The 72,089-nt window shown below is 49.2% G+C and overlaps 1 long non-coding RNA gene across 1 annotated transcript; it reads right to left on the reverse strand.

Annotated features, from left to right (window-relative positions):
* Positions 1-26,955: 26,955 nt before the first annotated feature.
* Positions 26,956-50,366, reverse strand: LOC124485839. The gene is made up of 3 exons (XR_006958096.1): positions 50,247-50,366; positions 48,652-48,780; positions 26,956-27,375 (listed from the first exon to the last, which is right to left on the reverse strand). It is a non-coding gene; the product is annotated as an uncharacterized LOC124485839 (long non-coding RNA).
* Between the last annotated feature and the right edge of the window lie 21,723 nt (positions 50,367-72,089).

Raw genomic sequence — 72,089 nt, forward strand, 5'->3', positions numbered from 1 at the left:
TCGGTTGGTATCGTGAATAAGGTTATGAAACAAGGCAGACAAGCGCGTTGTGTGCCATCTACTGGCCACTAAGGGTGAGGACAGTTGGAGCTTCAGCAGACATGACTTTGTCCTTGAAGTGTCCCAGAGGCTCGTGCCACACATTTACTCTCTCATATGTGTATATAGAAACATGACACATTCTGGCGTCAAATCCTATAATAATATCGCAATTTAAAATATAAAAAGACACATATATCCACAAGAAACCTCTGGTTGAACAAAGATGTGTCAAAATCTATTTTAGAATGTAAATCTCTCTGTTAGTCAATGTAACTGTCACGGAATGCCTTACCATAAACACATAACGTGAAAAGAAACTGCCAGACAAGAACTTTCAAATTTACAACTGTTTTATGGGTTGAAGTAATGTCTGTCATTACCGTTAAATTGTACAATGAAATACAGCCTCAATAAAAGTGGCAATATTTTATTGTCATTAAAATGACTAGTATCTATTGTCAATCCATAGCTATTAAATGTGGACTTATGAAATAGATCATTGTTTTGGTTGTTTCACAATTGTTCAATGATGACAAGTTAGATGGACAATTCAAACAAACTTATAAACAAACAGTTGCATATTTTATTTATCTTATTTTTATGATCTTACAAAGTCTTTAAAGCCATTTAATAAATCATTGAAAATGTGTCCTATGTTTCACCCTTATTGTGACATTTAAGTCACTTGACTGTCTAGAGCACCACCTATGTTTGTTCCAGCACATTTATTTTTTAATTAAACTGGTAATGAGATTGAGGGCCGGTAACATTATTTCCGCTTCAGAGCGTTTGCTTAATTAAGGAGGAGAAGAGAGCTGTGAATCAAGAGGCCTGCTCCTTTAGGGGTGGTGTCGCCAACGCGTCGCTGTAGCCTACCACAACTACAGACACTATTTAGATATGGAGCAAAGAGTATTGCATTTGAATGACTCTTCTCAACTTCAAAATAGGCTGAATCCAGGGTGCGAATTACGGGGAGGTTTGGGGGGTCTGACCCCCCTAATTAAGACTTGGACCCCCCCTAAAAGAGGTAAAGGTTGGGTTGATACACGCCCTGGGCAAGAAGTTGACCCCCCCCCCCCCCGATTGTCAATGTATAATTTGCACTCTGGCTGAATCCTTTGTGGAAAGTTTGGATGGGTCTTAGTGCTGACTGCTGCATTGTCGGACATGACGATTGGTTTCATTTCCTCATGGCAACGAGGAGAAAGTAAAGTGTCACGAAATATTGAGTAGGAGTATCAGCCGCACAGGTTACGGAGCAACACTCGTTACGCCCATGCCAAGTACAGACGCTACAGGGAACAAATGAGTGGGGGTTCATACCAAAGTCCCCTAGTCCTTTGCAATAACACCTCAGTCTTATATCGACTGGGACGGAAAATCCCCCCCCCCCCCACCACCACCACCTTAAAACAAATTCACAATCGAATGTTGGCCGAATAATGTGAGTGGCTGTGTGAAGGAGCGGAGCTCCGAGAGGGAGGCTGGTCGCTCCATCAGGAACACCAAGATACAGTTTGATTGATGCTGTGTGCACTTCTCCTTGCCCCAACCTCTGGACAGAGTGTTTGTTTGGTTGTTGATCAAACCTCCCCCTGCTTGATCCAGAGAGCAACAGACCGTGACATGAAGATATATCACAAACTACCCGCCTATTATTAACTATCCTTGGCTACTGTAAGATCATTTAGAATGCATTATTCTTTGATAACATAATGATTACGCTTATCATGATGAATAGCACATACATGTACAGTACTATCCACATTATGTTGAAAATACCTGATTTTTGAAATCACACTTCCACTGATTTCAACAGTAGACTAATACTGCAACATGTGACAGATGTCTATTTCCCTTGTGCATTACAGGGATACCAGACTGTAACCAAGTTTTTTAATCAAACTGTTTTATCCCGACTGGGACAAAATTAATAAAATTCCGGAGGTAAGAGGATTTACATTGTCTACTGGCTCTCATAAAAAACACATTTGCCCTGATTTAGCAACTGTCCAATCACACTCTTGCTTATAATTTTGGCAGACAAACGAATGATGTCATCAGATTCTGAAATAGAAGGTAATGACATCCTCGATGGTTTAAAAGGCAGCACTTAGGACAATAATTAATAGAAGTTTTATATCCATAAAAACCCCAGAATGATGTTACCCCCATATATCCATGGGAGGCCCTGTCTGCAGCAGGCTCATGTACAGTAAATCCTCATCAGAGACGAGACATGCCATAGATGAGTCGGGCTGAAAGACGCTCCCAGCCTCTTTACCAATCTCTGAGGATATCCTAAAGCTTCGAGCCTTAAAGTGTTTCTTGAAAGGAGCACGCATGTGAACAGACAATGCTCACAGCTCGACGGAAACTACAGTAGAATAGATGAGCAGGTTAAAGGGCGCCTCACCTTCCTGTCGGAGTGGATGACTGAACCACTACGGGGCACCATGCACCAGTGAGCAAGCAGAAGTCCACTCTCCAGACTCATTCAACGACAACATAAAAAATCTGTCAAAGTGTTGTTTAATCGCTTTGTATCTTCACAGTTCAGTTTAGGTTGCAGTGTCTTGTTTTAATGGTCAGCTCCTGGTTTTAAATAGGATAATAAACAGATAGAATGAAGAAGATATACTTATCTGACATAGAAGTGTTGCATCATTTTAACATGGACAGACCAATAACCTGTACTATAATTGAGTATGAACATCGATGTATGTTTAATTGATAAATAAATATAAGTGTGTACCTGCATACCCGTGTTTAAGTGTTGACATGCAGTCCTCTACATCTCCTCTAGATGGAGCTGTTGCCCAAGACAAGTTAGAAAACGTCCACCTCCCCCCATCCCATCCCCCTGTGATCTGAAACCTCTGCAACGATTGAACTGAATGGAAAATAACTCCTTTTACTTCTGATGGGGGTCTGAGCACCTGCTTTTGTAAAATATTCTTGGCGAACCATCCATTGAAGTATATGTATGTATAGTAACCTTATATCTTTTTTATATCATGTTTACAATAGAATATGTCAATATTATTTGGCATAAAACCGTTAAAACATACCTCATGCTAGATAAATTAGTAGATTAGTTATCTACCAATAACACAGGTGTCTGATTTGCTGAAGAACACGAGTGTGGCCAGAAGTGTGTTTTGGAATAGAGAGGTTTGGAAAGACCCCCACCGCACCTATCACCTGGCCCAGCCGAGGCAGAGGGCGGAGGGCCGAGGGCGGAGGGTGACCTTGTCCTGAGGCACGGCTGGTCCTGGGAGGGGAGCCCAGCAGAGCCTGGCGCTGGGCAGACGGACGTACGCAAGTGGAAACTGGGAGGAAATGGAGATTCAGAGCAGGGAAACCAGGGAGTCAATACAGTCACCGTTTACCACTCTTTCGCATGCGAGTACAAAGCCATGCTCTCACATCAGTGTCGACCAGAATCTCTCTCCCAGGAATTTCGGAAAAGAACAATTCCTTGCATCTGTTTCCTGTTCCATTACATGGAGGAAACTGGGTGTAAATCACCCCAAATAAAAATAGAATCGGAGGTGTTCCTGCAATTTGTGTATGGCCTCACAGACTCTTTTTGCATTGTGTGTGTGGGTGTGTGTGTGTGTGTGTGTGGGTGTGTGTGTGTGTGGTGTGTGTGTGTGTGGTGTGTGTGTGTGTGTGTGTGTGTGTGGGTGTGTTTCTATGTGTGAATGACAGCAAGTGAAGGGGATACTTTGACAGCATACAGTGATTGCATCACATGGTATATGGGCCTTTCCCCCAGGGTTGAAAAGCCTCCTTAATAAACGAGTCTTGGTGGGAGACAAAGAAAATCCAACCTCTGAAGGACAGTCCTCACAATCATTTGTTACATGTTTTATTTATATAAAAAACGAATTGGCAAACTGCCCATGGATTACAATAGAGAAAATATTTGTATTAAGCATTGAAATATTCATGCAGATTTGTTTACTGAACCAGTACCATAAATCATTGTTAAAATGCCTTTGGAACATTCTGGAAACTCAAATTGCTGTACATTCTTCGCAGCAGAGTCTCATAAACAGCACAGCAGGGTCTTCCCTCCAAGGCCAAACACCAAAGAGATGGACTCATATCAATGATTCTAGCAGAGCCAAGGAGCTCTCTGTGTTTATAGCTCTGAATAAAGTATTCACCAGACGAGAGCAGCTTTCTGGACGATTGGTCGACCTCCTGCTGTGGTCAGAAGTGCTTTCTGCCCATGTCTATATTTTGTCAAATAGCATTCATTCAACAGAAAACATTTCCTATCCAGAGAGTAGGATATCTGCAAATGGAAACCTGTCATTGTTCTTCGCATTGACCATCACAAACGATTCTCTTTGTTTCAGACCCTAGGTTTCAAAAGTGGACAGGACTTCCCTGAGAAGTATGAATCCAAAGTTCACAGAAATGATATAAATAAAACTGCGTACTGTTGACACGTTTGTAGAACTGAAAATCACTTTTCTCTCTCCCTCCTAATCCCATCTGTCTGTTTAAAACCTTTACCGGGACAGGCGCACACACATGATTCCAGAGACAAAAGCAATTCACCTAAAACGCCCTCATAAACCAATGGTCTTATTCATAGGTCGACACTGGAATAGTGAAGCACGGCAAAGAGTTCAATGCACGTGGAATCAATGCACTCCGTTTGATTTGCAGTACCGAAAGATCCATGCAGGCTGATACATGGAACCTGCCTTCACATGTATCGACAAGGTCAGGCAGGCCTCTACGCTGGGCTTTAATGAGCACCAGGATAGACTCGGACCGGAGCATTTCTCTCCACCTCTCTAAATATGGACAGATAACGTCAGCCTTCTGCAAATAGCTCTCTGGGAGCAATAAAGTGGTTTGGGTCATTTGCTCCGGTTTGTCATGATAATTCTCCAACGGTGCAGGAGGGTGAGAATTATTCAAGGTGCCCAGATTCAAAACAGAGGAGAATCACTGGCCTCGCCTTTTTTTCTGTAAATCCTGAGGTCGCTTTAAACGCAGTGACCGTGACACGTCCTCATTCTCGGGATAAAGAATAGAATGTGAAGGAATGATTACATTAGGAAGCATTCCAACGGATTGGTCTATTGATGCCCGGAGATGAGAAGCAGATAGCGTGCTGCAATAAAACCCTTTATTTACAGCGCCTCGCTGGACCACAGAGGACTGCTGTGTTTCCCTCTGCGTCTAATTGACTGCCTGCTGTAGGAGATACATAGACTCTCACCCCCTTCACTGCCTCTGTCCTCAACGACGCAATAACAACGGCTCACTCTGTTAACCGAGAATCAGAGCCGACCGGGCTCTCCCCTAAAAGTAGGATTCTCGAGAGAGAAAAAAACAACAGGATTGCGCCATAAAATGAGGATTACACGCAATCGAGGAATGTAGTCTGTGTATATGGTTTGTGTGTGTCCAGAGGGATCCAGATTGGGTCCGTGTTTGGGTTGTGTGCGGTCCGTTCAGCGCTTGGCGTCTTCCGGGGAGAGCCCCGGGCGGGGGGGCAGGTGTGGGAGGCGAGGGATAGCCACGCTCCCCCTCCTCATTTCTGTGTACAGGCAACAAACGACCGCAAAAGTGTTGCTTTCACAGTTCCCCCCCCCCCCCTCCACCCCGACGTGGAGCTCCCGGCAGCAGGAGACAAAGGGACGGAGGGATGATGAAGGGACGGAGGGATGATGAAGGGACGGAGGGATGATGAAGGGATGAGCAGCAGAGGGCAGGTGTTCCCTGCGTCTCCAGGGAGACGGGGGGGGGCTACACCTGCCCACGGCCGCCCCACCGTGATGGATCGATGGAGCAGACACTGACTCAGCACTCACAACAGCTCTACCTGGGATTAGAGCACCGAGGACCTGATTGAAACCCACTGTCATCCCACAAACAATAACACACATCCATCTTGGAGTGCCGGCCAGCTACCTACTCGCGCGCTCCACTATCACCGAGAAGGATTGCTCCGTTGATGACGAGAGGCCTTATTTATTGGATGAGAAGCAACAGCCACATTTCTGCAGACATGATGTCTAATGGCACCGCTTGGACACAATAAACACCATCTACATGACTAGGAGGCAGGTGAATAATGACCTCAACACCTGGGCGAAAATCAGTGTAGAACCACGCGGAGACACACATGCACACACACACACACAGACACACGCACAGACACACACAAACACACGCACACTAACGGACACCCACACAAATGCACACACAAACACAGATCCTACCCTAACCCCCCCCCCACACACACACACACAGCCACATACATAGACATGCACTAATACACCGACACACAGCCACATACAGGTACATGCCCACGCACACCTTTGTACCATATTGGAGTTGAAGTGGTCGACTTTCATATATATCTACATTGGGGGTTTGTAAAACATATTCTCAGTAATGAGACTTTATTTAATATGTATACGCATCTGATTTACTGCACTGTACGATTTGATATTTCGGTAACACTTAGATGAGCTCACCAAATTAATAATTTATTAACCAATTTGTTACTTATTAGTTAACGGTTTGTTCACCATTAGTTATTTGTTGTTCATACAAAATGTATCATTAGTAAAGTATTAGTAAAGCTAAACCCTAACCAAAACTTAAACCCTAAACCTAAACCCTAGCCCTAAACCCGAACCCTAACCCTAACTGTGTGAACAAATGCTTTACTAATGATACATTTTGTATAACAATAAATAACTAATGGTGAACAAACCGTTAACTAATAGGTAACAAATTGGTTAATAAATTATGAATTTGGTGACCTCATCTAAAGTGTTACCGATATTTCTACCTCAACATCAGTGTGCTAGCTTGTCCATATGTTCTGTTCTGCATCAGGAATGCCCCTGAACAAAAGGCTAGTCATAGTACTGTACAGGTAGTGCCCTGATGCATCCGAGTTCTCGAGCGTTTGATGGCTTGACATGATGATCACCTTTGCTTGAAGGGAAAATTCTTTCCATTCTGTTCTGTTTCCAAAGAGGATATCTGGGTTTTCCATTACTGGGGCTTAAGTCTGCAGCTAAATACGAAAACATAAGAACAAAGATTCTACAAAATGTTAAATGAATCAGTCCATCGAATAGTTCTATTATTGATTTCCCATGGATGTTGTGTGGTCTGTACATATCATCTGTGCTGCTGTTAGAGGCCCATTGTTTTCATTAACATTATAATACCAGTACACTGTCACTATCAATTTGAATTATGGTATTAAGCTTTCTTTTGAATAATTTACTCAGTTATAACTTGGACACAAGGGAAAAACATTGCAAATACAACTACTTTTACGTAATCTTGGGTGTACATTTATCCGAAAGACGTATCTTAAAGGGACTTGTCTTGTCTTGAAGGGACTTGTCTTGAAGGGACTTGTCTTGTCTTGAAGGGACTTGTCTTGTCTTGTCTTGAAGGGACTTGTCTTGTCTTGAAGGGACTTGTCTTGTCTTGTCTTGAAGGGACTTGTCTTGTCTTGAAGGGACTTGTCTTGTCTTGTCTTGAAGGGACTTGTCTTGTCCTGAAGGGACTTGTCTTGAAGAGGGATCCTCCTGATGCTGCAGTACTTGGAAGCGTCCTCAGAGGGAGCCTGAAGCATGGAGTTGAAGAGGATCTCTCAAAGCATTCTCTCTCTCTCTCTCTCTCTCTCTCTCTCTCTCTCTCTCTCTCTCTCTCTCTCTCTCTCTCTCTCTCTCTCTCTCTCTCTCTCTCTCTCTCTCTCTCTCTCTTTCTCTCTTTCTTTTACCCTCTTTCATACTCGTTGTTACTCACTCTCTCTATCTCTTTCTCTCTCTCCCATCTCTCTCTCTCTCTTCCATCCCTATTCAATTTATTTTTCTCTCTCTTTCTCACTAATTCTTTCCCTCTTTTTCTGTCTTCCTTTCCTTGAAATACAGTAATGTTGTGATATATATGTATATATATATATATATACTTCAAGACAAACCCAGGGATTGGAGTGTTTTGTAGCATCAATAGTTACATCTATATTTATGATTTATTTACAGTATGATCTTCTGTAAATTCACTGGTCAACAGAGAATGTCAAATAGTCTCAAGCAATATTTGTCAGTGGATGCACCATTGATGGATGTCCACGAAGTGTTTCGAACACCCAAACTGACCCAGACATGTCGAATCCATTCATCAAATGACAAAATCCACTTTCAGTCCTTGATTACAGTAACTTGCGTGTAAACTGTACTCTAGCAAATAGTTGGGAAAGTGAGCATGGCTTCATGTAGTGCTGTCAGAGGCCGCGTGCGTTGTGCTGTGGCCGGCTCTCCTCCCTTATCTTGTCCTTCCCTGCTTATCTGCTCAGTGTTCAGCCTCAGCTCTGTAATGAGTTGTGCGCCCACACCTCGGCCCACGTGCAGGAGGCCTGACACTGTCCTGCACACACACACAGCGCTGAACACACACACCCGTCTGCTCTCCCTACACACACACACACACCTGCACAGACACACACGCACACTGACACGCATACACATGCACGGACAAGCACGCACACACACACCTGCACAGACACACACACACGCATGGACACACCTGCCCCCCCCCCCCCCCCCCCCGTGGCTTCCCTCCGTATGCAGGGTGGCATGGCCGGCTCAAGGACCCTGGCCTGGGCAGTGATGACAGATTTAGAGGATGCTAGAGGACTGAGTGAGACAAACTCTGGCCCCGAGCGGATACGTCCGACTCCCAACGTCCAGCAGTGGCGCAGAGTGATGACATCCTCCGGCTAATGAGCAGCGTTAGCATCCCGCCCCTGTTCCAGCCCGCCACAGCCAGCTGTAAATCTGCCCGCCGCGGACGCCGCCCCACTAATACAGGAAGGATTATCTAATGACTCCGACGGCCGCGGCTAATTTTCCGTCGAGTTGGTGGTACAGCCCACGCACCTCCCCGGCGGGCGCAGGAGGATAGCCTGCGAGGAGAACGACCTCCGGGGGCCGCCGTCTCGGACCGTCTCCCCCTGCCCGGGTGCTTATTAAGGCCGCGGTTTACGTCTCGATGTGGGAGACAGTGTCGGAGCAGCGTCTCTGCCCCGCTGGTAGCATAGAGAGAGCGAGGGAGGGAAAGAGAGAGAAAGAGAGAGAAAGAGAGAGGGAGGGACAGAGGGAGAGAGGGACAGAGGGAGAGAGGGAGAGAGGGAGGGAGGGAGGGAGGGAGGGAGGGAAAGAGGGATGGAGGGAGGGAGAGAGGGAGAGAGGGAGAGAGGGAGAGAGGGAGAGAGGGAGAGAGGGAAGGAGGGAGGGAGCTTTCTGTTGGAGAGGGAAACGCTGAACGGGGCGCTGGAGAGGTCCCAGACCCTGGCTGTCCATCGACCCGCCACATTCCTGGGACACACCCGGGCTCTGAAGCAGCTCTGTGTCAGGGTCCCCCCTCCCCCCCCCTCCCCCCTCCCCCCCAATACTAACCCGCCCCCCCCCCCCCCCCCCTGCTCTGATTTGTTGAGTGCTGGAGTCAAAGGGGTCTACTTTGTAGATGGGGTTCTCTACTTACCTGTTTCCCAAAAAGTAAGGGCAATAAATGTCACTTCATGACACTCTCTGGACTGTTTCAGACCGACCATTAATCTGTGCTTAGAACTACACTCACACACACACACAAACACACTCTCTCACACACACACACACACACACAAACACACTCTCTCACGCACACACACACACACACACACACACACACACACACACACACAAAAACACACTCTCTCACACACACACACACACAAACACACACACACACACAAACACACTCTCTCACACACACACACACACACCAAGAGGAAAAGGAACAGGGAAAACAAGCAAACAATCGAGAGCGACCGTGCCTCCCCGGGTCTCGTGTTGCCGGGCAAGATTATCGGAGGCAGCCGGGGGCTCCGAGGGAGGGGTATTAAGAATGGGCACTTCCTTTGAAGCCCACGGTGTCTGGAGTTTGTCTGCGGCTGTAATGCGATTGTGTTTTACAGCTTAGCTCAAACGAGCAGAGGGTAATTGCTGACTCGTCTTCTAACCGTCCTAAATCACGGCGCGGCCGCGAGGCGGCTGACGAGGCGGTGCCTCTCCCAGGTTTTTTGGGAGGCAAAGATGCTGCCTCTGTAGAATCCTTGCAAATGTGCAATAGCTCATTACACTGAGAGCATGGTGAGGCTGGCATTACCAGGGAATTGGGATGGGTCTTGGCACCGTCATCTCGGTCGTACACAACCTGCCAACTTGGATTAAAAACAGATTACTCAGAGACAGCAGCATTGTCGTTGGCGACGGGTTTAAATGCGAGCTGCAGAAGCACGTTCACCGCCTTTATGTGTCTAGAAAGCCTTTTTTGGACAATGCATAGAGATCCTAGAAGCGTTTTTAGTGGCACTGAGACAGTGGATTCAACGACTGTCATTATGCGCGTCAATAAAACGGCGGAACACACCGGGCTGTTTGATAGCTTGCCGCCATTTCTCAAAGCGTGACATCCACAATATGGCACAGAGAACTCTGAGGGGGGGGGGGGGGGGGGGTTGGTTGGGTCTGGGCTTAATTAGATCCTGCGCAGCTAAATCAAATAAGCGTAAATGAGAGAGTAGAGCCCAACCCCTCCCCCACAGATGAAGCCGCGCGGGCTGTCCACTTTGTGTGGCTCCCGATCGCTATCTCTCAACCGGGGCCGCGCGCGTGCTTGAAGGTTGGAGCAGGTTTGCCCTCCCTCGCTACCCTCCTCTCCCCCACCTCCTCTCTCCCCATCCACCCCCACCCTCCACCCCCCCCATGCCCTCCGCACCCCCCCCCCCCCCCTCTATCTACTTCAGCAGTCAGAGGAGGGAGGAAGGAGGGAGAAGGGAAGGAGAGAGTTCTCTCCTCCCATGCCTCCCCTCTGGCTCTCCCTGCTTAACCTTGACAAGTCAATATGATACCGGCACAATTTGCTTATCTCCTCCTGACATTACCCCTGTCGCCCCACCCCCGCTCCTACCCCCTCCCCGCCCCGCCCCCCCGCCCTGGCAGCGGGGGCCAGGAGATGGGCCATTAGCATAGCTTACAAACACAGCCCTCTCCCCAGGGCCTGCCCCATACCCCACCGGCACACACTCAACATACTGTTCCTACATTAAAATGTCAACGCGCGCTTTGACTCTCGACGCGCGTCTCCTCGGAAATGCAAGGCGTCATCGCGCCACACGGAGAGAAACAAAAATCACTCTTCTCTGCGAAGCGGCCAACCTGAGTGGCAAACCCAATCAGAAGCAGCCGACCTGCGCTCTCACCCAATCATACGGCTGGCGCGAGGAGGAGGGAGGGTGTTTCGCCAGCATACCTGCGTGTGTCAGGGCCTATGAACCCTCCGTCCTCCACGTGAGCACCATCCAGCCTCCAGCATCTGGCCGGGCCAGGATACCTGGAGCCCCAGTCCGGCCCCGGGGCCCGAGCTGCAGGGTGGCTCCGACCCAGGCCTATCAGTCACCAGACCCAGAGGCCCCGCTCCCCTCATCCCACCACATAAGGTGGCGTAATTGATACCCGTCAGCCCCCGCGAATCATCGCCTCTGTGGGATGCGGAGCGGGGGTGGCCTTGGTGGCTCGTGTTTGGTTAGGAAGGGTGGGCCGGGGGGGGGGGGGGGGGAGGGGGGGGGGGGGGGTCTGTGTCTGTGCCATCACTCCACTTGAAGGTGAGATGATTTAGAGGCCTGGGAGAAAGTTAATTTCTCTTGATCATTGTGCGCAACCTGGAGCCTTAATGGCGGGCGTAATTAATTCTGCTGATGTTAATCACCGGGGCTGGTCCCCACAATTATCAGCCCTGTGCAGATGGGACGCGGCGCAGACATGAAAAATTAGGAAAATGAATCTGTAATGGGGTGGCAGACCTAATCTTGGGAGAAAACAACGTTAGGGAAGAGCAAGGAGCCTCCGGATTCCAGGTGAAAGCCGGCGCCGCCGACAAGCGCGCGTGACAGAGCTGAGGAATGTTCCAGCGTCCGAGGTGTTGGGTCATTACTGGGGCCGCCGTATTCTCCCGTTGTTGATTCATCGCGGTAGCAGAGGTGAGGTTAAATATCTCCTTCCTGTGTGGGGGGGAAGGAGGGTGTGTGTGTGTGTGTTGTCATGTGACACGTCCAGAGTCACGGTAAGGTTAATCAGGTTCTAGTCTTAGGTTGTGTGGGCTCTGCAATCAACTACCACACACGTTCGGGTTGGGTTGAGAAGAGGAGCGACTGATAGACGAGAGAATTCAACACACTGGTTTGAATCGTGCGCCCATAAACACACACAGTGTTTATGCACACACACACACTCACACACACACACGCACGCCACAGATGTGTGTACACACGCCTTGTAGACAGGCAGACGTGAACACAAACACTTACTGTAAACTAGTCATGAACACACACCTCCCTGACACACACACACTCCCTGACACACACACACCACACACACACTTGATTGGTTCAATCATGGTCCTCCTGATGGGAGAATTACTAAAGCATTAGTGGTCAAAGGACAGATACTCCCAAAGGACGTTTCCTCTGCCAACGTCAAACAAAATTAAGCAAAATCCAGCAGATTAATTGAAATAGCAGAAGAGCCATTTTTCAAGCTCTTGCTTAACTCCAGCAGTTGGGCATGCTGTCATTCCTGTTTGGTCAGATTAATTAGTCTTCCACCTAGTTTGTCTCTAATAGGGCATGCCATGGGTTCTTAGGAAATTTAGGAGGTTAGAATGAATCATTATTCATAATCATTGTGGTAAGAAGTGAGAAAACCCAACAATAGACTGTGTTATTTGCCAACCATGATTCAGTCTGAGTGGGTTATTAATGACTTCTATAACCTTTTGCTGTGCATTCCTGTTACTCACACATAAAGGAACACACAGCTTCAAACTGTAAGGGACATCCAGGTAAACCAGAGCACATACTCAACACACACGGTTTAATATAGAAAAGACCCCAAAAGAATGTGTGTGTGTTTACGGTGACGACTGCAGACCGTTTTGGTACAGACGCTGACAGCACGGACACCTTTCGACTCTCTGGGTGTTTGTAGCAATAACCATAGCAGTCAATACACACATATCGACCCACCTTACACTTAACGCACGCTTTTCCAATATAAATCAAAGGTCAAAGGCTCATTTTGCTATAATTACTCACAAGGGGCTGTAGCAGCTCTTGAGGTGAGCGTCAACAAACAGTAATAGATGAGCCAGCTGGCTGTGTTCATTGTTCTCGGGTAAGCTGTGTCACCGCAGCCATGACCAGGTGTTTACACAGGGCGCCTCCTCACTGTGACACGCTGTGAGGAAGGACATCCAGTCACAGGGGCCACGCCAGGGGCTGGGGGAGAGGCTGGGGCTGGGGGAGAGGCTGGGGTAGAGGCAGGGACTGGGGCTGGGGTAGAGGCTGGGGCTGGAGCTGGGGTAGAGGCTGGGGCTGGAGCTGGGGTAGAGGCTGGGGCTGGGGAGAGACTAGGGTAGAGGCTGGGACTGGGGCTGGGGTAGAGACTAGGGTAGAGGCTGGGACTGGGGTAGAGGCTGGGACTGGAGCTGGGGGAGAGGCTGGAGCTGGGTAGAGACTAGAGTAGAGGCTGGGACTGGGGCTGGGGTAGAGGCTGGGGTTGGGGTAGAGGCTGGGACTGGGGCTGGGGTAGAGGCTGGGGCTGGGGTAGAGACTAGGGTAGAGGCTGGGACTGGGGCTGGGGTAGAGGCTAGGGCTGGGGCTGGGGAAGAGGCTGGGGCTGGGGAATAGGCTGAGGCTGGGGCTGGGGTAGAGGCTGGGGCTGGGGCTGGGGCTGGGCCCGGGCCTGGGGTAGAGGCTGGGACTGGAGCTGGGGTAGAGGCTGGGCTAGAGGCAGGGACCTGAGTTGGGGTAGAGGCTGGGGCTGGGGTAGAGGCTGGGGTAGAGGCTGGGACTGGAGCTGGGGTAGAGGCTGGAACTGGGGTAGAGGTTGGGGTAGAGGCTGGGACTGGAGCTGGGGCAGAGGCTGGGATTGGGTCTGGGGTAAAGGCTGAGGCTGGGGCTGGGGTAAAGGCTGGAGAAGAGGCTGGGACTGGAGCTGGGATAGAGGCTGGGGATGGAGTAGAGGCTGGGGTAGAGGCTGGGACTGGATACATGTGTGATCCACAACTACACCAACACAAATTCATCATCATGCTACATGTGTTAATTACATTAGCGATCCTAATCTGGCTAATGGAGAACTTTCTGCTCTTGAAGGTTAATTTTCCCTCCAACAGTGTTTGCCTGACAGTCCCCATCCCATTCAAAATGAACACACACCTCGTGAATACAAACTGAAGGCAAGGTGATGGAGATTAGCACATTCATAATTTCAGAAGATTATATGCTAATGCGGTTGCCTGTTTGCCTGAGAAGATTGCGTTGGGGTTATTAGCCCGACGCCAGTGGTGAAACGCTACACAGCAAACGTCCTCATCTGTTAGCTGCTGCCCTCCAACCATTAGCATTTTTATTACAGTCGCACGGAACAGGAGCGGGGAAACACAGGCACCAAACAACACATCAAACTTGGGAGATTTCATTAAATATATTCAAATGTGATTCATAGAACAATTACGGCAGCTTCCTACGAGCACGTAATACAATTGTTTAGTCCATACTGGGATCTCTGCCCCTTGTAGGCCCTCCCTCCTTGTAGGCCCTCCCTCCTTGTAGGCCCTCCCTCCTTGTAGGCCCTCCCTCCTTGTAGGCCCTCCCTCCTTGTAGGCCCTCCCTCCTTGTAGGCCCTCCCTCTTGGCACATCCACTCCCTCTAAATTAGAAACCGGACTGGCATTTGAAGGAGTCACTGAAGAGGAATCAATAGGTGTATTAATTACTGCGATTCATTACCCAAATAAACATGGGACTCAACCTTTGCTGGAAACAAATTTGGGGGCCGTAAGCGTTTGGGCCCGACACGAAGGCCCTGCCTGGGGTGTTCCTCGTGCATTAATCTGGGAGATCAAGCTCTGCTGAGTGCGGGGTCCTCCAGGGAGAGTCCGGTCTGGGATCAATCTGGACACACAGCCGGTGAGTTAATGGCTGCCGAATACAAAGGTGGTCATGTGACGGGGCCCTCGCCACTCTCCCCTGCGCCTGCACAGATCTCTCTCTTTCTCTCTCTCTCTTTCTCTCTCTCTCTCTCTCTCTCTCTCTCTCTCACTCTCTCTCTCTCTCTCTCCTCTCTCTCTCTCTCTCCTCTCTCTCTCTCTCTCTCTCTCTCTCTCTTTCTCTCCCTCTCTCTCTCTCTCTCTCTCTCTCTCCTCTCTCTCTCTCCCTCTCTCTCTCTCTTCTCTCTCTCTCTCTCTCTCTCTCCTCTCTCTCTCTCTCTCTCTCTCTCTCCTCTCCCTCTCTCTCTTTCTCTCTCTCTCTGTCTCTCTTTCTCCTTCTCTCTCGCTGTCTCTCTCACCTTTTTATCTCTCTTTCTCCCTCTTTATTTGTGTCTCCTTTTCTCATCTCCTTTTCTCCCTCGCTCTCCTCCTCTCCTCCTCTCCGTCTCTCCTCCTCTCTCCTTTCTCTCTTGCCCTTCTCCCCGCCCCCCCCCCCCTCCCCCGCCCCATTTCTCCTCATCTGTCTGGCACACAATGGGGGTCCTACTAGCCCAAATGCACCGGGGTGGTGGTGTGTGTGTGTGTGTGTGTGGGGGGGGGGGGTCTCTGGCTCCGCAGCTCCCTGGGTCCCTGGCCTCAGCTCCTGGGCTGCTGTCCTCTCTGCGTCAGGGGCCAAGGAGGGCCCTCTGGAACTGCCCCGGCAGAGGACGCCGCTAAAGGACGTCCCCTCTCCCCCGCTGTCACCCCGACCGTGGGCGCCTATTTGTGAATTATATCTCCAACGGAGGCTATAATAAAACATGATAATGATGGATCACACCAATAAATTACCGTTGAGTGGATTGCTAGGTCGGATTTGTGAGTGTGTGTGTGTGAGCTACTTTGGCTGCGTGATCCATCTGAACACCCGCGAGTGCATGCACACACTGTAAACACACGCGTGTGGGGCGCGCGCACACACGCCTCGGCACACAACCTGGATAAAAGTGCTGCAGTAGACTATTCAGATCTACACGCCAGGTTTGCAAATAGGTGAACGAGCTGTGCCGTGCAGAAGCAATGCGAAACAAAAGAATGCCCAGCTGTACGCTTGCTTCTGTCCTTATGAATGTCTGTCCCTCTCATCCTTCCTGTCAGTTACTCCACCCATAAACTTGTTTGCTGTCTGCTCATTTTATTTCAAGTCTACAATATACATTCCTTCCACATTCCATATCTGAAAGATAGTCATTAGTTAGTCAACAGTCAACAACACCAATTTATAACATAAAGTTAACATAAAATAGTAAGTAAAAAAAAAAACCTATAAAAATATAACCACACGCAAACATTGAATATATCTGAGGATCATGACAGTGCACTTTCTAGTGCAGTCGGTAGTGCAGACTGAAATCACATTCTGGATGTGACGTCCAAATGGCTGGGTGCCAAATAAAGCTAGCGTCTGTCTCCTGTGCAGATCAGGTGATCGGGCAGAGACGTTTCATCTAGTCTCTTCGTAGCGCAGCCGGAAGAGAGCGCACGTGGACAGTGTCCTTTCACCCTATTTCAGTGCGTCTTACTCACCCACGCAATCGGATTAGGAGTCTGGACTGTTCGGGACGGTTTGTCCTCGACGCCTATCTCCTCACATTGTGACACCTTCACATTCTGCAGGAATAGGACATTCACACACGCACCGCGACTAACATCGTCACAGGCCTCTTTGAAACGCGAATGAGTTCAATCTATCTCCGGGGCGGCCACATCATTAAGTAGCCACATTTAACACTTGCACACCGAGAAGGATTAGGAGACATCTTAACCAACTGTTTACAACATAGCTTGCATACAACATGCTCACAACATTGCCATAACCGTTGAAGAGATCGTGTTGGCTTTCGGTTACTCTGTATAGACGAAATGAAACGTTGCAAAGATCTGCACCTCATTCTGTGTCAGAACATTAAGGTTACGGTGGTGTGTTGTACTTCGAAAAGTATTTCTAATAGAGGCGTCAAATATCAGTCAGTCGCTAAGGTGGAGCCTTTGTAAAACAGAATTAGATGTTTATTTACACACTGTTAGACAGAATAACAGGCTTACCGTATTTAGGGAGAGTTTAAGTGCTGTCTGAAGGGAGTTCCCCTGCGGACTGTCTTATCTATCCTGTATGTTTGGATGAACCTTCCCGGTCAAAACGTTGGAGAATTTTGGTTTATTTCCTATTCGCTGGTCTGCTCTTGGCTTAGTTTGAAAAAGTCTGCCAGCCCAAACCCCAGATAGACCTGACCCAGTTTAAAGCTGTGCCCTCTGAACAGTCTCCCAACTCTGATATCCTCTCAGCTCTACGACGGACACAACCACTATAGAATGTCCTATAAAACATCAACTCAATGTGTTTCAAAATAATTTTCTTCAAACTTTTTTTTCCTTAACAATTGGGCATTCTGTGGACCAACAGGCCCAATTCATCACCAGCTCCGAGCCCTTTCTTACATACTAAGTAAGGAATCCTGGATCTTGTCTTGTGAGCAACCAAACAATGGTAAATCTTAAGACCATCTACTTATAGGAGACCTTTTCCGCCCCAAAAGTAAAAGGTGATTAGTTATTCATATAGGTCCATTTGAGCTGGACCCCGTCCAGAAGTGGAACTAATTAAAAATCAATCTGCCATTAGCATTGGAGGTGTGTGCCCGGGCAGTGTTCTTCAGAAGAGCCCCGGTAATGAGCTTAGCTCTGGATCGGGGTGGGGAAGGAGGTGAGGAGTAGGGGGAGGGAGTGGGGGGGGGAGGAGGGGGGGGGGGGAGAGGGGAGAGGGAGGGAGAGGGAGGGAGAGGGAACAGATCCCAGATCATCTGGGGACGCTCCGTAGCTTAACTCAACAACTGATACCGCGTGTAAAGATGCTGATCTCGTCGCCTGCACTAATTGATCCACTTACCCTTGCCGGGAGAAAGCATAGAAATAAATGTGGGTGTTCATTGCGTGCGAGAGGCTCCATAGATAACTATTAAAGCTGGATTTGTTGCCCTGATTCTGATGGCTGCGGAAGGCCTTGCTGAGCAGGAAGGCATTTGTCTGCTTTAGCTAGAGTGGTGCGAGATGTTTATGTGATAAATGTTGGCTAACTCAGACCAGCACCTGGGGAACAGAAACCTGGAGCCTTGAACTCTGGAACTTATTAAAGTTGCAGCAGCGCATTTCATAGCATCTCCTGAAAATCGGCCCAATTACAGAGGTGTAACCGGTGTTGATGCCTACCCTATTCGGCCTGTGGGTGCAAGCTATCTCTAAGCACCCGCCGACCCAGATGCCAGAACGCCAGCATGTTTTACCGTGCTGTGACATTTCGAATATGTTTGAACAGAGCCTGTGAAAGCAGAAGGTTGCAGGTATAAGAGGGCTGCTACCTTGTCATATATGTCCCATAAAAGGTCTCCAGTCCTAGGTGTGTTGCTCCCCGATATCCCTACTTTCATCATTCTTTATGGTTGAGCAGTGGCTAATGCGGCATTAAAACCCTGCCCTCCATCTCGCCTTTGACAGTAAAATGAGCACTTGCAGTTAGATTAGGGGGTAATTGTTGAAATTACTTAGTAGGTGGTTGGTTTATCTTAAGAGCTCTCATTTATATTACACTCAGACAAAGCTTTGACGTGTTAGAGCCCCTCGACTGTCCTGAAAAATCCTCTCGGTTGAGTAGCAAGGATTCTGGTCACGGCTAAAAAGCCCAGTAAATCAGAGCGATTCTGTTCGAGCTGGTGTAGGAAGCCTTCATGCATAAGTGAATGTCCACATTTGCATGTGCAAGCGGGGTGAGATAGAGGAGACAGAAAAACAGAGACAGAGAAAGAGGGGGAAACCAAGAACAAGACAGAGAAAAATAGAGATAGAAACAAAAAGAAAGAAAGAGAGAAATAACGAACGAGGCTAAGAGAGAGACAGAGAGAGAGAGGGAGACAGAGAGAGGCAGAGAGAGAGAGAGAGCAAGAGAGAGAGAGAGGCAGAGAGAGAGAGAGAGAGAGAGAGAGAGAGAGAGAGAGAGAGAGGAGGGAGAGAGAGAGAGGCAGAGAGAGAGACAGAGAGAGAGACAGAGAGAGGCAGGGAGACTGTGAGAGAGAGAGACCGAGAGAGAGAGAGAGAGAGAGAGAGAGAGAGAGAGAGAGAGAGAGAGAGACAAAGAGAGAGAGAGAGACAAAGAGAGAGAGAGTGAGAGAGAGAGAGAGAGAGAGAGAGAGAGACAGAAAGAGAGAGACAGAAAGAGAGAGACAGAGAGAGAGACGGTGCATTTTCGATGAGACGTCCAGGCCTGAGAGCCTTGCGGCTGCGTGGAGTGTGCAGTGACAGAGAAACCTCAAGGAGAGCTCAATAACAGAGCTGTCAATGTATTCCCTATATGAGTGTATTTTTAGTGCAGGCATCACTGGCCTCATGCATATTTCAATAGATCTTTTGTATATGAGGTGCGAGTACACACACAAACTGGAGTGAGGACCAGCACAACATGACTGCAAGAAATATGGGCTGGATTCTTCCATTTGACAGACCGGCTCTGAGCGGCTCCAGATAGGTTTGAATGTGTTGCACGAGGAGACCTTCATTGATTGCTTTATAAGACAACAACAAAAAAACCCCCACAGATATGACTTTGACCTCCACAGTAAAGGAATGGGACTCAGCAGCACCATCCCAGCTGGTGTTGACTTCAGTGCCTTGTTGCCGTGTTACGGCTACACCACGCCGATCCCACGCGCACAACAAATTTATTGTTTTTACGTTGATGCTGTGGCATGCTCCATCTTGTGGACCTGAGGTCTGGGTGGGGGGGGGGGGGGGGTCCTGCTCTGGGTGAGATAAGAAGGAGTTCCCATCAGAGCCATCAGTGCATTGCATCTGAGACATATCATCTCCTAGATGTAGATTATCTCATATAACGGTTCCATTTCCCCCCACCTGATTAAATCAAAGTTTATGAAGCTGTCATCGCTGTCCTGACGACGGGGTCGTCATTTAGCTGTGATGCCGGGGTTTGGTGACATTGCCCCGCCTCCCTCCTGTGGAGGAAGGGTCCTGTGTTACCCTAGGGTTGGGGGCGGCTAAGTACCCACAACCCCCTGCGGCCCGCTGCTCCAGTCGGCCAGAGAGCGGGGTCGGAGACAGTCGGAGAGGTTGGGAGCTGGGGAAGACTAGCAGGGCTGTTGTTTTCCATGACATCCAGATCTTGGAATTCGCTCCTGATGTTCTCTGGCTCCCCTCCAGAGAGGCTTGGGCTACGGCCTTTGAACAGTAACTTTTATATCCATACATCACTTTATAGAGAACGTCTTGTATAATGTAGGCCTGTGATGAGACAAGAGGCTGACATGTCCTGGGTCTGGGTAGTGTCCAGAAGACACGTCCATCTGAAGACACGTGGGTGTATGCGCTGGGACGCGCAAGGGGGATTTGACGATGAGCTCTTTGGGGTTTTAAACATCCTCAGATGTGAGAGGGCGTCGCCCCGTGTCGGACACCCCTGCAGTGCCGATGCCTTACAGCAGAGGGCGGATGTCCTGGGTCTGGGAAGCACGTCGCGGGTTTTCGTTCTGGCTGTATTTTTGTGTGGTGACTTCCAAACCAACCGGCTGGAAAATACTCACACTCTGGAGACCATCGGATGGAGGCCGTGAGCTACACACGTCAGGTCTAAAAACGCCGCTTTTCTAGGAAAACCAGATGTTTTTGGGCTTCACGTACAGATAAATGCCCCGTTTCTTCCGCCTCATGTTCGAGGCGCTCGACAAAGGATGTGTCTTAGCGGAGATTTGTAGCCTTACTTCCAGGGTTTAATTACACGGAGAGTGCCAAAGTCAAAATATCTCGGCACCATTGGAAATCCATGGCGCTCCATGGATTGGCCTAGAACTTTCAAGGTGCTGTAATGAGAGAGAGGAGCGGTCACATTGATGGCAGAGGGGGCATCAGATTTCCATTATTGACTGCTGCAGATATTGCACTGTAGCTCTGTGTAAATTGGTTCCTGAGGGCTTTTCGGCTCCGTGAGCCGGGGGCATTGTGTGGGGTTCACCCCGGTCGTTCCCCCCTCCCCCCTGCAGCCCCCCCCTCCCCCCTGCAGCCCCCCTTCCCACTCTGCCCCCCCCAACCTCCGCCCCCCCTGTAAATCCTAGCGGCGGAACGCTCCCAGTCCCTCTCTGGCGCCAGTCCCCCCCCCCCTCTCCCTCCAACCCCCCCCCCCTGTCCTCCTCTGATCAATACCTAATTCCAGCCTGTGCAATCAGGGCCGGCGTTGCCGTGGCAACGCTGATGTCACGCGGGGACTGAGTGCTGGCTGTTGCAACAAATCATTTCCCTTAAGCAAGCGTAATTGAGTATTTGTACAGTAGGCTGTCACCTGAGACTATTTACATGGGGCCGGAGTCTGCCGGACATTAGTTATGCCTGCTCTTCCAGGGACCGCCCCCGCCGACAACGCTGACCTCACGCTGCTACCTGGACACCGTAGCCATGGCAACCCCGTCTACCTTGGAACGGCGAAGCTCCAAGGGGGATAGGGGAGCGGGGGTACGGCTGGGGGGGGGAAGTGGTGGCGGAGGAGGTTGTGTTTAGAGCGTTGAGGAACCTGGAGGCACAATGGCCAGTTGTCCTTGTTCGCTGTTAGGAGGCTGAGTTACCTGCACATGACCGAGCTACAGGACCGCCACAGTGAGGCCTCATATCTGAAACTAGAAGTGATACTGTTAAATCAGTTTGGTTTATTGTTCCTGCAGTGGCCGGGACAGTTTAATTCAACACATTAGCATATTAGCAAATGGTTTTAATGACTTATCATACTTTCAGATATATGCATTACTGCTCGTAGGTTGTAATGCCAAATTGGCCAATAAAATAAAACAGAAAATCTACAACTAATTTAATTGGATTGCAACATCACTCAAGATGAAAACAAATAGAGTGACTGTGTGATTTACGGCGTCACATTTAAATTACCGAAAGCATAAACATGCCAGTTCCTTGAGCAGAGCTCACGGTTCAGCATCGTGATGCTAGAGCACAAACCCCAAACCACAGGGATGACAGAGCTACTGTACAAACATAGGGTTCACTCCCACAGAAGAACTTAGTTCTAGGGGATGACAGCACGACACATCCAACTCTGCTGGGGTCAATCAGGTGTCCTCATGCGAGCACACCCTTCTCGTAGCAAATGATCGTGCTGTGTGTCGTGGTTCTGGGCTGGTTTGTGTGGACGCTGTATTCCCATGTCTTTAACCGTGCTGTTAATTAGGTGAATTCCGTATTAGTGGTGGAATGCATCACAGTTGGCATCTTTCATTCCTTTAAGTAGCCGTCGAGATTATTCCGCGCGTATCCCACATAATTCATACTTCCCATCTGCCACGGGTTCCTCACAATCATTCATCAGGCATGGAGATGAATGCATTAGGCCAATAAAAGCATTTTCACGAGTGTTGCTGACTCAGGTCGTTCAAATCATTCGGAAGACTCTGTGTCTACCCCTGGACACACATACTTGTCTATGAAAGAAGAGGCCTGTTAATTTGTATACCAACAATATCTCCAGAAAACCGATTGGGGAGATTGGCCTCCTCTGTCAGTAACACCTCGACACTTCAGGGTTCGTTTTCCGGGCGATTTTTCTTTGCGAGCTGACAAGGCAGGTCAAAGTCAGGTAGGACAAGGCTCCTCACTATAGAGGCAAAACAAACTGATAAGACACCTTGTCGCTTCGATTGGAAGACAAATTCAACCTCCCCCTCACATACACACATCTCCGCTCACCCCTCCCATCAACGCCTCCCCTCCTCCGACACAAACAGTATGCAAAAAAAAGTAATTTTGAATAACCTTTACCAGTACGTCATTTTCACCTATCATTGCATTCAAATTCATCCTTGTGTCCCAGTTCTGAAAATAGAAAAAAAGTTAAGATGCAAAATCATTTGCATACATTGTTATTCATGGGGGGGGGGGGGGGGACATGAGAGTGAAAAATGAAATAGTTGATTATTCCATTATTATTGTACTTTTGCTTTGAGTGATAAAGAAAAGCCTGTCGGCTTCATTACTTTCAATACAACTGAATCCTAATATCTTTCTCGACTTTCAGATGATAAACTATTATCGGATATCATTGTAATTTTCATTATTAAAAATGGCACACCCAGTAGCATAATCTGACAAATCAGATTTGTACTATCTTCACAGCTATTATACAGCCATGAATCAAAGGTATTGGTCATTTATCCTGGGGGTAAAATCTCCCGTTTTTACAGGGTTTGTTTCACAGCCGTCGAAGAATTTCGCTTAACGACAAAGACACCGAGGAACAAAGAATGATGATTGTGACTTATGAGTTTGTGATATCGCTTATGCCCACAACAGTAGACTATAGCTGTTCTATCATGAAAGGAAATGACACGGCTCATTTGTGTAAGGCAGCAGATGATATCAGGGAGGATCAGGGGGAGAAGCAGTCCTGATTTTACTGCCCTGATTTGGCTCAAAGACCTGGCGCGAACACTGCTAAGGCCATGACTGTCAGAAGAATGCATTTCATCCGCCTCACTTCGCATTTCTACATGGTTTATGTACAGAACAGTTGCGGAAAACACCTACTTAAACTTAAGTGGAACAATTTGGCAATTCACCATAAATTCTTCTCAGATGTGTATGGTAGCCTGCAGTGTTGGTCTGGGCTGTTTCTAGGCTCTGAGCGTTTTTATGTGGGATTAGAGCGACTCACTGAAAGGATCGACTAGAGACTGGAAACCTCGTTACACATGACCCCCTCAGTCGGTGTTCTGTGTGAGCGTTTGCGTGTGAGGTTAGCGTTAAGAGTTGCTGTCGTGTGGCGATACTGTGCGTCAGTGTTGTGTGCTAGCGTAGCGCGTTAGGGTCGCGCGTCCGCCTGAAACCTGATCGGTCAGCGCGGATGAACTCTCCAGCGAGTCTCTCCGGGGCTCTGATTGAATCTGTGCGTCTCCAGGTTCACAGCTCCCTGGCACTGATGTATGACTGGGAGGAAGCTGGGGCGTGGAGCGTCGCTGCGTGGATCAGGTTATGTCAGAGCCGTTTCACCGCTGCCGGGATCTCATTCCAGCGCCGGCGGACAGACGCTTCGGGGTGGAGGCATTAGCGTGATCTGCCCGCTTGGAGCGCTTCATCTGTGTGTGTCGGGAGAGCTGAAGGTCGACAGAATGCCTCAGCTCCCAGACGAGTGGCAGGTGGAGGGTCAGAGGAGCCACGGGGGGGGGGGGGGGGGGGGGGGATGGAGGGAAGCACAGACGTGAGGGGGTGCACCGTGGAGGAATGTTGATCTCCCCCGGAACGACGTGGCGATCCGTTCAGGTTATGGCCTCAGAGGTGCACAGACTTGAGATCAACACGACCAGTTCAGACGCACAGCCGTACCAGCGAAGCCTCTCTGAGGCATGAAGGTTTGAGGACAGCAGATATGGTGTATAGACAAAAACAAAAACAGACATACAAACCAATTCATGTTGGTTATTATAGGCAGGTGGAGACAGGGATGATTACATTTACATTTAGTCATTTAGAAGACACGCTTATCCAGAGCGACTTACAGTAAGTACAGGGACATTCTCCCCGGGGCAAGTAGGGTGAGGTGCCTTGCCCAAGGACACAACGTCATGAGCTACGGCCGGGAATCAAACTGGCAACCTTCAGATTACTAACCCGATGCTCTACCCGCTCAGCCACCTGACTCCCTTGATTACAGTAAGAATACACCGTGAATGAATGATAGGACAGTATGAACTGATGATGAGGCAACAGTGATTACGTAACATCCTGTAAAATGATTGTGTACTGATTGTGATAAACATAACATAACATACGTAACGTAACATACGTAACGTAACAACATAACATAGCAACATAACATAGCAACATAACGTAAACACACAGGAAATCCAAATTCTTCCACAGTGCAGAGCGCTGTGACTCCCTCATGTCTGTGTTTGACATCTGGAACAGACACCATTTGCATTATTGATTCACTTCTCTGTGTCTCGAAAGGTTGCTCTGTTTTACACGGGACACATTTTCAGAATCTGACGACTCTCCTCATCCCCGGCTCCACGGCGATACTCTCCGCGGCGATGCTCTCCGCTTTTCCAACATTGACCTTTCATGATGTCACTCCTGTTTCGGCGGCGACGGCTCGGTTTAATTACCCCCCCAGTCTCCCCAGAGGAGGCGATAAAAGACGAGCTGAATATTTCATGTCAGCGTGTTCAACATCTCCCGGCGAGTCATTAATTCTTCCCATCAGGACAGCATCATGTCAACCAAACAGTGGCTGACTTACAACAGGGGAGCAAATCACCCCACACAGCCGGGACATCACAACTTCACTGGGCGCAAAGCTGTGTCTGCGTGTTCCCACGACAACAACACTCGGAGTGCCTATAGTACGCAGCCGCGCTGTCGCATGACTCTCACCAAGAGAAGCATCTGGAAGGGTCATAAAGCTGCGGGAGGTGATTGGTGCGTGAACCCTTCCGGCAGATGTGGAGAGCAGGCCGAAAGGGCCGCCGCACAAACAAGACCTGGGGCACAAACCCATCGAACACCTGCAGCCGCCAGCCCGCACAGTAAACACCTGTCGTTCCAGACAGGACATGGTTTGTGGTGCCTCGTTTCTGCTTTGGGCAGCAGTGGACTCTGAAAGAGTTGTGACACACACAGCATAGTGTTTCACAACTTGAGGATGATGAGAGTCCCCCAGTTTGAGCTGGAGATGACACGTTGATTCAGAGGATGGATGCTGTGGTGTCGGACTCGTAGCAGATGATGTGCAGGACAAGTTTGGTTGCTTCAGTGAATTGTACTGGACCTTCAAAAAACCTTGGTAAAAACGTCCTTTAAAAAAAAGTTTACCATAGAGACTGAAAATGGTACCATGCCCAGAGAGATGACCCCCCCCCCCCCTTCCCCCTGTCTGGCGGAGGGGGCAGCGGTCTCCATGAGGTAGCCTGGTGGAACCGGGTGCTCTAGATGGTTCCATGTCATGTGCTACAGACTCACAGAACAGGAGCACCTCTGAAGGGGGTTATTTTTACCCCGGCACCTGGAGATGGTTACAAACTTGCCAGGGCCTCAACATCTCCCTCCCTCCCTCCAATCAATCAGGTGTTGCAGCAAGCGATCTTCATTCACTGCAATTAAGATTCTGCCTTCACCTCCTCCCAGCTCACAGTTACTGCTGGCTCTAATTGCTCTTTCTGCTGGGATTGGTTTGTAGCCAGTGATTTTGATGGGTAGAGGATTATCTTCATTCTTTCACTCTGGCCCCTTAAAAAAAAATCATTTGTAAACTCCCCGGTGTAATTACTGAGCCCTATGATTAATTGTCCTTTGAAATTAGCCTGGGTCTCACTTTCATTTTTACTGCTACGAATATTAATTAATGTGAACCCCCCTACACCCCTCCACACACACACACACCCCGTTTCAAAAGCACATCTTTTCTTTTGAATATTCATTGTGTGCTTGAAAAATGGCCACAGACTCGCGCCTTGTATCAAAGTGCTATCGCAAAAAACACATATCTGGAATTAAAAGATGTGCTTTGGGTCATAAATAATTTTTACAGGAGGTCGTCAGGTGAGGAGAGACAGCTCTTATTTAAATCTCGTCTCATCTGCTAGTCAGGCGGTATCAGAGAATATGCAAAGTGCACCCTCCGCCTTGTTTTCCTTGAGAGACGGAAGAGGAGTCACATTTATTTTCATTTGTATTTATTTAACCCCATGTGATGAATGGCAAGTTGAATAAGTGCCATATAATCACATTCAGCATATTGTCATGCTGTAATGTGAATACCAATGTCACCTTGAATAAAACATCTGCCAAAAGAATACATTTTAGAAATAATATGGTAATTTACACTAAGGTCTGAATTGTATTAACATTTGAATTTCCCTATGATACAAGGTAGAGCAGATACATTCACTGATTAGAGAATGACGGGTCATAGCCCAGTATTTTGCCCACAGCAGATTCCTAGTATGCTAGAATTCATCCTAGATCTCCACACTGACCCAAATGAACAGGCCTGTTGTTTTGTTCCACTGTGGCACAGTTATGTCGACTAACCCGTGAACTAAAGCCTTGGTTCGATTCTTCTTGGCAGACTCCATTCCACAGGTCTTCCCACAGAGCTCTTATTCTGGCAGCAATCAGACACGACAGAGCGGTACACAGAAGCCTTCGGAAAGTGTGGGCGAGGAAAAAAAAGAAAATACACAGAATTAATTGAATTACAGTCACCTAATCTGTTCTGCAGTGTACAGTACAAAGTGCTTAATCATTTCATTCTTCCTGCTAGGGGAGGGTAGTCATAGCAGTACTGCCCAATCCTACACTCATTTTGATTCATTGCATTTCTTGGTTTATTTATCACTTGGATATGCTGTGTGGTGACATCAACTCATTTTTTATTAGACTATCTCCTCATCTAATTACGTTAATTATCACAATCCATAAATGTAGTGGCTACAATAAAGCTCAAATCAAAAGGCCAATAGTCCACAGTGTTTCAACGCTCCAACCTTCACACCAAACTGTCGACTCTATTACATTATTAGGTCAACAAATTCCTCTCTGATGTTCGACGGCTTTGCTTCAGTGGTGCCTACCAGTCAAAGCGAATCAAACACAGAACTCTGCAACATCTTTACTGACAGCTGGATGTTTACTACAACCATTCATGTAGAATGCTTTGCTCTGGGGTGAAACAGACCTACACCTGGAATCATCTTCTCGTCCTCAGCTATTATCCCTGTGAAACAAATTCTTATATGAGAAATGAGAAGCAAACCTTCAATACATTGTCTCCCACACAACTGACTCGAGAGAAACGTTGAGATTCTTCCGATGGAATTTGACGGGAATCGTTTAGCCGAACGCAATCAAACCGGAAGATAATTGTTCGGAAATGAATTACAGCTGCGGTGAATGATCGGCGCTCGTTCGGTATTCAGCCAGAGTGTAACAGGATAGGTCAAACGACCCTCACCGAACCTGGTTTCCTGAGCGCCAGTCTACCATTCCTGCTTAACTTTATAATCAGAGCTTTATTAATGCGATGCTTTCCTTCCATCTAACAACGCAACAACACAAATAAAATAAATGGTGATCAATTGAGGCTAGCAGAGACAGATGAGAGCTCTGTCAAGCTGGGGATGATACCAATTTATCTCTTTAATGCATCTCCGTGGGGTTCACTCGCTAAAGGATACAGATTACTGAGGCCCTTGTCTCTGAAGGAAACACGTGATGAGAATCCATATAATAGAATGAGATGGAGAATCCTCTTTCATGTGGCATCATTCATGCTTACTATATCTTACATCCTCAGCCTTGTAAATACTGGGAATTGGGCAAATGTGTTCTCTGGTAACACTACATCAAAGAGCCCACACCTCGGGAGTAATGCCACGATTACTCCGATTCCAGCAGAGCGTAATTAACACATAATTACGACAGAGTTAATAGGTGTGCGCTACACAGTTAAGATTTAGCATTTTGAAGCCTTGGAACAATGACTGGGAGGTCTGTCTCTAACATCATTACACCGATGCAAGTGGTCATATTTACAGCTGATAGCATCTGTAGTATTCTGCTTAGTCCCAGTGGTCAACTGTCCAGCCTGTCTCAGGATGCCCTGGGAACGAGCAGGGGTGGATGGGGGAAAGGGACTGGGAACTGACGCAGGGCATGCTGGTACTCACTGGGAATAGGCCACGGAACATTCTGGAATGATGACGCAACATGTGGCGTTTGTTTGTTTTTCCCATTTTGGAATAAGGGCAGGTAAGGAAAACAGAACAGTGTCCTGTGTGGCACAAAGCCCAGTTACACCGAGAGGGCTGGAGGAAGAAAACAACAGAAGTAAAGAGAGAGAGAGAGGTGGTGAGAAAAAAGAGAGAGGGAAGTGAGAGATGTAGAGAGAAGGGGTGGAGGTGGAGAGAGAGGTGGAGAGAGAAGGGGGGAGAGAGGTAGATAGTGAGAGAGAGAGGTGGAGAGAGAAGGGGGGAGAGAGGTAGATAGTGAGAGAGAGAGGTAGATAGTGAGAGAGAGAGAGAGAGGTGGAGAGAGAAGGGGGGAGAGAGGTAGATAGTGAGAGAGAGAGGTAGATAGTGAGAGAGAGAGAGGTGGAGAGAGAAGGGGGGAGAGAGGTAGATAGTGAGAGAGAGAGGTGGCGAGAGAAGGGGGGAGAGAGGTAGATAGTGAGAGAGAGAAGTGGAGAGAGAGAGAGGTGGAGAGAGAGAGAGAGGTGTGTGTCAGTGTGTGAGACGGTAAGGTGAGACTCGTCCCAGCCCTGCAGTAAATAAGGAATTCCCTGCAGCTCCACTTCATCACCAGGCCACAGGATTCCCTCCCCAGGAACAACAATCAAAACCCTGACGCCCACTGAAATCCTCCCATTGGAAGTGAGGCGATGAAACAGCGGTGCTGTGCTCCACCGCCAGCCTGTAGCCTGAGGGCCAGGGTTTACTGCCCCTCTAATACCCTCACTTCTTACCCCGAGGCCCCCCATTCATCCAGGAAGTCCTCAACGTGCGTTACTTCTCTGACAGTTATCTACACTGAAAATACCAGTGAAAAAAAAAGCTTTCAAAAGCACCGATAGCTCTGTGTAAATCCAGACAATCCACAAACAAACCTGTCTAAGCCGCACCGACACACCTCACAAGTCTTGAGCCTCCATTTTCAAAGAGCAATTGTCTGGTTTCTGACCGAGACCCAAGGTCAAATTTAGCCTGGGTCGTAAATTGCTTTGTTTGATAGCCTATGTTTGCCTCAATAGCAGGGGGAAGGCCAACCTCGTAAACCCGTAGAAGACAGGACAACTCTGGGCATAGCTGTGTGCATTGTCGTCCCAGGGACGGAGGGAAGCTCCCACTAGAGACTCCACGGTGAGTAACGCCTGTTATTGCCCACCGTGAGATGACTGAGGCCTCGTGGAGGACCCACTGCCAGAGGCCAGCCTGCAGAGGCTGGAGGACCCACTGCCAGAGGCCTGCCTATGGAGGCTGGAGGACTCACTGCCAGAGGCTGGCCTGTGGAGGCTGGAGGACTCACTGCCAGAGGCTGGCCTGCGGAGGCTGGAGGACTCACTGCCAGAGGCCTGTTTGTGGAGGCTGGAGGACCCACGATGGCAACCTCAAAGCTGGGCCGTTTCATCCGCAGTTGGGGCCTGGCCTGGCCTGTGTGTTGGACTGCTCTATGGGAATACTTTAAGGGAGGCATTAGTTCTGCAACAAATCAATATTGTTTGTTGTAATGTTTTTGGGCCAAATGTATTTCACAAAGGAACCATGTTTATGTCCCCAGTATGGCAGTGGGCATTTAGTGTTCTTCAGAGTTTGGGGTATTGCAACATGCTTTGTGTGAAACTTTGACAGCCATCGCGCCAAAAGAGCACCCAAGGACAATGATTTTACTATTGCGAACATAAACTGTTCTTAAAGACGATTCATTCTGTGACTTTAAAGCTTCAAGGCGCTAAGATTGATGTTCGAGATGTAGTGACAGACATTAACCACACCCAGTTAAACCCATTAAATGAAATTCAGGTGAATCTTTCAAATAAAAGGGTATATCATTTCTAACAGTTCACCAGTTACTAATTTCACTTGCACAAATGTATACTCGGTCAAAGGCGCAGCCGCTAATAAGTCAAAGCCCGGGGTAAGAGAAAGCTTTGTTTAAAGCCCAGGGTAAGAGAAGGCTTTGTTTTGGCTCGATGGAGGCAGTTTTAGATGTTAATAGCGTATGATGAGTAAGTATTCACAAACAGTGCTGTCTCCTGAGAGAGCAGAGAGAGAGAGCAGAGAGAGAGAGACAGAGAGAGAGCAGAGAGAGAGAGACATAGAGAGGGGGACCTCCCATCAGGCCTGGTCTACAGGGGGCAACACCCCCCCCCCCCCCCTCATAACACCACATCCCCTGACACAGCTGCTCCTCATTAACACCATTATAATGAACGCTCACACCTGAGGTCAATAAACATCCGGGCCAAGGTCTGTGACTGGGTCTGGGTCTAAGACTGGGTCTGGGTCTAAGACTGGATCTGGTCTGGATCTCTGACTGGGTCTGGGTCTAAGACTGGGTGTGGTCTGGGTCTGTGACTTGGTCTAAGACTGGGTCTGGGTCTAAGACTGGGTCTAAGACTGGATCTGGTCTGGATCTCTGACTGGGTCTGGGTCTAAGACTGGTTCTGTGACTGGGTCTGGGTCTGTGACTGGGTGTGGTCTGGGTCTAAGACTGTGTCTGGGTCTAAGACTGGGTCTGGGTCTGTCACTGGGTCTGGGTCTGTGACTGGGTGTGGTCTGGGTCTGGGTCTGTGACTGGGTCTGGGTCTAAGACTGGGTCTGGGGCTTGTTCTGGGAAAGCTGCAGCTTTCATAGGGGGCTCAGAGGGGCAGCCCTGCACTAGGGAGCCCTCTCCTCTCTTCCTCTTCACCTCCTCTCTTCCTCTCCTCTTCTCCTCCCCTTCTCGTCTCTCGGAGAGAGGACATTAAACCTGGTCAGTAGAGGAGCTGCTGGCTACACATTAAACCCCCACAGGTTCCCCATTCACAGCCACGGCCACAAAGCGGATAATGAGTTCCATAAAACCGTCAAGAAGGAAGAATAAATGTGCATCGGATACGCCGCCCGTAATTCAAATGTGCCTCTAAGTAGCTGGAAGAATTATAAGAAATGGTTTTCCATGGCATTGATCAGACTATACTGCAGAAATATGAACGTGTTAAAAACCTGGTAAGAGCCTGCAGTAACTCTCTATCCTTGGAACAACGGTGGCCCGTGGTGATCTGGAGGCAGGCCAAGCCTAGCTTTCTTTATGTGGGGAGGTTAAATTCCCTTAAAAAATTCAGGTAACATGGTTTTGACTGCATTAATCTCTCCCCTCCCTCCCCTGTAGACGGAGCCGCCATTGTTTTGTCTTGGCAAGTGATTCGGATGCAGCGAAGGCCAAGGATGTCTCTACAGTATCTACCTCTGTAGAGCACAGCAGCAGTGGGCAGATTAATTCACATTAATGATGTTGACTGAAAAAGGTTCATTGACGGTAGCCGGGTGCCACTGCTGTTATTCACTAGCTGTTATTCTCCAGACATTAGTCCTCCTCGCTATGTCGTTAAACATATTAAGACCTAGATAAATGGTATTTACGATTTCACACAATTTCATTAGTCTAACATTACCATAAATATGACATCCAAATACAAATCTTCCCAAATCTGATTTAGGTAGATCTGAAACAGTAGGCAACTCCGGGAATGCCTGTTTTGACAAATGAACATGACATGCAGGGGGAAAATAATTTGACAGGTGACAAATGTTCAGAAGTGATACAATCTGAAAAACAGGACACCTGAAATATGACTTACTCTATTAAAATCATTCATGGAGGATATTGAATAGTTCTTTAAAGACTTCAAACATCTGATAAGATTTGCTTTCATTTGATTAGGAGTTCTGATGATGATTCAATTTAAAGAGAGAGAAAGAGAGAGAGAGACAAAAGGAGAGACAAATGTGTATATGGTTTTCTCAGTTGGTTATTTCTTGAATGAATCAATGGTAGCAGTGGATCCAGATTTTTTATACAGTTCATGGTTGTCGTCCTAAACCTGCAGGAGGGTATGCGACATCCCAGACTGGGGTATTAAACTAGTCAACACAGGATTCAGCAAGAGCAGGCAGAGACTCTCTATACTGCTTGTAAGTATAGGTCCTTATTTAGTGACACAGTCAAGAATCACAATGAAAACATCATGATAACGATCTATTTAGTTGACTCTAACTACCATCTAGGCTAAGCAATGTATTTATGAGTTATTTTGTGAATTCTGACATTTTAATCGATGGGAAAAATGAACCTCTATGAAAATTGTAAAAACAACTTCAACAAGCTCCTCTGCATGTTTGAGTTGGCCTACTTGGGTCGTTATAATTAGAGAACTGCATGTATGAGATTCTATGGTTGAATGCTGAGGCATGTTGTGTTTTCAGAGAATATTTAGAGTTTCAGTCAGCGAGGGTTAATACGCTGCCACCCCCCCCCCACCAGGATCTCCACCCCAGCGCACAATCTTTAGCGGAAGGTAGCCCCTTTTTTCTTATCCAGCTTTCTAAATGTTCGAATTTAGAAAATCAACTTTTCTGCATGGTTCCAAGTTTCCAGTCACTGAATTGCGTTAACAAATGTTGTTGTTGATATTTTGTTTTCGAACAACATTACCGGATTTTCCATGCACACAAAGTCACAGCATTAAGATTCAGCGGGAGGTGTGTGGGACAGTGTTTGATTTCGGTCTGAGCATGTGTGTATGGCAGGCTTGTGCTTGCTTGGTTTGGATCGGGCCTCAGATTCCTGTCTTCTCAGGGTTTATTGACACAGGAGTAGTGACCACTCAGCTCTCCTAGAAACTACAAACCTCCCACTCGCTGTAGTTAAAGTCGTTGCCAAAAAAGAATCTGTGAATTACTGAACTCCAATAAACAGTTGGCATACAGTATGAATCACCATTTGTAAAGCGTGCGACTTTGGGAGTTTTCATTTGGTGTGGTGTGGATGCAAATAAACGCGCGGGGAAATTGTAACAAAAGTGTTGATTAGGTACACATGTTCTCTCTCTAATTATCTTTCTCTGCTTTGCTTTGTTTTTCCGTAGTGTTGTTGTTTTCCAGGACTCCATGATTTACTGTTCATGAATTTATGCAACAGGGGAAAAAACGCAGCAGTCCTGGGGGCCATAACTCACAGGCTAAAAGTCTGCCTTATTTACATTAGATATCATATAAACCTGATTCCTCATTCTGCGTATGCCTGTTGTGTAAATCTTCAAGAGGGTATGGAATGCAGGACTTTCTCTTACACCATGATATATAGGCATTTCCTCGGTCGAACACTTACAGTGCCCTCCAAAAGTCTTGGAACAGTGAGGCGAATTCCTTTATTTTTGCTGTAGACTGAAAACATTTGGGCTTGACATCAAATAATGAACGTGAGACCAGAGATCAACGTTTCAGCTTTTATTTCCAGGTATTTACATCAGGATCTGATGCACAACTAAGAAAATATCACATTTTGTTTGAATCCACCCATTTGTCATGTGAGCAAAAGTATTGGAACAGATATACTTAAAACATATTTAAGTGAATAAGACTTAATATTTAGTTGCAAATCCTTTGCTTTCAATAACTGCAGCAAGTCTGTGACCCATTGACGTCACCAAACTTTTGCATTCTTCCTTTTTGATGCTTTCCCAGGCTTTCACTGCAGCCTCTTTCAGTTGTTGTTTGTTTTGTGGGGTTCCTCCCTTCAGTCTCCTCTTAAGCAGGTAAAATGCATGCTCTATAGGGTTTAAGTCTGGAGATTGACTTGGCCAGTCTAATACCTTCCATTTCTTGCCCCTGATGAACTCCTTTGTTGTTTTGGCAGTGTGTTTTGGGTCGTTATCTTGCTGCATGATGAAGGCTCTGCCAATCAGTTTGGTTGCATCTTTCCTTAAATTGGCAGACAAAATGTTTCTGTAGACTTCCGAGTTCATTTTGCTGCTGCCATCATGTGTTACATCCTCAATGAAGATTAATGAGCCCGTCCTAGAAGAAGCCATGCAAGCCCAAGCCATGACATTACCTCCACCGTGTTTCACAGATGAGCTTGTGTGTTTGGGATCATGAGCAGTTCCTTTCTTTCTCCAAACTTTAGCCTTTCCATCACTTTGGTAAAAGTTAATCTTTGTCTCATCAGTCCATAAAACTTTGTCCCAGAATTTTTGAGGTTCATCTCTGTACTTTTTGGCAAATTCCAGCCTGGCCTTCCTATTCTTCTTGCTAATGAGTGGTTTGCATCTTCTGGTGTAGCCCTTGTACTTTTGTTCATGAAGTCTTCTGCGAACAGTAGATAGTGATACCTTCACTCCTGCCATCTGGAGGTTGTTGCTGATCTCACTAACAGTTGTTTTAGGGTCTTTCTTTACAGCTCTCACAATGTTTCTGTCATCAACTGCTGATGTTTTCCTTGGTCTACCTGTTCGACGTCTGTTACTTAGTACACCAGTAGTTTTCTTCTTCTTCAGGACATTCCAAATGGTTGTACTGGCTATGGCCAATGTTTCTGCAATGGCTCTGATTGATTTTCCATCTTCTCTAAGACTCACAATTGCTTGTTTTTCACCCAAAGACAGCGCTCCGGTTTTCATGTTGTTTTCACCTCTGAATACAGTCTGCATAGACAAAACCTATCTTACCCAATCTGAACCTGAGTGTAGACATTCAGTGGTATTTTTTGATTGAATAATGTATGTAATAGGACACACCTGGGCAACAAAACACACCTGTCAGTCATATGTTCCAATACTTTTGCTCACGTGACAAATGGGTGGGTTCGAACAAAAAGGTGATATTTTCTAATTTGTGCATCAGATCCTGATGTAAATACCTGGAAATAAAAGCTGAAACGTTGATCTCTGGTTTCACATTCATCGTTTGATGTCAAGCCCAAATGTTTTCAGTCTACAGCAAAAATAAAGGAATTGGCCTCACTGTTCCAATACTTTTGGAGGGCACTGTATCTTTCACCATCAGTGTTTATCAAAGCTCCACTCTGATTCAACAGAAGCCTCAGTAACACTCCGGGTCTATCTGGAAAGATCCGGAACAGTCCGCCTTCATTCCGTCTTCCACGGGCCCAGACCTCAGCAACATAGTCAGGGAAAGTTTACAGGGTAAAAATAATGATACTTTTCTGAACTTAATGGACGGTTGTAAGGTCTCCCTCACCCCAATGTTTTCTTTATGGCTGATTTTGGCGGGGAGCCGTAGGTTTCATTAGAGGCCATCTTCGTCATTAATGCATGGCAGAATAAAGGGCTAGGTTTTGGGTTGAAGACGCTCGCTCTGTAAATGGCATTTCACTGCTTCAGCCACAGGGCAAGGCTAATGGAATCTGCTCCTCCACGGCCCCTCTAAATGGCTTTGGAAAGAACGGCAGCACGAACCAACAAACTTTGTTTGATGCTGAGGGTGCACACGTTGCCAGAGGGCCATCGATAAAGTTTTGCACATTCAAATGCTTCTGATGCCTGTCAATATTCCAGATAATTGTATTCATGGAAACTGTGTTTGTTTCCATTTGCAGTAAAAAAATAAAATAAAAAAACGTTGAATCCGCAGGCTATGACTGTGCACAGTGAATGCGTTATGTATTTCATATTGATTGGGAGGTCTTACTTCATTCATTTGCTACAAATCCTTGGTGGGGCAGTGAAAATCGTTTGGAAATCAATGGTCGGAAGCAAGTGAGACAAAAATAATTTACTATCTTGAAAATCCTGCAGGCAAGAGAACAAGAAGCCGAAATGTTACTGGTGGTCTTCATGCAGTGTTGTTCTAACTCGTACACAACATCTACAACCAGTGTATCCAGTCGAGGTTCAAACCTTGAAACCTCAAATTTGTACCAGCGGACGACTACCTCGACATTTTGACACGGTCAGACAGTGTTTCCTTGAACATAGGTAAGGCTGGGTGTCATGCCGGGCCGGCCGGCTGTGAGCTCCTCTTCCCCCACACAGAGTGAGCGTCTCTGGGCCAGATGTGGAGGGAGGCCTGCCTCCTGCCCCGCCCTGTGGAGCTCCCAGGAGCCTGCAGCTCCACTTCCCATCTATTTGCTGTAATTGCTGTCAGTGTTACACCTCCGAGTCCCCTAACTCCCTCTTTTGTTACAGCCACCATGAGGGACACCATCTGTCCTACCGACTCCTCCTCCTCTCCCCCCTCCTCTCCCCCCTCCTCCTCCCTCCCTCTTCCTCTCCCCCTCCCCTCCTCCTCCCTCCCTCCCTCCCTCTTCCTCTCCCCCTCCCCTCCTCCTCCCCCCCCCCTCCCTCCCTCCCCCCCCCCCTCCTCTGCAGGTCCCTCCTAGACCAAATGCACACGCATATATACTCAGACACACACCAGCACACACACACTTACACAGCCCCGGAGACACAAACAATGACAAACACGCTCACACACATTCCCAGAGACACACACGGACGTGCACCCACACACACACACACACACACACAGTTGTGTTGGCCGGAGACCTCCCACAGGATGTCTCGTTGTTGTCCGGGCCACTCTGACACATCAGGCTCCGTCAGCTCAGGGGTTAACCCCTCCGCACACAAAGCACATTAGCCTGCTTTTATGAGGAGCCGTTGATGATGGCCATGAGTTGGCAGGAACATGAAAGCCCTGGTGACACGGCTCTCCATCTGCCGCACTCACACTGAGACTACAGAGTTGGCTCTCTGAGTCGTCTCGTCCACAAGACTGAGCTGCGGGATTCTGGAGGAACTGGGATTTACCTCAGTGGAGTCAGGATCCTGCGACGTCTCTCACACACATAGGCGTGTGAGTGCAGGGTGAGAATACACACACACACACACACAAGATGTGTGCGTCCTGGGCATGAATACACACACACACACGTGCACATGCAAGGCATCAATACACACAAACACACAGACGTGTGCGTGCAGGGCAGGCATACACACATTCATAACCATGCAAACCACCCACCCGACCAACTTCACATTGGTGTTCCGCCCCTTTAAGACAACAGCTTTATTGTTGCCGAGTACCCAACTACCTCCACCCCCCCCCGCCCCCCACAGCCTGTCCCCGGAGAGCCACTCTCAAGCTGCTGTTTGCAGCCAGCAGCTCCTCCCAAGGTGGTCGCCCTCTCTGTGGAGCCTGCAGCTCTTTGCTCCAGGGCTGTCAGCTCGGCCTGGCCAGACCCTGCTGGTCTGACCCTGCTGGCCTGCTGGTCTGACCCTGCTGGCCTGCTGGTCTGACCCTGCTGGTCAGCTGGTCTGACCCTGCTGGTCTGAGCCTGCAGGTCTGCTGGTCTGAGCCTGCTGGCCTGCTGGTCTGAGCCTGCTGGTCTGCTGGTCTGAGCCTGCTGGTCTGCTGGTCTGACCCTGCTGGTCTGAGCCTGCAGGTCTGCTGGTCTGACCCTGCTGGTCTGCTGGTCTGACCCTGCTGGCCTGCTGGTCTGACCCTGCTGGTCTGAGCCTGCTGGCCTGCTGGTCTGACCCTGCTGGTCTGCTGGTCTGAGCCTGCTGGCCTGCTGGTCTGAGCCTGCTGGTCTGAGCCTGCTGGTCTGCTGGTCTGAGCCTGCTGGTCTGGCAGGACAGGCGCTGTGCAGGTGCGCTGCTGTTACTCAGCTTCATGCTTGGCTGGGGTCCACCTCTCCTGAGCCCCCCCCGGGTCTCCACACGGAGCCCAACTCCAAACACCTCACATCAGCACTCACTTTTCCCCGATCAATGCGCGCCAAACGTCATTTCCCCTTAGGCTTAAGCACATCTAACGTAGGCAGGGCATAGTATCATCATATCCATAATAATATGCCCTACAATTAATTCCTGAGAACGAGTTGACAAGCAGAGATGTGTGGTGCCCTAGTGGGTCACCAGGAGGATACCACACCAATACAGTTGGGGATATGATGCAGGGGCCTAGGTTCGATTCCGGCACGTCTCCCTCTCTCTTTCCTCATGCTCTCCTGTCTCTTTAAAACGGTCTCTATATCAGTACAACGGCAAAAAGGCCAAATGATGATCTAACAAAACTCTCTGACAAAACGTCTCTGGACCGCAGCGCGGGAGGCTGAGGAGCGGGAGGCTGGGGTTGGGAGGCTGGGGAGCGGGAGGCTGGGTGCGGGAGGCTGGGTGCGGGAGGCTGGGTGCGGGAGGCTGAAGAGCGGGAGGCTGGGGTTGGGAGGCTGAAGAGCGGGAGGCTGGGGTTGGGAGGCTGGGGAGCGGGAGGCTGGGTGCGGGAGGATGGGTGCGGGAGGCTGAAGAGCGGGAGGCTGGGGTTGGGAGGCTGGGTGCGGGAGGCTGGGGAGCAGGAGGCTGGGTGCGGGAGGCTGAGGAGCGGGAGGCTGGGGGAGCAGGAGGCTGGGGTTGGGAGGCTGAAGAGCGGGAGGCTGGGGTTGGGAGGCTGGGGAGCTGGAGGCTGGGGTTGGGAGGCTGAGGAGCGGGAGGCTGGGGTTGGGAGGCTGGGGAGCTGGAGGCTGGGGTTGGGAGGCTGAGGAGCGGGAGGCTGGGGTTGGGAGGCTGGGGGAGCGGGAGGCTGGGGTTGGGAGGCTGGGGGAGCGGGAGGCTGGGGAGTGGCTGGTTTAAATACCAGCCCATCTCATTAACATGCACGGGTAGAGCTGCGAGGGCCAATTACATTCATCTTGTCATGTGGCTGGGGCCTCTGAGTCGTTAATATTTTATGGCAACACGCTCTACGCCCCCCCACCCTCTCTCTCTCTCTCTACCCCCCCCCACCCTCTCTCTCTCTCTCTACCCCCCCCCCCCACCCTCTCTCTCTCTCTCTACCCCCCCCCACCCTCTCTCTCTCTCTACCCCCCCCCACCCTCTCTCTCTCTCTCTACCCCCCCCCACCCTCTCTCTCTCTCTCTACCCCCCCCCCACCCTCTCTCTCTCTCTCTACCCCCCCCCACCCTCTCTCTCTCTCTCTACCCCCCCCACCCTCTCTCTCTCTCTCTACCCCCCCCAATACACCAGTGCTCCTTCATCTCTCCACGGTGCGGGACACAGGATCAGAAGCGTCCGCCGCCAGCCCCCCCCTCCCCCGCAGACACACACCTCTGCCTCCTCCCGGCTCCAGGATGAGGATGACAGACGAGGTTGGCGGAGGAAAGTGACGGAAGCACGACTGTGTTTTGAAATGTCATCTCTTCTTGTTGTCGTTGTTGTTGTGCGTGGAGAAAAAGAACGCAAACGCGCCCATGTTTATCACGCCGCTAGAATTACCGCATCCGAGCTCGATGAACGGCTCGTTTACATATATAAGGCGTGAACGCAGGAAGTGATGCATTCAAACAGGAAGAGGGTAGGGGCTCCCGAGTCCGTCCATCTGCTGAAGGAGTGGCCTTGGAGGCACTGGACGACTGCTGAGTGGACTGAAACCAAACACGTGATCATCAAAACAAAGATAATGACGTCCCTGCTGACTTGATAAAGCGTCATAATTACACAAAGCTGTCACCTGACGAATGATGGGTCGTCCAGACAGGATCATTCTCTACATCAGCACTTCCCGCGGTACGGGAGAGCGTGAGTCCGCATCGGAGGGGCCAGGCTGTGAGAGGGGCCCAGGGCCCGCGGAGACAGGCAGAGCTGATGTCCTCAGCCAGCTTCCCACATCCATCAGCCGGACACATCGGCCCCCATCGAGGGGCAACGCTTGGAATTCCCCCGAGCGCTTTCGTCCCCCCATCTGCAGCGCATCCTGTCCCCCCCCCCCCCCCCCCCCCCCCAACACCAGTTGAGCTGATGCAAACCTTGATTGCTGGGAGATGAGGCGACCCCGCCCCCCCCTCGCCCCCCCACCCCCCTCCACATCCCCCAAGTCATGTTTACGAACGCCTCAAAGTCATCAGTCATCAAAGAGATCGGGGGGAGTAAACCGATCCACTGAATGCAACACAAACGCAATCCTTCCACCGTGCGCTATCAACCTAGACGACCCTGCCTCGCTGAAGGTCCGTGTCCTCCGTGTGAAGCAGTGCCCCAGCGACTGCTGCGTGAACAGCACGTTCAGCCTCGTCCTCGTCACGTCACGCACCGTGACAGTCGCGCCGTGTCGTTTCATAACTGTGTCGGGACTGTGCTGTTCCCTCTGTGAGAGGGGATTCCGTTTGCCAGTGTCTGTTCATATGATCGGTGTGCTGGCTTCAGATCGGAGAGTAGTAAAAAACAGAGACGGTGAAGCACACACACACACACCTCTGCAACAACCCCTCACCGCTACACAGCTTTTACATCTGACGAATTGAGCCCCAATCCAAGTCACAATAACTTGAAGCAGATCTACGGCCAGGCTTCTGTAGTTCCTGTAACGACGTCTCTAATGAGAGTGGTCACCCTCCAGAGCGCTGGCTGCAGGCCCGCGCGGCGCGGCGGAGGCTGCGGAGGGGAGCAGGGGGAGCCAGGGGAGAGGGCCTGGGCTCCAGGCTGACTGGGAGCACCAGCACGCTGCTCCCCCAGACAGACGGCTGCTCCCCCAGACAGACGGCTGCTCCCCCAGACAGACGGCTGCTCCCCCAGACAGACGGCTGCTCCCCCAGACAGACGGCTGCTCCCGGGCCACGTGGAGGGATTGCAGGGGTCCTGGGAAGGACGGAGGTCGGGCCGTGCACGTGGAGAGGCGCTGTCTATCTGTCTCTCTCTGTCTCTCTCTTTTTCTCAATCTGTCTCTGTCTCTCTCTTTGTCTCTCTCTGTCTCAGTCTCTCTTACTGTGTCTCCCTGTCTCTCTCTCTCTGTCCTTCTCTCTTTCTCTATCTGTCTCTGTCTCTCTTTTTGTTTCTCTCTATCTCTGTCTCTCTTACTGTCTCTCTCTGTGTCTCTCTCCCTCACTATATATCTCTGTGTGTGATATTTCCTGCAGTGCAGATCCTGTCTAATATATGCTCACCCAAAGTTGACAAAGCCTAGAATGATGAGATCATCAAGTATTGGGAATCGTTTTGCTGGAATACTTGAGTTAAGATGAACACCAAACTATGTCATTCATATTTTGATCCTGAAACTAGAAATGTACAAAAATCCCTTTTAGTGTAAGTCATCTCATATTGCTATGACAGAATTTCCATATCATTTTATGACAGAACGAATTGTTTAACATTTGGGTTATAATTGTGTAAGATGTCAAGCAGTAAATGGTATGAATGGTGCAGATTTGTGATAAATAATTGTTCATTAATATCCTGACTGGGTTCTGCAAATTAATTCATACTCCAGTGAGCATTGCAATAAACCTTCAGCATAGCAATATAGCAGGGAACCCTTCTCATTCCCCAAGTAATTTGAAGATTATTACTTTTGTATGACCAAAATAAATTCAAGACTTGATAAACTATAGGAGCTAAACAAAGTTAGAGGCAAATAAGACGATTGCATAAAAATCCTACCAGGAAAACGTGAAAAACTATTCCTCACTCAACAGGGAATCAGTAATCAAACCAGGGGAGAAAACACAAGGAGCTAGAATGAGGAAATCATTCCTCCTTCCCGTTATCCGTCCCATCAACCCACAGCCTGCTGCTTCTCCCATCTCACAAACAGCCACTCGTTTGAGCACTGAGGAGAACGTTTGGAATATCAACCATCTCGCTCCTGATCAATTCTGGGTTTAATAAAACCAGCAGAGGTGTTGCGGGCTGGGTAAACTGGGTACGACACGAGCTGAGACCGTCCACCAGGAAATGAAAAAGAAGACTTGAATCGTCTGCCGGATGAGGAGAAAATTCCTGATCATAATAATCATTCGTCAAACGGTGACAAGTCAGCATTTCCTAACTTCCAACTTTTAATAATAACTTGAGCCTGCGATGCAGCCGGCTAACGGGTAACACCTGCAGATGCTCAGGGCCAACTAAGACGCCCACAGTTGGCTTCATTTGTTTAATGAGGAAATGAGTCCAGCGTTGCCGTGGGGAAAATGTATGGTATGATAGGAATGGAGAGTGCTGGTACACCATCCTAACCACTTCAACATGTGGGACAACATGTTCCCCTTCACGCGGCGTAGCTGCACACAGCCGACAGCACAGGACAGGAGAGATCACCAGCTCGACCCAGTCAAGGTCTGTCGTGAGGGCATGTTCACTGGGCAGCCTTGAGCCTTCAGACAAGCAGGTTACTGTCCTTGTCCACCCCGAGCAGCCTATTTTAATTGCTCTAATAGAATGAGTAAGGGAGGGGGAGGGGGGGGGGGCTGTGTGTGTTGGATATGGAAGGTGGAATAAAACAGCCATCTGCTTCTGGGGGGGGGGGGGGTGGCAGCGGGGGTGCTGGGAGGAGGAGAGGCTGGGAGAGGAGAGGCTGGGAGGAGGAGAGGCTGGGAGGAGGAGAGGCTGGGAGGGGAGAGGCTGGGAGGAGGAGAGGCTGGGAGGAGGAGAGGCTGGGAGGGGAGAGGCTGGGAGGAGGAGAGGCTGGGAGGAGGAGAGGCTGGGAGGAGGAGAGGCTGGGAGGAGAGGGAGAGGCTGGGAGGAGGAGAGGCTGGGAGGAGGAGAGGCTGGAGGGGAGAGGCTAGGAGGGGAGAGGCTGGGAGAGGAGAGGCTGGGATGGGGAGAGGCTGGGAGGAGGAGAGGCTGGGAGGGGAGGGAGAGGCTGGGAGGAGAGGGAGAGGCTGGGAGGAGAGGGAGAGGCTGGGAGGGGAGAGGCTGGGAAGATGAGGGGCTGGGAGGCTGAGGCCTGAGGAGAAGAAAGGCAGGGAGGCTTGGAGGAAATGAGGGGCTGGAAGGCAGGGAGGCTGGGAGGGAGTTGGTTGTGGAGTCAACAGTCAACCTCTAAACGTGGCCCTGGCAGAATGGCAGCCTAGCACAGTAATGCTGTGACATCCCACACACCCGGGGACGTTCATCAGCCAAACGCTAATCGCATCAGGGTAAATGCAAAGGGAGGACAGATTTGATTTTTGTATTAATTATAACCTAACACGATCAACTGGCAAGCTCAACTTTCCGGACTCCCTCTGTACCAGCAGGTTGCTTGCTGGGGGGGAGGGCGGGGGAGTGGGGAGAGGGGGGAGGGAGGGCTGAGACCCCACGGCGAGAAGAGAAAATGCAATTTCCCATCGACTCCCTCCTGCTGCTGTCGCCCTGTTGTTACAGACGAGCCTGGCGAGGTTAAGATGGCCGCCGTGTCCAACACCATGGGCAGGAAGACAACGCCAGCTGCCTCTGCAAGGCTCCCCCGCAGGAAGACACTGCCTTCGCTTCAGCCAGAACCGCAGGTTTAGGAATCGATGATTGTGACTCGCCAGGGGGGCTGCACAACATCACTCGCGAGCATTTGGATGACAATGAGTCGACAATCTTCAATCTAGTTAGCGCACGCTGCTCAAAACGTGATGCGCTCCCACAACGCCAGGACAAGGCTGGATAAACTCAAAGGAATGAAAACTGGGATGCCGCAAATACGTACCCTGAATGAAGTACGGAACATAATCTTCCTACCCAGTTGGAAGCTGATGTGAAATAGCGTCTGTCGGCACACGTGTCAACTATGCTTCACGGTGTGTGAACGCTAGTTCTGGGCCTTTCACAACTTACACTGAGGAAATCCCTGAACATTTGACAGATTCTTCTTTATCGTGACTCACACATTTGCTTTGTCTCTAGTGGCTAGTTATATTGTTTTCTGCGATGTTCGGTAAAACATTCTAAACTGGATGCATTGTTCCTGTTCGTTCTCCAATATGTCTGGCCCAGAGAAGGGGGATAGTTATGGCTCTGCTTTAATTGCTCCATCTGTACTCGATCCCAAAGGGGTGTCGCACTCCACAGCACTTCCACACACATTCGAAACACCACATCACTTTTCCTCCAACACAACATCGCACTTGCAGCGACACAGTGCAAGAAAACAGAGACTATTTCACAGGTTCTATAGTTCTTACATTTAGCAGACGCTCTTATCCAGAGCGACTTACAGTAAGTACAGGGACATTCCCCCCGAGGCAAGTAGGGTGAAGTGCCTTGCCCAATGGCACAACGTCATCTGGCACGGCATGGACGGGAATCGAACCGGCAGCCTACTGATTAATAGCCCGATTCCCTAACCGCTCAGCCATCTGCCTCCCTCTTCTTTCTAGCTGCTGGGTTGTGGATGAGGCCTTTGCCGGGGTTTAAAAGGATGTTTCCAGCGTCGACACATCATCTGGAATCTCTTGTCAGTCACCAGCACTCCATTCGAAACCAATTTGGACTTGATGGTCTATGTGAAGACGATCTCCCCTCAGACGAGAGCCAATGTAAACACAAGACAGACTACCGGAGCCCCTCGTCGAAACGGTCTCTCTCCCGAAAAGGCCAGCGAGTCTGCTGAAGAGGCTCTATTCATATTGATGGTGCAATTCAAGACGCAGTTACTGAACATAACACCCTAATGACACAGGAAGAGGCACAAAGTGAATTCTCTTTAACAGTTGACCATTTGGCTCTCCACAGAACAGACCTGTTGAAATGAGGCCGCCTCGTAAACCAATCCAGACGAGCGACGCGTCCTCAGAGAGATAGCACAACAGTAAACAAACTATAAACAGTTTATTCTCCCAAGGCGTCTTTACATCTTTTAGACGGGCATGTTCAGGACTGGATGAGGAACGGCTTTGATTTAACACAGGCGCGCTGACAACTATTGTCTATGACTGCAGTGGAAATGGCTTGGTTATCATCTCGGCCTGACAGGATGAATGCATTATCAGCTGTAATTAAAGTGTCTCTAGTGTTTTCACGACGAGATGGATTGCACTTTGATGATCATGATGAGAAGCAATATATTGACCCAGGCCGAACTGTCATCCTACTTATCGGCGGATATTTTACAGGACAGTTGGCTTTTGTTCACTCAGACAATTCTCTTACGTCGGGAGAGTCTTTCTGTTCCCGCTTCTTGTCTGGCGTCTTTGACAGAATTGCATTATTGTGTGCAGCACAACAGCCGACTGGGAGAGTTCCTGGCTCAGCTCCTTACACCTGTTGCTCAAACTCTCGTGAAGCCGTCAGCATGCCCTCCGTTCGGACGTGCATCGCTGGCCACGGGAGATGAGACCTGCCCGCTCAACTGAATTACTATCCAGGAAGCGACAGCTTCAACATGGGGAGCGGTGACCTGCTTCTGGGGGAAGTCGTTGAACAATGTCACAAAGCCCACTAAACTCCGAAGAATGTGATTGGCTGTAAACGACACACACCCGTGCACGTTTGCTTTTAAGGTGATGTCATTTCCAACAGACTGTGCGATGCTTGTAGTACTGGTACTGGGCTGGATAACCCCAAGGACTCTATTTACTAAGAACCCTGAGCATGTGCATGAGTGAGAGAGATTCATCACTCAGGCCTGGTCGATCAAAGAGGTGCTGGAAGTCTTTGGTACCAGATTGTGGCAGGTCTGCCGTGAACTTACAGCAAATGCAGCCGTCGAAAGAATTTCCATGAAAATCCGCACGAAACTGGATGTAAGCTGGTGTCGAAAAGGCAAGGCTGTCCGGGTAAATGGAAATCTGCTGACTAATGGTATTAGTAATTGAGAAAATAGGGCACCTGGGAGCTGATGTGTTTGCAGGTGGACTTAATAGTTGGGATTAGGTGAGTTAAGGGCTAATATGAATCATAAATAACACATTCCAAAAACTGTCTGCCAGCATACCTTCACCTCTCCTCAACCAAGTTGGATGGATGGGTTTACACAGCGGATATATGCAGGTTTTGCTTCCAAACCGCTCATCTCAATGAACAGAGGCACTTTGAAGAGAAACGCAGGGCACAGACCCAATGCCAATAGGAAATTAAAAGGATCCAGCGAGCTGTCCTTGTTAACTCTATACTCACTAACAGTCATCCATGGCTTTGTGAACATGTTGGGGTTAATGATCTTTTTCCACAAGCAGGGGCACCGGAAATCCCTATATCGACCTCCCAAAAAAACATGGAAGCACACACACACACACACACACACATACAGAACAACAAACACACACACACAACCACAGACACACACACACCAATATTGAACCCAGCTGCCTCTCCCAAAGGGAAAAGAGTAATTTGTCCAGCTCAGAAATAAGGGTCTCGCCGTTCCTCACAGCACGATGATGAAAAACACAAAACCGTGCTGCTAATGAAAAGAACACTCAGGATGTGTGTTATTATTCCATCAGTCTCACCTACTGAGCCCTGGCCCGGGTCCACGCCAGAGGAAGGCCCACAGCTCCTCCACCCTCTCCTACCAGGAGGATCCTGCGGTAAGCTGCCACTCGCAAACTTCCTCTTCATTCATTCCACAGGAATTTGCCTTCCATTTCCTGCGCAGAGACAGAGGGCCCGACTGGCTGCATGCGGGGCAAAAGCTTGTATTTACGTAACCACATACTGGGCCTGATTCATGTGAAACAAGCACGCCCTGTAAACAGTCTCATTACTGAACTCCAACACTCCATTACTCAACAGGGCCAGTCCCCACTGCTGGGGAGCTATGGCAGGCCGGTGCGAGGCATGACTAGTACAGGTTTGCTCTAACGCAGCCGTGCAGACGGCGATAGATTTATCTCCCGGCGGTATCCTGACCTTGCCAAGCGACTTATCTCGAGTCCGTCTGGTTCAATCCACATCTGAGCGTGTTGAAGGTGTTGGGAAAAGTAGGACATGAAGACTTATGCTAAACAGGATTTCTGAAGACTGCTGTGTTTGTATGTCAGGGAGGTGAGGCCCAGTTTGCTGCAGAGGACTTTGCAAGTCATGGATATTACAGCGAGGTCTCCAAACCGTGACCAAAAGAACTCGACGGTTCTAGCCTGGCTACTCCCCACACACACGCCCTCTCCTAAATGCTACCCTCAAGATTATCATTTGCAATACAACAATTTAACGTAACGTAATCTAGCACCTAATTTGATGTAATGGTGACAGAAAAAGACATATTCATTACCCGCTAACCACGTTATGTTTATCAAATTGAGAATCACAAATTATGACCTAATCTCCCCTGTCATTTAATCTATTGGATTTGCTCAGCAGGATTCTGAAGGCGAATCATTGCTACTTTAAATCCATTTGTCACTTTCCTCCAAGCTGTGGTCCTCCTCGCTGTGTCTCCACTGCAATTTGTAATGTTGAATAAAGGGCAATTCATTTCCTGCAGGGCTGAGCTGCAGACCGACACTCAAGGTGCCTCGTATTCAAATTCATTACCCTCCTGTACTCCTGCTCCACACACACACAAACACACACACACTGCTTCATGTCCGCACATTTCACCGCAACGTTATCTCTGCTGTTGAACCATCGCGGGAGATTTTGCTTACGCGCCAAAGGCAAGTCCCCCTAGGCGGTTCTCTCTCTCACAGTACTGTTATGATACAGTTAAGGTGTTCCGTCCACTTTTACATGACCGAAAGTACGCTCGCGAGGCAGTGCGAGATGAGGAATGGATCGGGATGGCCTCTGTGTTAGCCTCGCTGCCGTGGCGGAGCAGAGACTGCGCTGCTGTCTGGCTGTTTTCACCTGAGCCAAACAAATGGTTGTGTCAAGATATCTCCTTTCATAGACCCCTCCAGTCCAGAGCGCTCCATTTTTCAGCTCGACACTGCTGGCAAAGTGCTATGGAGGAGAGTGCGTGACCCTAATGACTTCAGTGGCACCGCAAACCAACTGTGAGAAGGAGAGGAAAAGATTTGAAAAATACAGGCCGTGTGAAAGGACACCGTGGGGTGTTCCCTTAAGGAATATCATTTGTGGCAAAAAAACAGAGAAGCGAAGGCACATGCAGGTGTCGGATGGGACACAGTGTCTTCTGAATATGCCTCTTTACATTCACTTGTGTTTACATTTCAGTGGCAAGATAGTCCCCATGAAGGGAACTGGTCAAGCACAGACAGTGAGGACACTGAGCCTTACCCATGAGTGGAGATAAAACGGGAACTGTGCTTGTCTCAGGGTAGCCACGCCTGGCCTGGCCGAGCCACAGTGTTGATTCTCCTAATGTAGCATGGCAAGGATGATGGCTCCATTCCTCCTCTTTCTCATCTTGAAGAAAGAGTGCATTGAAGTAAGTTTACTGTACCGCGGTCGGAGAGTCTCTAAAACTATTTCAGTTTTACAACACCTATTAGCGGTGGTTGGTCTAGTCCATTTGTTTAGCGTTTCAATTTGGGCATATGGGGAGACGGTGAAAGGATGGAGAAATGTAAAAGAGACCATTGAATTTGGGTTAATATGTGTTCAAAGTGACACGATCATTGCTGCACTAGTAGTGAGAGTACATATCTAGGCCACACCTGGTGTCTGCTGAGCTTGGTCTACTTGAAGCGAGGAAAGAGAAGGCAATCCACAATTAAGTAGGCCTACTGTTCTGTTGTTCTTTCCAAAACTGGTAAATGATAGGCCAAACACACACCTGAACGCATACATGAACCTCAGTCATAAGCATCTACACACCTTATGTCTGTTTAACTCTCTCTCTCTCCCTTAATTACGAATCGTTTTTTGTTGTTGTTGCATGTACTGGTTCAAAATTTGCTGTTTCACTCGTGCCAAAGGGCCCTATATCATCTCCACCCCCATACAAACGTCTGCTAACATTGAGGCCTGCTTAATTGAAAATGTCAATGCCATACATTCCAAGCTTGCTTCATGATCGTGAGGAAATATCCTACACGCGAATAGGCTACCTGATGTCCAAGAAGATGTAACAAATGACGGGACAGAAGGGAGGCAAAGGGGAATCGTGTCTCAATGATTCAACTGCATGCTCCCTTATATTGCTTTGTTTCCAATAATATTACGTAGGCCTAGATAACTATAGGTAGGTCAACAAAATCAGTTCGAGGAATCGAATCATCAAATATTATTGCGAGATGTAACGTAGATTATTGTAGGCTAGGCTACTTTACATGCAGCTGCATGTCTGACAAACAAGGGTCGCTAGACTTAGTGGATTTAACGAGGTGTTTTTGTAATAGCCAATGCCAATACCTAAACGGTAAAGTCAAACCGTTACTGTTAGAGCTAACTCAACTTGAACATTCTCACAGCGGTATAATTTGGATTCTTTGGGGTATTCTGTCCCCAGCCAGCAGAGGGCGCAGTCCCTATGTAGCCTAATTCAGTTTCATTGCCATGACCAAACCGTCTCTTACAGTTAACGTTGGATGGCAGATACTGAAAAGTATCTGCTTGTGAAACAAAACAACGATATTGTCTCACTAAAACACACACAGACACAAACTTCTAAACGCTTCCAATCACTTTTGGATTGACGATTTTAGATTGTTCAAGAAAGGGCAAACATACTGGCTGAGTCATTTTAATTATAGAGTTGAAATCGTGAATTAGCCTACTGTGAGAAGAGAGTGAATTGAGATGAAGTGATCTAACCTTTATTAAAACAGCCAATAGTTGAATGCTGGATATTACTTTTAAGTTCATGTTGGCAACACAATTAGATTCCCTCTTGTTAAGCGCCCTTTGAAATACAGTTGAGATCTACCGACCTTGAGTAACAATCTGCTGGATACAGTTTATATAATCCAATGTGTTTTTTTCAAATGGTCATTCTTTGTTTTCACGGATCATAGATCCTCCATTACCACGATGAAAGCCACGAAACAGGACAATGTTGCTTACAAAGATAACAGTAACATCTGTCCACATGGTGGTGCTACAACAAGAGATTTGGGTAGGCTAACCTATGTGTTTGCGTGCAAGGCAATTGGGTTATACGTTGAGTGCCCTGAGTCTACAGTCTGCAGGGTCATTCTTGTCCCTGATTGCCCTAGTTTTGATACTTTCTTCCCCTGCTCATAGACCAACGGGCCGTTTGTTTTTAGCATGGCATTAAAACACCCATTGCTTCTAATTCTTTAGATGTCATGCTCTCCGAGGACCTTCAAGGTAAACACAAAGGCAAAGTGCCCGTCTGGTCAGGATACATGTTGTGTCTGACGGTTGACAAAGACCTTTACTGCCGGTGAAACGGCAGGATACGCAGAGCGCAGGAGGAATCCAATGAGACTGTGCTGGAATTGCGAACAATGCAGGAGGGCGGTTGCCAGGTTTTATGGCGTGCGCTCCCAACCCCCACCCTGTCCCTCTTCCTTCCTGCCATGCACTGTAGTTCACACTTGAGCCTCTACCAAACATATTCGCTGAAAGAAGCAGGGGCAGAACAATTGAACAATGACTGGAACCACCTTGCGAGCCCTGAGGTGCTGCTGCACTGAAGGCCTTGTGGGAGGCCGTGGCTATGCCAAATGAGTGAGAATGAACACAAAAAGGAATTTGATATGGGAACCGTTTCATGTTTTCAGACAAAAAACAATGTGTGGGTCTTCATGAGAATCGTTTTCCCCCCCCCAGAATGACGCGAGCAGGGTGTTGTAACTTGTGACTCCCACATCGTTTAAAATATATTTTTCAGTGGTTCAACGCCAGAACTGGCAAGGTCAGCCGTGCCTGCGCTCTGTCACAGCACACTTATGTGACATGGGACATGTGACAGCTAATGGAGGACGTGTCTGTGACACCGCCCAAATGGCCGGACCCGAGGCCATCCATCAGTGTAGGGGGTGATATTGGGGGCTGGCCCCCCTGGTGGCCCCCTGGTGGGGCATTGCCTCTCATGACAAACCTGTCTGTGGGCGTTGCGGAACCGCCAATCGCTGAACTCACCCACTGGAAAACCGCCAAATCACACACCAGCAATCAATCGCTTTCATGCGCTATACCCTATTTTTGAATCCAGAAAAAAAAACAATGTCCCCCCCCAAAATCCTGCCGTATGATTCATTAACATGCAGGCATAAACACAAACGACTGGCTCTCGAATTCAATGCTTCCCAGTTTGGATCTGAATGCTGTGAATGTAGGGGCGAGTGCTGTTGTTGATGTTGGCAGTGAGTCCGGACCACTGGTGAGAATGCAGCTCTTTCTCCCCAACCGGGAACAATACACAGTCCAGACAGGCATTTACAACTCTGACTATATGACTGCAATAAAGCGCTTGGCAAATGAGGCGTTGTTTGAGCTCCTGGCCAGCTGCGATGGTGTGAGTCCTGGAGTACGTAAGAGCGCTTAATGACGGGTTGAGGTTACCAAAGTGTCCAGGAAGTAGCGGGCATAAACAGGACATAAACAAGTCCTGAACTCACGTGCACCAATCTCCCTCGTGTGGCGTGAAATTCATACGCGGGGGACGGCAATGAGAAGCTCATATGATCACATGGCTATCAAAAATATCTTAGATTAAAGGGGCCGTTGTGAGATTGAGTCCAGATATCGCCGGTGTTTTATGGAGTGTCGAGGCAGACGGTTCTTTGTCTCTGTGTGTATCCTGCTCGTCGATACCCTCCTGATTTCAAGGCGAGATTATCCCCAATGAAAAGGCCCTTCTTGCATTGGGAGCCTCTCTCCGGTTTACAACTTCCTTCTTGTGGTGACAATCCCACCGAACTATGTGTCAGGTTGTTGAACACGAGTGATGATGTCCTGTGCACACAAGAGGAAGGCCCCCTGTCCAGTGGGAGGTATGCTAACTCTCGCTAGCGCCGACACAAAGCCCGCTAACCCTAACCCTGTCCGGTGGGAGGTATGCTAACTCTCGCTAGCGTCGACACAAAGCCCGCTAACCCTGTGATTCGGCTCTCAACGCTGGCGAGAGGGACACCCGCACTGCGTCCTCCATGTGAATTCTCTCACAGCTGGACTCCAGCGATCGTCTTACCCACAAGCTGCAATATGTGTCTGAGCTGTTTAGGGGAGATCCAGGGCTCTCCTTACAGTAAGGGGTTGGACAATGGTCTTGTCAACAGGGGCCTCTGAATGCCTGTCCACACCAGGGTAAATACTCTCCAGTACAGTTGCTACTGAAGAGATAACAATCCCTTCACCTCCTTATGGGCCTTGTGTTCAAACGGATTCATATGAAAGCCCCCGGTGCGGTTGCGCGGCTGAAAGGTGGTTGCCATAAATCTGGCTCGTAATGAAAGTTACCATAACTTCGATTTGATTAACCTCCCATTTGAACCTGCGCCTGATTGCACACTGACAACAGGAAGCAGCACATGAGGCAGCGATGTTCGATTCGTTTTCCGACGCCATATTTCTGTCAGGCTTCAAAGAAGAGACGCGTGGGGCGCTGGAGGAAACAGCTGCTCGGCCTCACTAGCAGTTACCACAGGATCATTCAACAAACACTGCAACACTGTTTCTGTCTCTCCCTGTCTCTCTCTATCTCTCTCTCTCTCTCTCTGTCTCTCTCCCGTTCTCTCTCTCTCCACTGCAGCCTGACATAGTGCTGTTGGTAGACTGAGAGCTACTTATGAGAGGAAGCCATTCTTCCAAGTCATTCATAACAGGACAAGATGAATTAAGAAAAGGTTAAGAGAAAGTACTCCAGGCACAGGGGTCCATTCACTTACAGTGACAAATACGAGATTGTCTTCCTGTCTGGTAGCAGCTTCACTTCCAGTGAAGCACGTGGGCTTCCTGCGTGCGACCGACGGGCAGGAGGTGAGAACCTGTCCGTGTCCACGGCCTGGCTCCTACTTTAGTCGCCGTTGTTTGCATACCCGTGAAATAGTTAGCTTATCATGTTTCTCATCTCAGCACATATCATAAATGTCCCAGACAGCAATCGCATTGTGAATCATTCTTCAAAGCTGAGCATGAACTCCGACACAATTTAAACATAAAATTAATTTGGGATGACATTTTTAGTTTTAACATATGATTATATATATTTTTTTAAGAAATTCCACCAATGTGTTATTGAATAATGAAAAACGGTCTTTTATCTACGTGTTGAACACTTGCTATGTAAATATATCCTCTTCATGTAACCTTGATGTTGTTATACATTCCAGTCAAAATTCCAGATTCAAAATTCGGAATGATGAACATCAGACTTGATTTAAGCCAGTGTAACATGCTCTACAGCAGACACATACACATGGTCTGCTGCCCTCTCAGTGATCCTGTGCTGGACCTGGACAGGGGGACAGGGTGTCAGCGGACCAATGCAGTGCCAGAGAGCCAAGCCAGAGCTGGGAGCGTGGTCAAGACTTCCGAGGGTGACCCAGCAAACGGTCACCGGTTGTTGGAGGTGAAGACAAGTCTTCTCCAAACAGAAACACGAACTGGGCCCTGATAAGGCGTGTATCTGGAGGAAGGGGAGACCCGTGGAAAGGAAGTGGGGTGGAGATTCTGCCAGACAGGAAGTGGTCGTGTGCGGCGGCCATCTTTCTCACGGCGGTTCGCTGGCTGATCGTGAATCCAACCATGATGAACACAACACGTATATGGATGGAAACAATCACTGCGTTTGGATTTTATTGAAAGACACATTCAGTGATATTTACGATTCTCAAGAAGCATACTATACCATACCAAACGCATAACACATCCATAAAAACTATTTGAGTTATACGTTTCGCTCGCATAAATCGCCTTACACAAAACAGAACGGCTGTACCTAAGGGGATCGAGTCTGACATACAGTACGTTACACTCAGATATGTTTCGTGGTCATGGCTGAAAAGAAGCTGAACATCGACAGCCAAGAGTTTTGTAGCCTTGTAAACATAAAAGTGCGCTTGTAAAGTTTCATTAAGTGCTAAAAACTCCAACAACTCATTTCTTTTTACTGTCAGTCCCCTGAAAATTACAGAGCTGCCAATTTAATATCCTTTACAATGACAAATTATCTTTTAAAGAGTTAAATATAGGTTTTAGTGCATAGTTTATGTGGTGTGTATTCTGTCACTGGCTGCTTTGGTGGGGCACACAAGCCGACACTGAGTAAAACATGACCAGTCCTCCACAGGAGAAGGCAGCTCAAACTACCACTAGGGGGCAAAGCAGGTCCAGTAATCTCTCCAGAGTCATTGGATCCTCATTGCAATGAGGGGGATCATTCAATGAACATGGAGTTATTAGGAGAGGGAAACGAACAAACACACAAAACACAAAGTGAAGACGTTTCAAAGAATGTCAGACTTTAAGGTTGTAAACGCATGATTTCACGTGAGGGAAATCACCTCAGTGAACTGATGGAGCTACCGCGAAGCAGCCTTGTGTCATTGTCATGAGAACAAGCTGTTGTCTCCCTTCATACATATCTCTGTTTTTACCAACACATTATTATGATTGATTTTCAATAAGGAATCACATCTTTTATCATGAAATGATCTATGGCAGCCTTGTAGTAATAGGTGGTGCTTATGTAGAACATCTGACAAGGTCAGCGTGCCTTCTTCGGTTCCCTTGCACCTCTATCTCTGCTTTGATCGCCATACATTTGAAGTGGGATGGAAACAGGATTTTGCTCCTATAAATAAGACCGCACGTATCCGTGGTGAACGCGGAGGGTGTTGAGACGGTCTGTATTAAGTGCTTCCTGCCAGGGTGGGGAAGCTGGGCCAGCATGGCCGTGCCGTGGGGCCGGATTCCCTGGTCTGCAGCTGCTGCCCTCTGTCTCTGCCCCCCCCTTCTCCCTCTCTCTCCTTCTCTCACTATTTCTCCCCCTCTCTCTCTCTCTCTCTCTCTCTCTCTCTCTCTCTCTCTCACCCCCCTCGTTTTTCTCGTCGTTTCTCCCCCTCGATCCCTCTCTCTCCCTCCCCTTTCTCTCTCTCCCCCACTGTTTCTCTCTCTCTCTCTGCTCTCGTCTCTCTCCCTCCCTCTTACAATCTTGATCGCTCTCTGTCTCCTCTCCCCTCCCCCCTTCCCCTTCTCTGTCTCTCTCCCTAACCCTATTTATCTCTCTCTCTCTCCCTCTCTCTCCCAGGAAGCCTCCCAGAGAGGCTTCCTGCTCCTCTGGGTCTGGGTCTGGTCCTGGGCTGTGGCCCCTCCACCACCTGGGCCACGGGGGGAAGGAATGCGCTGACTTAATGATGCGCCGTAAATCAGGGCCGCGCCGAAGCCCCCCCCAGCTCTGCCATTGGACAGGACGCCTGCAGACAAAAAAGCCGGCCCCAAACCAAGCCCCAGCCCGGCGCGGTCGGCTGTGGCCTTCAGAGACAGCCCTGTCCCGGACGTGAACACGGCGCGGGCCCCGGCGGTCCGCGGCGAAAGCTTTCCAGGTTGTTCCGCCGTTCGGGTCGTCTGCAAGGAGGTCAGGGAGTGGGCAGAGGGTGGAGAGGGGGAGCGCGGGCCGCGAAGTCTCATCCGTGCTGTAAAGGCTAACGGGAAACTCTAGTCGGGGGCACGGAAAGGCCATGCAGATCCAGGCCCCTGCCAGACGTCTGTAAGCGATCCCAGCTGCTGCAAAGAGCCTTGAAGTTGGCTACAATAACATCCAGCCAGGTCGGCAAGACGACAAGGTGTGAGAGAGTGTGTTTGTGTTAATCCCTCTCGGGGTGCCAAATGATGGGATGGACCTTTGAGGGAACAGCTCTTGTCACGGGGGGCCATCTTGTCGACGTTACTGTTCGGGTCCCATCCCTGCTGACGCCTTCAACATCGTCCGCAACTCACCAGACTGACCGGAAGACTTGAGGAAACCGTCTTTCCCGACGTTCTCACCTTTGTCAACAGCGCATGAGCTCTTGTTTTACGCTCTGCTCCCGTTTTTGGAACTGAGGTTTCACCTAGCAAGAGGCCATCCCCGTTCGCCGGGTAGGCTCCAAAATCCGCACGCCAGGTCGTGTGTTCTGTCAGGCACAGCCACCGTACGCACGGCGGCTTTACAGTAGCTGGTGGCGGAGGAGACGGTGGCAAGAGGAGCCACTTCATTAGTCTCCGCAGGACCGAGCCTGCGCGCCGAGCGGGACAGCGCTAATGACAGCCATGTTAATGATGTTGACACTCCTACCAGCGCCAGCCCGCGTACAGTAATGAGCGGAAGCAAATAGCAGGTAGCTGACAACAGCTCTGCCTCCTCCCCTGCCACACGACTAATGATCCCTCTTCACACCCACCACGCACACTTTGTAAAGATGACAGCGTGCGCGCTTTAGCCCACGAGGAGGGCGAATCCGCGCTTTGTTTTCACCTTCACTCCACCTGTCAGTCGAGAGCGCCGGCCCGAGTGCAGGGACGTCGGATGGCGTCACCCGAGTGTTCATAAAGAGACGTCAGGAACATCCTTTCCAAACGTGTATCAGTCCAGACCCAAGTAAAAGAGCCATTTTGAAAAGCTGCACTGGGTATCATTTGACGTTTCATGGGCACATTTGGGCAGGCGTCCACAGTGATTTCAGTCGTTTATTTGTTTGTTTATCCTCATTAATCAAGGAGTTTGATGACGTCGTAGATCTCGGTCTAACGTCGTTTCGGAGCCACAGTGATGCAGTGTCTCAGTCCCACGACTGCTGGAATGTGTGCAGGAGGCGCTAAGTCATGTGATACATCGAATCAAAGAAAATAAATAAATAAACGAGCGAGAGAAAAATGAGTTGTGCGAGTCCTCTGGCTTACCTGCCGCGCCGCGCTCACACGTGGAGAGCCGTGCATCTCGGTGACCTCGCTCTGAACCCCCGAGTGAAGAATTAATTCACCTCAGGAGTATCTGTACAGACCGAGAAGATTGATGCGAGTGGCACAACACATGAGTAATGATGTCAACACTCATCTCAGGCTGCCATGATTATCATCTCCACGGTGGATTGACATTCCCGCCTAATCTCTCCAAACCTACAACAACTACAACAGTCTTCCTAAGCAGACCGCCTCGCTCTTTTCCTGCACATAACACTTCTTGAAACCCATATTTACTCAGTCCGAATGAATGACTGACATCATTTGTGGATGGCTGGATGCCTGGTACTGTGCCTGGTAAATACAGACCTTTCCTTGGCTCTGACCACCGAAATACTGTAACACAACTAAACACTTCTACGGTAATTTTCTGTTTGCGGTATTTCTATGTCGAATATGAATAAAGAGTTAATGAATGAATTCTAAAGTGAAAGTCCACAGATTAGGGCGCTTTTCCACCCTAGGCATGTGTCCTTCTCTAAATGCATCTCTATTAGTATTGGATTTGTTCAAGCCCATGACGTTCAGTATTGACTGGCAGAATTGATCTAGACTGAGTAAGCGTAGCAGAACACAATGTCCAAGTCAGGGAAAGGCCAAGGTACAGACCTGCTAGCTGAGCTTAGCCACATGCAAATGATAGAACTGTACTGATCTGTGTGTGTGAGTGGATGTGTGTGTGACTGTGTGTCTGCAGGAGTGTGTGTCCTTGAATATGTGCGAGTGTGTGTGTGTCTGTGAGTGTGTGTGAGCATGTGTGTGAGCTGGTGTGTGTGTGTGTCTGTGAGTGTGTGTGAGCATGTGTGTGAGCTGGTGTGTGTGTGTGTGTGTGTGTCAGTGTCTGGGCCAGGGGGGAGGAGCTTCCTCTCATACATCATCTCCAGAGGCTCTGGGACTGGCTGACCCCTCAGTGACCTGGCAGGAGTTGGAGGGGCCATCACAGGGGTCAGAGGTCGGCATTCATGCTCACCACAAACAATGCTCAGATCTGCCCGCAGCACAGAAGGGATACAGATTCTATTCTCTCTCATATGAGAGAGAATAGAATCACTCTTTCGCATGTCAAATCTAATTTAACACTGTATACTTTAGCACACTTCTCTCTATGTGCTGTATCTGGGACTGATTAGGTTTTAATATTGCTTGTCTAATCGTGCATTTAATCTGACTGTTTATTTTACATAATTACATTAAATCATTCAATTATTTCCAAATACAGTTCAGCTTCATGTGTAAAACATAATCTTCCACGCATGCTTTTGCCACTTTAACATATCAAACTTTTCTTTATTGTTATATACAGCATGCATAGAGTCCTTGCATAGCCCGAGTACCTATTAATCACTGCATGGAGTAAATGTTAAGAGACTGGTCCAAACATAGCATGTACCAGTGGGTGGTAAAATGTAATGTCAGCACAGAGCTTTGCTGAGGAAGGAGCGGGGAGGCGTCCACGTTGCCCTTGTGGCGACGCCAGCACCTGTTCTGCTGTCTCCAGCCCTGAACGGGATCTGACGCCGGATGAAGGGGAGAACATGGGGGCCTGTCACTGTGAGTGTTGCTGTGCTGCGGGGGAGTGGGGGAGCGGGGGAGTAGCAGAAGGGCACGGGGGTGGGGGGGGTCTGTGGAGGGACTGGCTCGGTGCATCGTGGCCCCCTCATGGGTCTGTCTGTCTCCCCCCCCCCCTGGAAGCCCAGCGAATCGCTGAGCGGCCGGAACCTGGAGCGGCGCACCCGAACAGACAAGCCCCATGGTGCTCCAACACTGCTGCACAACAACCCAGCACACAAGCCCAGCACACACACATACACTCCATTAAGCACTCACACAGGCACTCACACCCTCAGGCACACACACATAAACACACACACACACATAAACACACACACACACAGGGAATAAGGCAGGCAGGCAATTTCAAGTCACCCCTGTGAAACTGTTCCTCACCACAGCAACAGTCGGTGTGCACACTGCGCTCTGTAACTCATAAAGTTTCGACAGAAACTGCTGTCACAACGACCACCGTAATTACAGTTGCTTCTGTTGCAAACGAAAAACATCGACAAGAACAAGCAGAAGCACCGAAGCATTAGGACCACATGCAGCATTCTTCATGACGTGGATTCCACCGGTTCTGCTTACTGTTGCAAGTCTAAACCACTAGGGGGAAAGGTTTCCCACTGCAGACCGCTGCTGATCTATGCACAGAGGCTAAGTGCTGCTAACCCTTCTCCCCCGGACCAGACCTCCCCTGCACTCCGTTATCCACGGGCCCAAACAAATGAGCCCACCTCCGCTTGATCAGGGTGATGTAAAGCTCTCCTAATTGGATCCTCCCTCAGAGTAAAGGAGTTGTTATTGCAAAGCCTTATCTTTTTTCCACATTTCCTCGGCACAGTATCGGGGAGATGTTGTCATTCCAATGATAAACACAGTTTTCACTCGAGTCTTTATTACTCGACGCCGTGTGTGAGAAATGGAGATAAATGAGAGAGAATCCCTAAGCCCAGATATGCTACTATGGGCTTTCACCTCCCCGCGCCCCGCCCCCTCCCACGCTCCAACAAAGAGCTTCTCTCCACATGGGACACGGAGCCATCGAACAAATGACCAGCAGGATTACACACTTAGAACATGAAGGAAAATAGTTTGGCGACCACACGTTGAGCGGGTCTCCGTCGGAAGGAAAACGTTCACCGTTTGTCTGTTGGGCTTCAATAATCCTTATCTGAACGGGGGGACGGGGGACGCCCCTTTAACACCATCACTCCCTCTGGTGATTGTTCGTATCGTGCGTGATAAAAAAACACAAAAACAACATGGCTGCCTGGCAGCCTGCCTGAGAGCTGCGTGCGGTGCGTAATGCGTTCACCACGGTCGTCTGTCGCGTGATGCACCGAGGCTGCCCTCCTCCCTCCGCAGGCGTGACATCGATGGAGTGCTCGAGATACGAGGACGCAGGACTGTAACAGGACCGAGTCCTCCGCGCCCCCGAAGATGACTGATTGTGTTTGAAAAGGGTCCGGTTCTGTTGTCGTAGGGCGGGGGAGGAGGGGGGGGGGGGGGGGTGAGAACAGTCACAGAGCTTAGGTTCAAGTCCCACTGCCAAGTCCTGACCCGACGCCCTGTTCCCCCTTCCAGCGCGCAAACTCCACTGTACGCTTGACAGCTTGAATGAACCAGAGCGACCACCAAACCTGCCTGCCAGATTACTGTCCGCCACCCCGACGAAAACGATCATTTTGCGTCACGGGTCTTATCGGAATCGACTAAGAGCGGCGGTTCTCGGCCCACCTTAACCCGGCGATGAACTCGTGTAGTTAATACGGCGCAGTTATGATTTTGCCATCCATCAGCGGGGAGGGCAAGCGTCGGTGCTCCCTCTCACCTCACAGCACTGCCTCGCAATCTAATTGTGCCGGAGCCTCATCAGTTTCCTGAGCAATCAATTCCTGCCCTCCCCAGGACGCTGTGGGGCCCTGGACGACTCCACAGCCTTTAATATTAGCTCTGGCTCCCAGACCCCCCCCCCTCCACCCTCCCCTCCAGCCCCACCCGGAGCAGACCCAGCAGGCCAGGAGCTCTCTCTGGCCTGTCTTCACTCATCCCGGGTCGCGGTATCTCCCTTGACAGGCCCAGTCTCTCTATGAAGCTTTGAAAAGCAAGATGTGGTGAGAATGTGATGAGGCCCTCGAGGAAGTGGCTGAACTTTTGAACCGGGTGTGTGGGGAACAGCGAGAGCTGCACGGAAAATATGAAGTGGCCTTTTGCCACCGAGCTGTCACTAATGGGGTAAACATTGACACACGAGTACAGTTCTTCAGTCCATCCTTTTCAACAACTTCACTAGCAGTGAATGGATACCTCTGAAATACCATCCACCCTTTGACAGTCTGAAGTGCACAGTTCCAAAACTTTTTTTTAAGTGGGAACAGAAAGATTTAGTGAAGTCCTTCAGACTAGAACTTTACAGTATGACTGAGGATGGCTGTAATACGGCAAAAGCAGCACAAACCTGTCTTGTACAATGTTTCTTTGTACTGCAAGACACTCAAGCCGTCTGTAGTTTATGGATGCGCTTGTCAAGGAAGTTTCTCCAAGCGTTTGCATGGATGTACTACTCTAATACTTACACTTGAATGTGACCAGAAAGCTGCAGCGCGTGGTTTGTCTTGCATTATGTCACAGAGGAGAACCAGACTCACGGCTCCTTCAGTGCCGCTAACAAGACCAATCAATAACCATGAGTGTGTCAAAACTGTCATATTTAATCAATCAGGCCCATTGTTGGGAGTCGACGATGACGCCTCTCTCGAAAGCCTCACAGGATGAGTGGCCCTCGTCATCAGGATCTGGGTCATCTCCACCCACGACGGGGACATCAATAACGAGCTTATATTCACGTTCACAGCAACAGGAGCATCTTATCTCCAGTTTCTGCATACTCACCGCCATCTCTTCTGGGGTATTTTTCGAAACATGAGACGGCAAAGAGAACTATCCTTTCGAACCTCGCCATTAGAGCTGTTCACATGTCAACACCCGGAGGTAGATTAAGACACGCACATTCTCATGCTTCGACGTCATTCAGCAGGGGTTGTATACAGTATCTGAAGGAGCAACACTGTATACTATCTAAGCTCCGATACTAAATCGTTTACTTGTCCAGTGACTTGTATTTAACACTAGATTTATGTTTAAGAGCACAAGAGGCTAATCTCTTTGGCAAGCTAAACTGAACCCTAGCCAAGGCTATCTGTAGCAGTCACGGAGAATGAAAGGGATTGGTTAAACAGGAAAACAGAGCCGACTAAAGGCAGTTCTGCGATATATAGTTGCAATGCGTTTTCTTTGTGCGAGATGAAGGAAATGTTCATTGGGACAGAAACCACCCCCCTGAGACAGCGAGGCCCTCGATGAAAGGTTGGTTTCCTCTCAGATACAGCAGGGCGCGTTGATGGACGGCAGTCTGAAATGAATGGGCCTGTCGGAGGGAAATAAAAAACGGACCTCGCAGATACTTTCATACACAAAAATAACAGACAGCCTCTTCCTCATACAGTTACACAAGACACGACTGAGACTGATGTGTGCTTGCGTTCAGGCGAAGGGTGAGATATGTGGGAAAAAAAGCTCTTGCACCTGACTACCGAAATGCCTTCAGCCGGAGAACTATCAGTCACCGGGCTTGCTAGGGCCGTGACACAGCAGCTAAAAATGACACCCTAATAGCTGAGATGACATTTTGTTTAAAAACGCGATGACAGAATGATCCTGTGTGTCACTAGCCCTGGCTGCTGTTTGGCTAAGAGTCAGCGATTATCCTCTACTTAGCCTCCCTCTGTCTTGGTGGTCACTTCGAAAAGCGTCTGTAATGCGTTGTGATGACTGTGAGCCAGTTATGATAGGATCTTCCACGTCAAACCGTCAGGCAAATATTGATGTCGAGTGCGAGACACTGTGGGCTCCTGCACTGACGGATGTGAGCTCTCTGATAGCCCTGCAACGACAGAATGTTTCTGTGGCTGTGGGCCGCTTCCTCTGCAGGTCCCTGGGCAGAGCCACCAGCCCTCTGCCAGGGACGTGCCCCCGCTTCCTCTGAGAGATCCTGTGATTGAGAGCGCCGTGTTTACATTGGCACTGAAAATGAGAGAGAGAGAGAGACAAAAAGAGGGAGAGAGAGAGGAGGGGGAGTGAGAGAAGGGGAGGGGGGGAGAGAGGAAGAGAGATAGACATATTCCTGTCTTCTTTACTGTACTCAGTTTTGATCAACATCTCTGGCTTGAAGTCCTTGGATACATATCAACATGTCCTGACAGACTCGGTTAAACACCAGGCATGTGGCCAAATCCAGGAGACATCAAGTCGGATCCAGCTGTGGTATCAAACCCGTAGCAACTGCTCTCCACTGGACGGATCGTAGTCATCCGGGCAAGCAGAGCCCTCTGTGCTGCTGCCTGCAGTCACAGGGACTCCTTTGAGGTGGGACTCCCGATGAGGCTCCTTCCTGGTACCAGGGCCCGTACAGGAGAGCTCTAAGTGGTCCCCCCTCCTCCCCCTCCTCCATCCACCTCCATTGCCTATGGCTCCCCTCCCAACCCTCCCTCTGCATTCTTCCACTTATCTTTACGGCCTCTCTCCCCGTCAGCCCCCCTCCCCCCCCCCCCCCCCCCCACCTCTGCTCTTCATCTCGGCCCCCCCCCCAGCTCAAATTCCTCGACCGGCGCTTGCCGAGCGGGGAGGCCCGGCAGGGAGGGTGCTAACAAATGGAGTTATGCGTGTTCCTCTTAAGAGGAACCGAAACCAAACACATACAGAGATGAGGTAAACCTGTTCCTGTGAACACGCCTCCAGTCCGGGCAGACACAGCTGATGTGCTATGTGGGGTGACCAGGGGACAGCCAGAGGTCTAACAGCTCACTCTGCCCAGGGGCAGGGCCAGGGGCAGGGGCAGGGGTGGGCCAGGGGCAGGGGCAGGGGCAGGGGCAGGGGCAGGGGCAGGGGTGGGCCAGGGGCAGGGGCAGGGGCAGGGGTGGGCCAGGGGCAGGGGCAGGGGCAGGGGCAGGGGCAGGGGCAGGGGCAGGGGCAGGGGCAGGGGCAGGGGCAGGGGCAGGGGCAGGGGTGGGCCAGGGGCAGGGGCAGGGGCAGGGGTGGGCCAGGGGCAGGGGCAGGGGTGGGCCAGGGGCAGGGGTGGGCCTGGGGGAGAGGGGCAAGGGAGCATTCTGATGTGAAGAGATGGGTGATCATTGATGACCTGTGAATACACCCTCCTGGGCTCGTTATGTTGTCTGTGAAAAGAAAGAATGCTGAAAACTATTTTTTTTTTATGTATTGAATGAAGAGCCAGTCTAGCACTAGAGATTTCGATACACTCTGAATTCATCCAGCTATTAATCTAGGCAATACACATAATGACATTTTACTTTACTTTTAGTGTGTTTGTCTACTTTGTTTGTTAAGTTCTGACAAGACATTATCACTGACACTTTATAATCGTTTTTAAAAACAGTTGTTACTCAACTGGAAATCCTTCCAGTGACCTACATTCAGGCGTGTGTTGCATGCGAGTGTTTTATAACACAAGCTTAAAGGCATCAAATATAGCATGCATCAAAGAGTCCCACCGCGAGGGTTGCTGCTGGAAAGTCTCCATCAACAGAGCCCTCGTCAGGCTCCTGGGGTGCAGTACCGCTGGCATCCTGTAGGGGGAGTCTGGCATCAGTTCTGAACGTCAGCAGAATGACAGCCAGGGAACAGACAGCAGTTAGACCACACTGCCTGACGGAATCTGGAAAGCTGTCATCAGCTGGTAATCATGGACTCAAAAGCAACATTCTCAGCGGGGAACGGCCGTTTTGAAGCACAACCACTTTGTGGCGCTCCACAGAGTGCGAATTACTCAATACTTCTTCTCCAGGGCATAAAGTAATATTTACGAATACAGGTAAGAACGATATGTACATTTATCGACCCCTCCGACCTGTCGTTTTTACCTCGTTTGGGGGAGGGGGGGGGTCCAAGTCTTAATTAAGGGGGGTCAATCCCCCCCCCCCCCCCCCCCCCGTAATTCAAACCCTGGTCCTCCACCCTTGTCTCTGAACATGACTGAAGCACACTTGTCCGGTGCGTTTCACCGGCGTTACTTTAGTTAAAAATGAACTATTTTAATGTCAATGTTCAAGCCTCAAAATAAAGCCTTGTGTATATAGGTTTGCTAAGTGAGATGACCATTCGGTTTTGAAAGAGAGCTTGACAGACAAACTACATGAGGATCGAGATAATCCCCTATTAAAGGCCTCCTAATCCCTTGATAATCCCTGTGTATACACGGGTTAAGTGCTTGTACAAGCAACACAAGGCCAATGGGATTAACCCGGGCTAAATCTCTCTTTTGGTCCTTTGAAAACTCGACCCAAAGAACACAAGGAGAGCCACGATCTCACTGCAACTTTGGTAATCCCCTGTCACCCCCCGAGTCATTACCAGCTCCGGGAGACGGGAGAAGTGGATCTCCCAGGGTGTGTGGTGTGTTCGCCCCCTGGGGGGGGGGGAGGGGGGGGGGGAAGGGCCTGGCTGGCTTCTCTGCTCCCAGGCTTCTGATGTCAAGGCAGAGTGATTAGGTGGAAGTCAGAGTTTCCGTAAGCAACAGCGAGTGCAAATCGGCCCCAGATCTCACCGCAAGATGCTCCATCTCAGCCGAGCGGCCGAGCGCTTGGAGCTCGGAGCCAGGCGATATCGAGGAAGCCGTCCAAGCTGGGGTCTGGACCCATGCGGTTCCCTCACAGGTAATGGGAAACAGTCGAATATGTATTCAAGTTTTCAATGAAAGCCTGTTGAAACTCTAATGATGGTATAGTGCTGTCAGGGGAGCCCTAGTTGATGTTTTATTGGCTGTTTATTTTATTGGAGGACTAGCCATGAATCTCGGTAGCCTTCAGTGATATTGCCGCACTGTGGTTGAGCCCTTTCGCCTGCATGAGTGGTTTTATTAGCCAAACATTTGTTTCTTCATACAACTGAGCTGAGGACCAAGTCTTCCCAGTTCACTGGTGAAAACGGAAAACAGATGTGCAAGCTCAAACTCAACATTACATTGTTACTCACTTTAGAGGGTTGCTTTTTATGACGTTCCATTTATAACTTTTGCGCTTTAATGACGGAAAACATTCTGCTGTAGGGGGAATATTCTGGAGTTTCAAAGATGGCAGGAAAAGCACCAAAAGCCATATTTGCAACCGCGAAGATAGTTCTGTGTTTACACGTAATTAACTCTTGAAAAATTGCACTGTAGACTTGATTTGCGACACACTGTAGAGTTGAGTTGAGAATCGTAGTAAACAGAAATTTCTGCTTGAATGAAAGGCTGTTAATACCATTTATGAGGGCTTCACAGCCTTTGGAATGAAATCATCTTTTTCTCACCGTGACTGGTTCTTCAGATGTGTGAATGAGTTATGGAGACAAAATTCAATTTCACTGTCTCAGTTCACTGGCTATTGTTTAAGAAAATTACAAGAAATAAGACTTAGTGGAAATATGACTTGCAAGAAGACTGGAAACCTACCCCATCATATTCTCTTTTATGGCCTAAACATATTTGACTGACCTTTCAGCAAAAAGCAGCATTCTCCCAGAACTATTGAGGAGTATCTAATGACCCGTATCATGCGGTAAGGTTCACTCAAAACACAACAAACCTGGTTATGAATTTAACTACAGCCCTCACTGTGGCTGTTCCACCACCAGGGTCATGCCATTAAACACCACGTTTAATGTGCCAGCGGTCCAAGTCCTGGTCACTAGAGGGAAGACAGTTAGGTGGGCTTTCCTGGTCCACTGAACAATGCTGTGCCTTCAAGGTAATCTGTACCATAAACACATTGATGTTTTTCTGAGCCGGCTGAGTGAGGGATGAGGGCCGCGGACGAGACACGCTCAGCCCGATGAGGTCACGGCGGAAAGCTCTCTGCCTGCATTCGCCACAGCTGATCTCGAATGAAAGGCGGCAATGACATCAGACGACCATGTGGTTCACCCTGGGAGCACCAGTCGGCTCATGTCACACACACCTTCTTAGCCCCCCCCCCCATCCCCTCTCCGTCCAGCCCCCTCTCTCCAAACACACAGACACACACGCTCCATACAGGAATAGTGAGTAATAACAGATCCTTCTCCCACATCCAGATTTAGTCTTCCTTTTTTAAGGAGAGGCCAGACTGTAAACACTGTGGAGGATCAACCTGGCCCCTGTTCGGGGCTCTGTGAATGATGATCTCTTGTGCAGGTCTAGACTGTGCTGGTGTGTCCCTGTAGGGAGGGCTAAGGAACCCTCAAAGGCTTCCCCCAGCTATCATATGTCTGTCCTCCAAAAGCAGAGGCCCCAGTCCATATATCTATGACTTATGTATCAATTAATACATCTGTCTCCATCGTAGGGGTCCCCTGCCCTGCTAGCAGGGTGACCAGGCTCTGAACCCTTGCATTCCTAAAAAACACGATCATCCAGGCTCTGTAATTTGTCATGTTGGTGGTTGACAGTAAAAGGTCATCCACTCCCATCGCCGAAGGCAAGAAAAAGAACCGAGATGAAAGTACACGTCCAGACTAGAGCTGGAGCTGAGCTCTCTTTATTTCTGTAAGACTGGGACACACACACACACACACACACACACACACACTCTCACACCCAAACATCTTTGTATAATCTAGTCCGCCTATCTGCCTTCTGTCCTGCAGCCTTCTGGAAGGGGAGGCAATAGAAGGCACATGATAAAATCCACCACGGCTTATATTAATCTGACTATTAGCTGGCCTCAACCACAGTCTTACAAGAAGCCAGTGACCTTGAAAACTCATAAAAACGTCAGTTGCATTTCTCACTGAGAAACGGCGCTGCAGTGTGCATGCGATGACGTTTCCCTGTGCCACAAATCACACCAGGTCTTCCTGACCAGTAGTTCCAAACACATTTACTACTGCCTCAATTTATTACCCCGCCATGATTCTCCAACTTTGACTCCTGTTCTCTGCTATAAATACGGGGCAGACACTAGCTTTCCTCTCTTCTCCCACTCGAACACACGTTTTCCAAGTTCAAGTTGAGCCCAACCGCGGTGAACACGGCGCGTCGGAGGAAGATGGGAGGGAGCTCACGTTCCTGCCTGCGTATTTACACATCCTGATTTACGGCTAATCCCAGAAAAACCCTCAACCGTGTTCCAAGACCCGGGCTGGTTTTCAGGCAAACAAGCCTTCCTCTATATGTGTCCACCCCCTGACACCGTGCCATAGCTGCGGCCAGATCTCCAGCAGCCCCCATCGATCATGCACGCCTTGGCACACTGGCATCGATTGATTTCCGAGCATAAACAGAGCATCTTTGATATAAGGGACAGCTTGATCGGTGGGGCCGTCTGGAGGAAACAGAAGCTCGCGCATCGCGGGCAAATGGTCAAGTTCCTGTCCGCTGCCCTCCCTCTCCCCCAGACTGGCATGATTTAGCCCGGTCCCTCGCTTCCTGCGATTATTCTGCTTCCGAAGCACAACACCGCCGGAGCCAGGCACCCTGACACCGCAGGGTCGACTCTAATGACTCCTTCAGCTCATCTCTCGGCCGCTCAGCTATTAACCCCTTCCCTTCACACACAAGGCCGTCCTGCACCCATAAAACAACACAGCCAGGCAAACCAACCGGGCCACGGCCAGCCCCTGGGGGTCAGAGGAGCCTGTGTTCTCCAGACAGACTGCAAAGATCTCACTGCAGTGTATTATGTGTCTGGGGCAGACTGGGGCTGGGGGCAGTTGTGTCTGAGCCTGCTGGCTAACGGGTCTGGGTGAGGGTGTTGTTCTCGGACGGGTAGGAATGACACGGGGGACGGGAAGGAACGCGGTTCCGGAACATTTCATTAGTATGAATTTGTGACGGCACACGCTTTCAATTCGTAACGACCCCGAAAACAACACTTCATTTGCGGCCTTCGCACACGAGCGTGCCAACGTTCTCGGACCGTCTTATTACAAAACGCTTCTTGTATTCGATTAAAAGAGACACCTGCATATTTAACGTACTATTCATACATGATGCAGATCTGTTGCCTTAGACGACACTGAAATATGATCAATTATTAGGCTTTAATTTCCCCTTTCCTCCCAGTTCCCCTGCTCGGTTTGGCATTAGAGAGGTATCATTAGTGAGGGCCTGTGGGAACAAGGCTTTCTCTGGGCCAAATGGAAGTCATATAGTAGTGCTACTCATCGCATGGGCATTCCACACTGACCCTCCCTATCCTTCAGCTGGAGCCACGTGCACCAGTGACACAGTCAACCACAGGCTCCTCAAACTCCATTTAGCCCGGCGTTAATTATTCCGCTAAGTGCTTTGTACACGCCCTCGCTCGTCCTGAGAATCATAAATGCATAGGGTTAAAGGGAGACCGTGTTGTGGTACGCTCACCAACGCGTTGGTACAATTCCCCATTTAAAAGGATGGTGGCTAATTAAGACTAGCGAGCTGTATACTTCAATAATCATATATCTCTGTTACGCCAGACACGAGCTCCCCTTGGCACCTGACCAGAGTAAGTGCTTCGAGTTTTTTTGATGGCTTAGGCTTCCATTAACTCCCATTAAAAATGCACAGTCTACAAGGGAACATCGTATACTGGTTAAAATGAAGAATTGGCCCGTTTCAGTCCATATTCGGATGGGCACTTCAAATGGTCCGAATGATCAAAATCACCTGTAAATGATCCGGGCTATTACCCCACAGATTCGAATGGGCCGCTTAACAAGCCTCCCCCTAGATTACAGAACTGCGCTGGGATCTCCAGTTCCACAAGGCGTGCTCTGACTGCGAGTCCAAGACAGGCTGAGGCACTTCACCCCCTGTGGGCCTCCATGTGTCCCTCCCTGTGTCCCTCCCTGTGTCCCTGCCTGTGTCCCTCCGTGTGGGCCTCCGTGTGGGCCTCCGTGTGGGCCTCCATGTGGGCCTCCGTGTGGGCCTCCGTGTGGGCCTCCATGTGGGCCTCCGTGTGGGCCTCCGTGTGGGCCTCCGTGTGGGCCTCCATGTGGACCTCAATCAGTGTAGGTTAGACAGAGCTGCGAGCTCCAGTTACCCATCCAAACCCTTTACCTCAGGTCAGTGGTCCAGATCTGTAGACCCGTCTCCGACACCCGCCCCTCCCCACTCTGGTCTCTCTGTTCCTCAGGACCATGGGTGGAGCGGTGTCGAAACACACCCAGCCGCGGTCATAATTACGGGCCTACCTCTGAGAATAGCTGCATCAGAAAGATAATATATCTGTTGGAACGTCGTCCCAGTTATGTTTATCGTTGAGATGAGGAACACTTCAAGCGACGCTGGGAAGCAGCGTGGGTCTGGAATTAGGCGCAGCTGGTCGCACATACACAGCACATGAGTCACCGTTGTCTGGTGAGGGGTATTTATAACCACCGAGCTAGCTTCTTGTACCGAGGCATTCGGGACAGGGGGCCCGAGTCGATGACACGAAAACCAGCAGCTGCTGTGACAACACTGACAGGGGTGTCATCGATTCTGATGGCGGGTCGATATCGCGTGACAGCTATCTCTTACTGGTATGGAGCTCTGCGGTCTGTGGTGTGAGTGTGCACTCAACGCTATCTTGTCGTCAGTGTGGGCCTCATTCTGTGGATCCACTGCAACTCCATTGATAGTGTATTGCCGCCATGCCGAGGAATCAAACATTATCTCCTTGAACAAATGTTATTCTCGATGAAAAGCGCTCAGTTTTTGTCGCAGTAAAGCTCAGTGTTCTGTAAAGCAGGCAGGTCGTTTAAGATAAGGGTTCCTCTGACAAACCTTCTGCTTATTCCAGAGATTAGATACAGAGAGATGTACTGCATCATATGGCATTAAAACACTCACCCTGTCCTCCCAACTCGTACGAGAAAGGAAGAGCAAAAAAAAAAATATATATATATATTTCAGTGCAAACGAGAGACAGGAAGGAGATGTTGAATTATTTTTCCTCTGCTGAGTCTTTGGGGATCCCAGTCTGCAATAATAATGGTGCGGGCTTAGTGACATTCAGTGCTGATAGAGGACATCATTTCACAGGAGACCTCACAGAACAGCTAGACCATGAGGAACGTGGCCACGTGGAACTGGGTTGAATTGTCAACATCTCCCCTAGGACGCAGCAGCTACACGAGATCCCCTATGCTGGCACATTTTTGTTGAACATATATATTTAAAAGGCAACAAAACCAAACAGTCCCCCCCCAAATAAGAGAAAAACAATGCATCCGAACAAAAACAATAGCGAGACTATGGAGTCGGCGGGCACCTCGTCTAACAGGCGGAGGTCGGAGGTGAGATCTGGCTGTAATAAAACCATATGCTCGCTGTTAGGGAATGAAATGTAAAGGTATCCCGATGATCCATCTTCATTAAACTATTTCCCTTCTCCCTTTCTTAGAGGGAATCTGTTTCAAGGGGGTCAGATGTTTGGCCCTCTCCCGCACGCCCGTGTGATTTTAACAAGCCATGTATTTAAATATAGAAGCCTGCATCAGAGCGATGCAGCGTGGCGCAGACGCAAGGAGGAGCGGGAGCTGTTCCCATGCCGACCGGCCGCTGTTCAAGGGTACACTTGGAAGATTTCCCATCATCCCCCTCTGAGTGATACATTGGGATCTGACAAATGCAAACTGTGGCATTTAGGCAAGCAGGGGGAGTGGAGCGCGGCTACTGTGCTGCTGCTAATGCCAGATCCCTCTCTGCTAAACGGGCCACCACAAGCATGATCACACGCCGGAAAAGCAGATAACATCCCTGTTAAGAACAGGTCAAACTAAATGATTGTCCTATGTTGATATTGGCCACATTTGGATTTACCCATTATTGGGATATAAAAAAAAAAAAAAGGTTTCTTGGAAAGGTCCAATTAAATGTAGAACACTCCAAGTAAAGTTTACTTAAGCTAAATTGTGACAACGGTTCAGGACTGTGAAGAGTAGATTAATCACTTCAGAGTCGAGTGGAAAGTTGAAAAACAGTCAACATCAGCTTGTATATGCATAGTTCAAAAGCAGTTTTGACACTATAATTAGATAATTTATGTTGCTTCTGCCAACTGAGACGAAGATAGGCATCACTATTGTGCTGATTCATAAGGAAAATACATCAATGGCTTTGTAGGGCGGATCAGATGAATTGCCTTTTTCATGAAATCATGTTTGTCTAAATAAATAAATGCTCCGTGATCAATCTTCAGTATCTCAGCAGAGTTCTTTGTCTTGACTGGCTCCTCATAGTCTGAGCAATAGGTATTTTAGCTGGCTGATTACCTCATCACTCCAGGGCAAAGCTGTCTCTCTGTGAG

This window comes from Hypomesus transpacificus, chromosome 23, assembly GCF_021917145.1.
Source record: "Hypomesus transpacificus isolate Combined female chromosome 23, fHypTra1, whole genome shotgun sequence".
NCBI lineage: Eukaryota > Metazoa > Chordata > Actinopteri > Osmeriformes > Osmeridae > Hypomesus > Hypomesus transpacificus.